Raw genomic sequence first — 72089 nt, 5'->3', positions numbered from 1 at the left:
AAGGAAGGTCTGAGTTACCTCTATTTCCTGAGGAGGTTGAGGTTGTTTAGTGTATGCAGGCCACTCTAATATGTTTGCTAACAATCTGTAGTTGCCAGCATGTTTTTCTGTGCAGTAGTGAGCTGGGGAAAGACTAAATAAGCTGATTAAAAGGCTAGTTCCATCTTGGGAGATGGACTGAACTCACTGGTAGAAGTGGTAGATTAGAGGTCGCTCAGGAAGCTGTTCACTATTCTGGACAATGACTTTCACCCCATGAGGTCTAGGCTAAGTAGAGGAACATGTTTAGTAACAGACAGAGAAAACTGTGTTGCTTCAAGGAACACTATGAAAGGTCATTTCTACCCTCAGCAATCAGTCTTTAATCACGTCTTAGCCAAGGTGATACTGTTTCCTGTGTGCTGAAGGGTACTGAGCTGATCAAGCAGACATCTTAACAAAAAATGACACCATAGTATATGCAAAATGTTACAGTATCTTAATGACTGACATCCTGTCCTGTGAAATTGTAACTGATAAGTATGTGCAATTCCTAGCACTTTATAATTTGCAAATACCTACACTTTGTTAACCTATTTATAGAAAATATCTATATTTTGTAATAAAAGAGCACAGACAAAGGTAAAGGAGAGAGGCACTGAATGATTACCAACATATATTATGGTACTTGAAAAAATAGGCTTATACAAAAAATACATCTGAGGTGGAAAGGGCAGAATCGGGTGCCTGAAAGTGGCATCAAGCATCATCAGCATGCAGAGTAAACGATAGGATTTGGATAATGAGGCAGCAGCAACACCAAATTCAGGGAGGATTTGCAAGTTGACAGACTCTGAAGTTGTCTCCCAAGCATGTGTGTGTGATACTATATACTGTATCTATCTATCTATCTATCTATCTATCTATCTATCTATCTATCTATCTATCTAGTTCATTACATCAAATAACTTTATGGAAAGTCTCGAATTAAATCACATTATTGACCATACATAGAGTTCTATTCTACTAGCATATTGAAGTACAAACATTAAAGTCTAAGTTATGAAACTAGTTATGTTGTTAGAAAAATCATTTACTAGATAATTTATTTAAATCATTTTTTTAATTATGCCAACAATTACCAATAACATTTTAGTAAAATAGATGATGAAAGTATAACAGGAATGGCTCAGCAAGGTATTTATTAAAAACGTTTTTGTTGTTTTGTTTTTTGTAATGACAAAACTCCTCAGTTCTTTTTGTCATAGCATATTACATCAAACATTGTCACAAATATTAATCTGATGGTATGAATTAACATTTATATTTGACTTCAAGCTGACTGCTATGCAATGCAACTTTCACATCACATGTGTATAGACCAGCAGATGGTTATGAGAAATGGATAACGTCATACAGAGGTGCCAAAATTAACCAGCAGCTCTATGGTTATATGTCCACCACTCAAGTCTTTAACTAAATATCCTTCAGTTATTATTATTATTGGTAGTAGTAGTAGTAGTTCAAGTAGGTGTAGGAGGAAGATTAGTGGTAGTAATAGTATCATGTGTTTTATGAGTTCACACTCTAGTATTTGTTCATTCTATATTCTGAACTGTATGGACTTACTTGTCTTACATAGTCTCCTTTTACTTACAGTGTTAATGGTAATAAACATGTTTTATTTACATTTTGTAGCATCATGTATTGGACTCAATGAGGACATTCTTCTAATTACAAGAGAATGTTTCTTTCAGATCTGAACTTCAATACACAACAGCTCTAGAGAGTTATATTTGTGCTGACCTTTCTCTTGATCATCCCACAATGACAGCCCAGGCCCCATCTGTACCTCTCAATGTCCTGTCACAGTCAGAGGTGTCATTGATTGACTGTGAATTTTGCTTTGAAATGTTTTGACACCCCTTTTCTGACTTCACTAGTACTCTAACAGGAAACCTATCATCACTACTGTAACATTATGGCTGCTGTGGAGTGGCACATATTGAGATACAGAGAATGAATCTGCCATTGAAGGATTCCTTTTTGCCATGGAATCTTATTTTGTTTTACTCATTAGGCCTAAACATTTAACTGAATCACCACACAACTTAGGTTTTGATGCCCTTCTATCTTATAGCACACACATTTCAATTTTATCTAAAACCTGCTTTTTCTATATAAAAATATGAGAACGTTTAAAAAAAATTATAGTATATAGTACAAAAAAGTAAATTCTTACATTAATCCATCTGTCCATCTTCTTAAACCACTTATCCAAATCAGGGTCACAATTATCCTAACATCATTGGATATAACACGAGAACAACAGCTGGACAGGGGCCAGTCCATCACAGAGTGAACACACACACATACACGTACATAGGCAAATTTTAACAATGCCAGTTTATCTAACCAGCATGGCTTTGGACTGTGTGAGGAATGCAGAACACTCAGAGGAAAGCTATGCAGACTAGGGGAGAACATGCAGATTCCATGAAGGGAGCATCCGGGATGCAAACCCCGGTGTCCTTACTACGAGGCATTAGCACTACCCTTGTGCCACCTTCATGCATGTATTTTTGGAAGTACTGTCTTTTGCAATGTGTTTTTCACAAGCTGTTCAAATTGTTTTTATGTGTAGTTTTTCAGCTAAAGTAACTCAGAATTTTGCAAGAGTCATTGCCAGATTTAAGAAATCTGACTATACTACACTTGTTCTTATACCTTTACATTATCTTCTACTTACATATAAAGCTAAATTCAAAATTCTTTAACTAATATATAAATCTTAAAATAACTTAAATACTTAAGTACACTTATCAATGTGTGCAATCTGGAATACACATTACCTGGTTATCTAGAGGCTTCAAGTATAAAGACACTACTGTGGGAAGTGGAGCATCCTACAGGTACTCAATGGCATGAGCATTTAAAACTAAGCTGAAAACTCAGCTGAAACTGAAAACTAAGCTGAAACCTCACATATCCTGAGTAGAGCTGCTGGTTAGTTGTTGATATTGCAAATCTGCTTGTTAGTCTTTTCAACAACCATACAAGCAACAGAAGCATTATAAGCTGTAACTTACCCACCACTATCCTGATTATCTCCTTAATGTCCAGAAGGTAAAGTGTTACGCACAGGAAAAAGAGTGGGGATCAGGGCTTAAAGGTGTCTTCAATTTCAGATACTAACATCAACACTCTTCACTGTCAAGCTCTCCACTCCTCGATATCATATACTAAAATTAACATGCTCCTATCTCCAAGGGGGATCAATAGTCATGTAAAATGTATAACACATCATGAAGGAAAACAAGAAGAAGACAACACCAAGCGCTTTCTGTATGGTTTCTTTTCAACCGGATGGGATGATATGAGGCAAGACCTGTAAAGTGGAACGAAGAAGGGTCGGCATAGCACAAGTGAGACATGTTTAGCAATGAAGCTTGAGTCGGGTTGCCACGGCGTGAAGGAGAAATACAGAAGTGGTTTCCTCACATCCAACACAAGTAGATTGTGACTGAATCGGTTTAAATACAAGCACAGCTCAGTTTTAACGCATCCTATGTGACCAAAAGGTAGGGCGTGAAAAACTGTAAATATACTGTAGTTCGTGAGATTATTCCTTTTTACCTTTTCTCATCTATACAATCCTTACTTCTCTCATGTTTTGAACCTCACTCCTTCATAAAAGCCTCTTCTCTTAATTGTTTACATTTCAGTATCATGTGTCTTCTTTCCTCTACCATAAAAGATGTCACTACAATATATTTGTGAGGAGAAACCTTGTCCTTGAAATGGGCCAGTACATCCCCCCAACAATTGTTTAAGAAGCCTCCAAAGAATGCTGCCAGCTATATTTTTGTTCCACTTCAACCACTACAGAAAACAACCCCAAAAATTAAACCATTTAATTCATTACACATGACTATGCAGCCTCTAAACTACATTGCTGTTTGTAATAAGTCAAAATACAGCATGATTCAGTGTAATAGATTTATTGTCTAGCTATGGCTAGGGCAAAAAAAGAAATGCAAACATATATCTGTCTGCACCACTTGTGAAAGTCATGAGATGTGACTGAAAATATATTTTAATAATATATTTTAATAAAGGGTCAAGCAAGCTAGGATTCACTCATGGTTCATTGTTTACAGTAGTGTGAAAGGTGAACACTAACCTCAGAGCAGTACTACTCCAAAAATGTATCTGTGTCTAATTTGTTTTTTTTTATTGGCTGGTAGAGAATCTGGTGCATCAAGACACTGAAAGCTGAAAGGTAGAGTGGTGACAAGATCATGGATCACATGTATTGACAACAACATTTTAAAATATTATAGTAGTAGGAACAAATGATCTTCTAAATCGTTCTGTTCTACAGTACAGTGAGAGAAGGCAACTGCTACATTTAATTCTCTAATCCACCAAAATGTTCTGGGGAGGGTGAAGGCTATTGTCAAGGATGGTCTGTATCTTCTTCCCTATACACCATTCCAACAAAATGGCCAGTGAGTCCACAGTCCTGTACAGCACCGATGCAGCCTTCTTCACCAGCTTGTCCAGCCTCTAAGAATTATTATTTGTCATACTGGCTCCCCAACAAATGGTAGCAAAAAGAGGACACTGGCATCAACTGTCTGATAGAACAAAGACAGCATTTCACTACATACATTGAATGATTTAAGTTTTCTTCAGAAAAAGAGCCTGTTCTGCACCTTCCTGTAGAGGACATCTGTGTTCACAGACCAGTCCAGTCTGTTATCAAACTGGACACCTACATATTTATAAGTCTGCACCACCTCAATATCCTCTCCACGAATGCTGACAGAGTGAAGAGGGAGCTTAGACCTGCGAAAATCCCCAATCATCTCCTTGGCCTTCACTCTGTTCAGCACCAGGCAGTTCTTATTGCTCCAATCACTGGAAGCTGCAATCCAATCCCTATATTCTCCTTTCTGCCCATTCCTTATACATGCTACAATAGCTGTATCATCAGAGTACTTCTGAATGTGGCAAAAGTCTGACTTATTATTTGGGGTTCTTCCAGAGGGGCTTAAAGTGGAGAAAGACAAACAAATTGTGATTGCATTCACTACACTTTTGGCACGCAGACTTATTCTGATAAACCGGAAGAACCCAAACTCTCCTCTTTTAAGTCAGTGGGAAACCGATGTGTTATATAATTTGAAATTGGAAAAAATCAAATACTCAGTTAGAGGATCCGTACAGACTTTTTTCAAAACATGGCAGGATCTCATCAGTAATATTTTAAAATAAGTTCATGAAGCACAGAGAATTTATTAATTTAGGTATGTTTACAAGCCTTAAATTTTACGCCGTTTGGCTTGCTCTCTCTCTCAGGGGTGGGGATCGATCTGTTCTTAATTCAATTTTTCTTTTTGTAAAAACTTGATTGCTTTGTATGGATTCCAATAAAATTAATAAAATAAAAATAAATAAATAAATAAAAAGTCTGACTTATATTTAAAGTCTGCTGTGTATAATGTGAACAGAAGTGGTCCCAGAATAGTCCCTTGTGGTGCTGCAACATTGCTCACTGCTGTCCAAGAGACACAGTTCCCCAGTTTAACAAACTGCAGTCATCCAGTCAGGTAGCTATGAATTCAGAAGGTGAAGGTGGAATCCACCCCTATCCCTTACAGTTTATCTTTAAGAATGGAGATTTGAATTGTGTTGAATTCAATTGATAAATCAAAAAACAGAAGAGGAAGAATCATCAGAAAGGAGTGGGCCTGGTGTAGCATGTGAAGGATTGCATTCTCAACACCAATGTGTACCTGGTATATAAACTATAGGGGATCCAATGCATGCTTAACTTGTGGTCTGAGGCGACACAGAAGCAACCGTTCTAGTGTCTTCATGATGTATGATGTGAGGGCCACCAGTCTGTAGTCATATATCTCAGTTGGCTGCCCAACTTTGGACTGGCATATTACATGATCTCTTTTATCAATCCCGATGTTTGTGTGAGAAGTTGCATACACACATTTCAAGCCTCTTTTTGTGTGTATTTAAGCTTTATAAAAGAGGCCCCAGGTCTGTATTTAAACTACCTAGTTCCAAGAGACTTAGGGCAATGTCATAAGATTGGCTCTGTCTTTCTTAAAGCACCAGCAAAAGTGCACAATTGAATATTATTATTTATTATGCAGTTAGCAGACACAGTTGCCCAAGTTAACAAGTCAGTATAGAGTATAATACGTGCAATACATTACACAAACTTATATTATTCCTGACAGCTTGTCCCTCTCTGACCTGGGGTTAGAATAAGGCCACTAAAGGAGGTTGACTTTAGGAAGGGAATCTAGCTGTATAAATGTCTACTCTCATACCCTTAAGATGTGGGCAGGAGGACCGGCCAGCCAGAGTGAACCCTGAAAATGGTCTCAAAATTTACAGAAATAAAGATTTTATATACTGTTTAAAGGGCAAGAGCAGTATTTCTGTTTTTGAGCTGTGCACAAATCTGGGCAGTGCACCCAGTATTACTAGGAGATGCTCTCCTTACCAGCTGTAACCATGAATTGGATTAAGAGGCTAAAGTGTGATTCTAATATGTAGCATTAATATATTTACTTATAATCTGTCACTGATGCACCCTCTTAAAATGAATTCACTTTTACTGTCAAAAGAATGCAACATATTAACAAATGAATTAAAAAATGGAATTTTACCTTCTGGTAAAAATGAGTAAGAAGTGGTTGTGTTGTCCAGGGAGTAGAACAAATATTATTTTGCACTTTCCTCAAGCAGCTCTGCTCTGTTTAATAAAACAGTAGTACTGTAGATGCTTATTACAGAAAAAAAGACAAACTGTAAGTGATCTTGTTCAGACATTTGTCTGACCTGCTTTCGTTTGTTTTGTTGAATGAGGTTGCTAGGAAATGGCGTTTGAAGTCAGCGAGTAGTAGTATTATTTCTGGCAGATATTCAAGTAATGTAGTCATCAGAGTATGTAAACAGTTGCACTCATATGTTTTGATCTTTTACTGGGCAAATATCCCTGAGAGGATAATGTACTCATCCACAGAAGCTGCACAAGTGAAGCAATATATAAAAAAAAATAAAATAAAATAAAGCCTGATGGAGTCACATGTGATTTAATTACATGAAATGAAAAATACCCCGATTAGAGACACATAGAATAAGAAGGTGGCTCACATACAATACCTCCTCATAATAAGAAATTGTGTTCATTTGAATGATATAACTGCATCAAAACTGAAACGGCACCTTGGCAGTGCAGCATGGAGTTTACCTGATCTCCTTGCCTCACTCTGTTGGACTGTGGAGCCTGTCTCTGTTTCAAGTTTTTCTTCTACCAACTCATCTGCTTCATGGCCCATATGCCACACCATGCAGTATTCCTTCTGCCACTTCAGAATGTGTTCTAAATTGGTAGCCAGTTTTCTGCAACCATCTGTAAAGTTTCTTTGCTTGGGCTTAAAAAATTAATGTACCACAGTGGTTCTTCAGAGCAATACCATAGGGGAACCAGTTTTGGTTCACAAAAGGCCCATGCACATTAAGGTTCCAGCAAGAATTTTTATATATGTATGTATTTATTTATTTATTTCCATTAAAGGGGACAGTAAATAATGATGAATAGATGGTAACAGATCTGTAAGATACCAATGGATTATGATTTTAAAAGGACTCTTTCTACATACAGTATGCTGAGTAGGCTAAGTCCAGGTTTTCTTAATCTTTTAGTGTCCTGCTCTAAGTTACCAAATATTAAAGATTCAGGGTTTTGTTCTGCATATTAGGAAGTTTTTTGAAACTCGAAGAACCAGGTTCATATGTAAAGAACCCTTCCCTATATTAAATGGTGCTTTGTCAAGCAAAAGTTCTATGAGGAGCAACACAACCCAGTAAAGAACCATAAAATACCATTAAAGAACCAGTATTTTTAAGAGTACAGATATCAGTTTTTTGACCACAGGAAAATATTGTCTAGTGCTGTTGCCAATAACACATTCTTCTGCCTTGGTTTGCTGTTTGTCTCAGTGTACCTGATTTTCCTCCATTGCATTTGCTTCCCTCTTCAGCAGACTACCTTCAGCTAGTTTCATGCTTTAAGCTGTTTTCTTCTGTCCAGCCTCTTCAGTGCCTCTTATGATATCCAGGGCGTAATCCTACATGGTGCCTAATAGCCTAAAATGTTATGAGCTCTCTCAAACATGAGTTTCTTGTAGTCTGCCCATTTGTCCTCCTTTTCATTTTAATTCCTGAGTAATCCTAGGGACAGAAACCTGTTTCTGACTTGTACTCCATGTCTGACTTGGTATTACTTGTAATCGAGCTTCTCGAGGCTGGTCCTACAGGTGCTTTTCTTGTGATTTGCCAATCTTATACTGAGGCAGAGTTTGAAGCCTTGACTACAATCCAACCCTGGGTATAATTATGAATTCCTGACACACCGCAGCCAAGATATAGTCAGTCTGATTCATTAGCATTTGGTGAAATCCATATGTATCTGTATAACAAGTGTTGCTGGAATAGAAATAGTTAGTCATATGGCTGCTGTCATGGAAAAAGTCTAGCAGTTTCCCCCTTCTTTTCTTTCTCTGTCCAAGACCATGGACATGGCCATAGATTCCAACTACCTTACCTTCTGCCACTTTGTGTTAAAGTCACTAGCAATTAAGACCCTGTCTTGAAAATGTGAAGAGTCCATACCTTGTATGCTATTGCAGAAATCTTTGACTTCATTGTTCGGTGTTGCTGAATTTGGCTCATATATCAAAGTTAGTGTTGCTGACTTTTTACTTAAAATAATTCCTGCTTCATATTGGTCTTCTGTTCCACCAAAAAGTACACTGAATTCTCCTGTCAAGGTTCTGAAAGAGCCTGATCCAGGCCATCAGTATTGTGCTATACCAAGCATAACAATGCTATTCTGTGGCATCTCTCTTAGAATGTTTGCCAACATACCTGATTTCAAAAGTGTTCTTACATTTCATGTTGCCCATTGCATTATTTCCTTAGGTTCCTACCCTCACTGTCCATCTAGTGAACATCTGCTGACTACCTTCTGTATGCCAGGTTTGGGACCACACTTCAGAGCTATCACCAGGTTGAGTTGCTAGTAATTGTCTTCCACAGTAACTCCGACTGGTAGTGCCCCAGCCAGAGTCAACTTAATGGGAGCATAACTGGAGGTATGTTTTGCCCAGAGGTCTATGTCATTGTTTTGTGCTGCGGTTGTATGCTTGGGTAGTAGTAGAGTTGGTGGAAACCAAAACCTACTTCTGGTGTGGAGCATCAGTTTAGCTGGACCTCCTTGAGATCCAGTGCAACATGTGTGATCCTACCAAGAAGATACAACCTCCTGATGGCATTATCTCTCACTGTTTAGAGGAACACACAAGAGACCCCCCCCCACCCTTCCAACAACAACAAGGTCATGACCCATACAGGAAGAAAGATGTATATATTATAGGAAATGTAATGAACTGGAGAACAATGCAATTGAGCTTTATACAGCTGTCAGTAGAGTACTGAAGCAATGTTTGGTATTCTGGATTCTTATACTAGTTTATTGCATGCCTTAGATGAACACTTTAGTATGCACTTCTTCTTCTTCTTTTGGCCGTTCCCATTTGTGGTCGCCATAACAGAACATTTTTTTCCATAACTTCCTGTCCTCTGCATCTAGCTGTATTACTGACACCACCTTCGTGTCCTCTCTCACAACATCCATAAACCTTCTCTTAGGCGTTCCTCTTTTCCTGTTACCTAGCAGCTCATCTTTAAAATCTTTCTCCCAATATACTCAGCATCTCTCCTCTGCACATGTCCAAACCAATGTCGCCTCTCTGATTTTGTCTCCCAACTGTCCAACCTGAACGTTTCCACACTCCCTGTTACTCTGTACTGTTGATCCCAAATACTTAAACTCCACCTTTGTCAACTCTACTCTCTGCATCCTCATCATTTCTCTGACCTCCCTCTCATTCACATACATGTATTCTGTCTTGTTCCTACTAACCTTCATTCTTCTACTCTCAAGAGCATATCTCCACCTCTTCACGGTCTCATCGACCTGCTCCCTCCTGTCATTACAGATCACAATGTCACCTGCAAACATCATAGTCCACGGGGACTCCTGTCTAATCTCGTAGGTCAAAATGTCCATCACCTTTTCTAATAGGAAAGTGCTCAGAGCTGAGCCCTTATGTAAACCTATCTTCACTCTGAACACATCCATCCATCACTCCTACTGCAGACCTCACCACTGTCACACTTCTTCATACATATCCTGTACCACTCTTACATACTTCTCTGCCACTCCTGACTTCCTCATACAGTACCACAACTCCTCTCTAGGCACCCTGTTATATGCTTTTTCCAAGTCCACAAAGACACAATGTAACTCCTTCTGGCCTTCCCTATACTTCTCTATCAACACCCTCAGAGCAAACATCGCATCTGTGGTGCTCTTTCCTTGCATGAAACCATACTGCTCCTCACCATCATCACCTCCCTTCTTAACCTAGCTTCCAGTTCTCTTGCCATTAACTTCATGCTGTTGCTCTTCAATTTTATCCCTCTTTAGTCATTATAGTTCTACACATCTCCCTTATTCTTAAAAATCGGTACCAGGGCACTTCTTCTCCACTCCTCAGGCATCCTCTACCTTCCCAAGATTGCATTAAACAATCTGATTAAAAACACTGACATCTCTCCTGAACATCTCCATGCTTCCACAGGTATGTCATCTGGACCAACAGCCTTCTATTTTTCATCCTTTTCATAGCTGTCTTTACTTCCTCTTTACTAATCCATTGCACTTCCTGATTCACTGTCTCCCTGTCATCCAACCTTCTCTCTCTATCTCTCATTTTCTTCATTTATCATCCTCTTAAAGTACTCTTTCTATCTGTTCAACACACTCTCCTCTCTTGTGAGTATGTTTCCATCCTTATCCTTTATCACCCTAACCTGCTACACATCTACACATCTTTCCCAGCTCGGACCCTCTGTCTAGCCAATTGATACAGGTCCTTTTCTTTTTCCTTAGTGTCCAACCCCTCATACAACTCATCACATGCCTTTCTTTAGACTTCACCACCTCTCTCTTCGCCTTATGCCTTATCTCCTTGTGCTTCTGTCTACTTTCTGTATCTCTGTCATCACTATCCCTCTTCTTGTTCAACAGCCTCTTATATACAGTGCATCCGGAAAGTATTCACAGCACATCCCTTTATCCACATTTTGTTATGTTACAGCCTTATTCCAAAATGGATTCAATTCATTTTTTTCCTCAGAATTCTACACACAACACCCCATAATGGCAACGTGAAAAAAGTTTACTTGAGGTTTTTGTAAATTTATTAAAAATAAAAAAATTGAGAAGCACATGTACATAAGTATTCACAGCCTTTGCCATGAAGCTCAAAATTGAGCTCAGGTGCATCCTGTTACCCCTGATCATCCTTGAGATGTTTCTGCAGCTTAATTGGAGTCCACCTGTGATAAATTCAGTTGATTGGACATGATTTGGAAAGGCACACAGCTGTCTATATAAGGTCCCACAGTTGACAGTTCATGTCAGAGCACAAACCAAGCATGAAGTCAAAGGAATTGTCTGTAGACCTCCGAGACAGGATTGTCTCAAGGCACAAATCTGGGGAAGGTTACAGAAAAGCTTTGAAGGTCCCAATGAGCACAGTGGTCTCCACCAGCCGTAAGTGGAAGAAGTTTGAAACCACCAGGACTCTTCCTAGAGCTGGCCGGCCATCTAAACTGAGCGATCGGGGGAGAAGGGCCTTAGTCAGGGAGGTGACCAAGAACCCGATAGTCACAGAGCTCCAGAGGTCTTCTGTGGAGAGTGGAGAACCTTCCAGAAGGACAACCATCTCTGCAACAATCCACCAATCAGGCCTGTATGGTAGAGTGGCCAGACGGAAGCCATTCCTTAGTAAAAGGCATATGGCAGCCCGCCTGGAATTTGCCAAAAGGCACCTGAAGGACTTTCAGGCCATTAGAAACAAAATTCTCTGGACTGATGAGACAAAGATTAAACTCTTTGGTGTGAATGCCAGGTGTCACGTTTGGAGGAAACCAGGCACCGCTCATCACCAGGCCAATACCATCTCTACAGTGAAGCATGGTGGTGGCAGCATCATGCTGTCGGGATTTTTTTTCAGCGGCAGGAACTGGGAGACTAGTCAGGACAAAGGGAAAGATGACGGCAGCAATGTACAGAGACATCCTGGATGAAAACCTGCTCCAGAGTGCTCTTGACCTCAGACTAGGGCGACGGTTCATTTTTCAGCAGGACAACGACCCTAAGCACACAGCCAATATATCAAAGGAGTGGCTTCAGGACAACTCTGTGAATGTCCTTGAGTGGCCCAGCCAGAGCTCAGACTTGAATCTGATTGAACATCTCTGGAGAGATCTTAAAATGGCTGTGCACCGACGCTTCCCATCCAACCTGATGGAGCTTGAGAGGTGCTGCAAAGAGGAATGGGCGAAACTGGCCAAGGATAGGTGTGCCAAGCTTGAGGCATCATATTCAAAAAGACTGGAGGCTGTAATTGCTGCCAAAGGTGCATCGACAAAGTATTGAGCAAAGGCTTTGAATACTTATGTACATGTGATTTCTCAGGTTTTTTTTATTTTTAATAAATTTGCAAAAACCTCAAGTAAACTTTTTTCACACTGTCATTATGGGGTGTTTTGTGTAGAATTCTAAGAAAAAAAAAGAATTTAATCCATTTTGAAATAAGGCTGTAACATAACAAAATGTGGAAAAAGTGATGCGCTGTGAATACTTTCCGGATGCACTGTAAATCATTAAATTAAGACTGAAGTGAGCCATTTAACCTAAGAGAAAAAGAACTGGGCTGAGTGGAAATGTGTGTTATCATTCTCAGGAAATGCAGATTTTTCTTTTTATTAATGCGCATTTCAGCATTTTTATTCTGTATAAAATTGCAACTTTACTGTTTACAGAAATTCTTAGAGAATCAAATAATGTTACATTTTGGGTAACACTGAACAGATGAAAATGATTATTTAACCCTTAAAACCTCATCTGGTTGATTATAAGGATTAGTATGATACCATCAACAAGATAAAAGTATTCTAATTTTTTTTTTAGCTATGCTACTTAACATCCATCCATCCATTATCCAACCCCGCTATATCCTAACTACAGGGTCACAGGGGTCTGCTGGAGCCAATCCCAGTCAGCACAGGGCAGGAAACAAACCTTGGGCAGGGCACCAGCCTACCACAGGGTGTGCACACACTAGACACAATTAAGGATTGCCAATGTATACAGTATGACCTGCATGTCTTTGGACTGTGGGAGGAAACCCACGCAAGCACAGGGAGAACATGCAAACTCCACCCAGGGAGGACTCGGGAAGTGAACCCAGGTTTCCTAACTGCGAGGCAGCAGCGCTACCCACTGCGTCACCATGCCGCCACTACTTACATGCTCTTACCAAAATGTCCATAAACAGAAAATTTCAGAAAATGCCAAGCTAATAACCCCAAAATGTGTAGTGACAGCTGTCATTTCTTTGACTGCTGTATTACACAGAATATCTACTGTAAATGTCATATTCTTGCAAAAGAAAAAAATTTAATCATGCATGCATTACTCTATAAACAAGAACACACAACATGTCTTTGTTGATGTTGCATGCCCAGACTATTTTGAATTGATCATTTAAGCCAGTTGTTTATTAAATTATGTACAGTTTATTACCCCAACAAGGATACCTTAACAGATCAGTACCATGAATTTCACTTTTCTTGAAATTGTAAAACTCCAGGACACAAGAATAGAGCCAGAATCATTTCAGCCCCATATGATTTATTTTCTAAAGCATGTGTTTCCTTCACAAACACATTCTTAATTTATGTTTTAAGGACTGGTTTTCATTGGCAGATTATTTGTGTTTTTGGAAAGCTTGTGTCATTCAAGTTAGTTTGCGCTGAAATGACATGAATTATATGATTCAGGTAGAAAAGACATGACCAAATTAGATTTTGAGGATAATGATATGTTGTATAGGGAACTGTCACAATGTCATTTTGCCATCTCTTCCTGTCATCATGTTTATTTGCCATATAATGTGTAAAGCTGCTACAAATGCGCAGGACTTATTTGATTTATTTAATTTATATTATAGACCCCATGTGATAATCGCTAACACTTTCTTAGAGGCAGATTGTCTTTGACAAGAACTAGTACTGCAGTCAACACTTTAACTTGTCAATGTCCTCATTCGGATTTCTGCAACTTCCAAACAGCTGCAGACTCAGAGGAAATGTGGTTTGAGTGGGTGTAGGGTATGAAATTGACATTAATAAAACTTGAAACATAAATGAATAGACTACCATTATTGACAAACCTCTTAAATAAATATCTAAATGATTTTCTAAAATTAATGTAATGCTAAAAGGGAAAAATATGGCACCAAAAGGTCAGGTATATAATTTATAAAGCTATCAATAGTTTGTATATTCCATTGTGATCAGATGAGCATTTCCCTAATTCAAGCGAAATGGAAAGCTTCATCATCTAATACTTAATAAAAATGGGAATAGATAGATAGATAGATAGATAGATAGATAGATAGATAGATAGATAGATAGATAGATGGAGAAGAGATGGAGAGAGAGATAGATAGATAGATGGAGAAGAGATGGAGAAGAACCAGCAAAATAAAAATATAAAAATGCCAAAGATTATTTAAAATTTCAATAATCTAAATCCTTAGAGAAATAGAGAAAATAATTAGAAAAAAATAAAGAAAAAGATATAATAACTAAAACACTGAGCACCATTATGAAACTCTGCACTGACACTGTCCAGGTCAGGATTTATCTTAAGCTTCATCAGGTTGCTCTCAGCATGTTCATCAAGTCTTATTCTGAAGACACCAAGATTCCCATTCTATAAGCAAATTGCTCACAAATATTTCTGTCATGAAAAAAAGAGTAAGTTGAAATCAGCAGCAGCTTAAGCTCCAACCTCATACATACAAGCACCAAAAAACTGTTACATGGCTTTATAGAATGAAGCACCATATAGCTGCTTTGTCTGTTGTTATGCAAGAAAGTGGAGACCCATCATCACAGAACACACTTCCTAATCCTAACTGGATACTATAAGATGTTATGTTGTGCCATTACATCTGATTAGAAGTCATTAATAAATAAAAGCAAAACATAATGCACCTCTGTGTATTTTTTTCCTAAAATGTAAAGCAACAGAACAGAGATCCTTCCCTAAAATATAACTATTCCTTAACACTAATGTTTTTTATGAAAACATTAATAACTAACTATACAAAGACCTAATACAGGTATAATGAGTCCCCGTAAGGAAGCTGCTGAGCCATGTCTACGGTCCTCCATATGTAAACCAAAATCTACCTGCTTCAATTGATGGTGGGATTTCAGTAGTCAAAATTTTTATTGTAGGAAATTACATTCAGCAAGCACTAATGAAATATTTTGAATAGATATAACACATATCCTAATTTTCAGTATTTTCTCCCTTTCTCCAGCATTTTACTTTAAAAATAAATGAAAAATGTATTGCCTGAAAAAAATGTTAGTATTGCTGTACTATAACCAGCTTATTATCACTTTACTTAGAATGTATTGTTCCTTTTCTTTACTAATAGCTTAAAAACAATAACAACTTCTTGTGTAGCTGAGATTTTACACAAGACATGCCTCAATGGGCTTTCACAAGCACTGTTTTTGACAGCCCCCTAGCCTTAACTCTCTAAGATGGTAAGAAAAAACTTCCAAAAAACACATGTAGGAAAAAGAAATGGAAGCAATAGGTATTTACAAATGGGTTAAATACAATATGCAAAACAGAACACAAGCAATTCCCTTCACAGAGCTAGATGGCCAATCTATCACTGGCAACTGAGAAAAACAATAGTACAAAGTACCTTGTTCTTGCACAATGCTTCTCACCAAGTGCAGACACAGAGCTCTGCAAAAACTCTCAAAATGCAAGAACTGATTATACCACTCACTAAATTCAGGACAATCAAATATAAGGATACTGGTTTATCAAAATATATCAAAAATAAATTGGAAACTGATTAACATAAATGAAAAAAAACAATATCTGTCCATGAGCTAATTGCAGATCAACAGCCAGATTGTAGAAAAGGAGTCAGACAAGCTAGACACAGTAAGAGTCCTGGCGACCTTGGCCACAAAACCTCTTTAACAAGGCAGCAACTTCAATGCTTTCCCTCCTGTGCTTTGTTTCCACCTTCTTGTATTTTATCTTGTATTTTATTTTCTTCCCCTCCACCTCCTCCATACCATCTGAGATTTGTCCTTCTCTACTTTCGACACTGACCCTGTGAGAAAGAGGATTCAGTTTTAATCTATACCATCAGTTTTTCCAGCACATCAACACCATAACCAGGAAGCACTACTAGATCAGGTGGCAGGGGAGCCTTCAACCAGCAGCACACCTTAGTGGCACCTATGGACCCCAAAAGTGATGCCCACCAAAAATACAACTCCCATACAGTCCTGAGTATGTCGAAACTTGAGTGCCACCACTCAGTGTACTAGCCCCAGGAGGCAGCCTCCATGTCCCTCCATTTTGCTGTAATCCCTACCATGAAAGGGAAGAGTAACCAACTCAGTCAGGATTTTCATCTGTCCATATTATTGATCTGTTATTGTTGCTTTCTGGTCAGTTAAGAGAACAATATTTATCTCTGCTAGGATACCAGCCAATCCATGTCCTCTATTACAATACTCGGTCACTGTTTCTGCCTCCTCCTCCAGAAGAATCAGATGTGCACGTACAGAATTGTGGCTCTTAAAATCAAATATAATTTCTTTAGTCTTTTGACATTCAGTGAAAAGAGGCTATTATTGCACCAATTTACTAAACAGTCTATTGAGATAAGTAATGGATATCATCCTTCTTAGATATGCATCCTATGAAAGTAGTGTCATCAACATACTTTGCAATGGAACAAATGTTAATGGTCATTGTTCTCTCTTGTGTCATTAATATAGATTCTAAAATGTAAAGGAGACAGAACACAGCCATGAAAAAGGTTGTATTTGAAAGAAAGGTCTTTCAAAAAGTGTTGTGTCCCTTGACTATCTGTTCACAATTTAACAGAAAGTCCTGAATCCATTATGTAATAAATGGGTTAACTTTCATACTATTCAATTTCTCAGTCAGTATGTGAGGCTGGATATTACTGAGTAATTGTGCTCTGTGATGGGCTGATGCTCGAGCCATTGCAGGTTTTTTTTTGTACCATATGTGACTTGTTGAGAAATGTTGGGACTGGTTCAGTTTCCCACAACCATGAAACTGGACCACACAAATTCAGTAAATGAATTAATATTAGATTAATTAATATTTTCCCAATCTGTTGCCTGCGGAAATTGAGGATATACAAGAAATTGGTGCAAAGGTTTCCTAGACATCTTATTGTTTAGATGTCATCAATTCATCCGTGAACAGAATGAGCTCAGTTCATCAAGTTCTACAGTTCTGTGGTGCCAGAGATATTCCACATAACTTAAATGCATGCATAGTGGCATCTTCTGGAATTCTGAAAACCAGTAGAACAATCAATGTATAAGTCCTTATAACACTAAGAACAAAGCACCAACTCTCACTCCACATCATACATTTCTTGTATCACATTTCAGTTCTTTTTATATGGAATTTGCGTACAGTTTGGACAGCTGTGTGTGCTATTGAACTTTATCCACTTCCTTCTGTGTTTGTTTGCTTCAAACAATGCCCATTCATCAATTTTCATGAACTGTACTTTTTCTAGTACAGAGACATGGAGAATCTTAATCCATCCATCCATTTTTTTCTTTTCTAAGACATTTTTATCACTTCAGAGTCATTGAAAGCTGAACATGTAGCATTTACAGTAAGGTAAGAACACACCCTGGGAACAATACCGTACATACACACAGACTAACTCATGCAAAACCATTATGGAATCGCCATAAACCTGTCACTTTTATGTAGGAATTTTTAGAAAAGAGAAATATCAAGAGAAAATGCATGAATTTCTTAAATCTATAAGAGAGTTCCTTCTTTATATACAAAGTCTATTTTGTGTTTTAATAAAGCACTTCACAGTTACTTCAGAAATGTTTCTGATTCATTATTAAACATGAAAATGTGTAGATGTTATTTTAAATTACATATCCTGCATCCTTTGAGCGCTTACAGTTTCCTGTGAAAGAATTTAATGTCTTTTGAACTGTCTGAATAATGTTAAAGACAGTTTCTAGAATTTCTTCTTCTATATGTTGCAGTTAAATTTATAAATCATGCCCCTGTTAATTTTTAATGAGTTGTCTGTTGTGTTATGTTAAGGAATAAAAAATTATCTGTTTTGGTTTCTTTTAGAAATTAAAAGAATATATGTTGCCTGCTGCCCTTGCTGTTTAAAATAAAAATGCAATATATAACAGATAAAATAAATTACTGTACCCGATTATCAGTCAGAGTTTCAGATGTATTGTGATTCACGCATGTTCAACAAACGCTTAGTAGAAGGCTAAGATCACATGTTCTGTTACTGTTCTTATCATTTTCGGTCTCCGCAAACTCTCTCACGGCTGATATGAATGTCAGGAGCAGCTTTAAGTAATTTAACGCACACTCCTGCCACACCAATTTTACATTTCCTCCAAGCGTTTTGACATATTTAAAATTTGTCTTCCACGCTTTTAAGCTTTTATTTTGATGTTTCTGAAAGACTTTTAAAGTGCATGGATAAAGAGTTAATTCAAACAAAATCAATTCATCCATGTCTTTTCTAATCTGACTCAGTTCGCTGTCACAGGACAGCCACTTCTATCCTCCCAGTACTCTTTAAAACGTTAGTTCTCTAATGGCACTTTACTGGGTTATGTGGTTCTTCGTTAAACCATTGCTGAATAACGAATCATATAAGGTTCAAAGTATATTGGTTATAGGACTTTGTAAAGTTCCTAATATGTGGACCACATATTTATTGTATATTAGCCTACCTAGCAAGATACTAAAACGTCAAGGAAACCCGAACTCAGCCTATGTGATTGTATGCAGCAAGGGTCCTATAAAAACAAGGAATCATCTGGGGGTTTTTCACAAATCTTTTCATGGTTATTTACATTTTTGAATAAATAAACGTTCTATGTGGAGCTTTAAGGTGGAGGGTTCTTTAGGAATCCAAAAATGGTTCCCCTGTGTTGCAGCTCTGAAGAACCACTATGGCATCTTTATTTTTATGAGTGCACCTGGATCCAGGCTGCAATTAGCGTTAGATGGGTTCGGCCTCAGTTAACACCTCAGTTTTAGAATTCTCTAAACTACTTACATCCATGACTTTGGGATGTGAAAGGATAACTGGAGTATCCGGAGGAAAACTCATACAGACACATTAGGAGAAAGTGGGAATTTTCATAGTCAGTCAGTCATTGTCCAACCCTCTATATGCATGACCTAATACATAAACCATTTTCGTTTTATTTAAGTTTTTGGCTTTAATATTTATTTTAATGAAATTTGTAGCTATATCATATTAACTTTCAATAAAGAAGAATTTGATCAATAGGAAGAAATTGCCTTACGCTTAATTTTACACGTAAGCATGCATGCTCTTAACTTTACACCCTGAAGACAAAGCTGTTCCAAAAACAACTGCGGGTATCGATGTGCGTGCGTGTGTGTGTCATAAAAACATACAAAATCGTTTTTTCTTTGCATTTGCCGGTTTATATATATATATATATATATATATATATATATATATATATATATATATATATATATATATATATATAGTTTACTACCTTTACTGAGAGTTTTCGAAAGTTTATTTCTATACAGAGACAGCAAAATAAGCATTAAATCTAACGCATAACATTGTGAACTAGAAGTGCTTTTTTCGGACTATTTTCACTTATACCATACCTTTCATTCATTATATTAAAATGACCTCATAATCTATTATTCAACACGTCACTGAATGACGGACAAGCTTCCCTCTTTAGATTCTTTGAGATTCATTGAAACAGTCCGTTAAACAGGTTTCACGGGTAACAACAGCCTTTATTCTGAATTTTGTTAAATAAAAACTGTATAAAGAATACATTAACATTATGTTGACAGTTTAGAAATGTTTTCAAAGAGTATACGTTTTAGTTTGTTGAAGGCTATTTAGTTAGGTATTAAAATTGTTACATTATTTATAAAACGTGCAAATTTCTTACAAAACGTTATATATATATGTGTGTGTTTTCATACTGTAAACATCACAAGCACATAATTTAAAAACTTAAAAGATACTGAAAAAAATATTAATGTTGTAACACGATGTTTAGTAGGAACTTTTAAAGGATTGTTTCAGGTGCACTTTTTACTTTTGTCAGTGTCTCTGTCTTTGATTTTTAATATACGTGTTATTTTATTAATAAAGCCTTGTATTATGAACACTATGCAACAATATGTTGTTAAGAAAGAACAAAACAAGTGTATATAACTCATTTTGTTTGTAATTTTTTTCCTCTTACGGAACAGAAAACGCAGAAATAGTAGGTTGATTTTGTGAATGATAAAACACCCGTTGCTTCTCTCTATTTCTTTCCCACTTGCTAAAAAGACTCTTTTAAAATATCTCGCCTAATACTCTACGTCACAGGCTCGCAGCTGTTCGCTGAAGCACGTGGTTCAAGCTTTAGCCTTTGAGGCAAGAAGAAACCAAAATTAAATCGTGCTCCCAGGAAACGTAATTAGTATATTTATATAGGTGCTAGAATGATACAATTTTCTTCTTATAAACAGGCTACACGTGCAATATGAATTAACTAGATAACATATGCTAACCAATTTCCCATTTTTGGCTTTATTTTCTTGTGTAAATTTTAAGTTTGGCTTATCCCATTCAAAATATAGCATTCTTTTTGAATCCTTATGTACTGAAAAACAGCTATCATCATGACTAACAGTTTAATATAAAATCCAGGCAACAATCGACCCGCAAATTATATTACTTATTATAATTGGTTTGAATTAAAACGTATTCTACAAATTGGATGTATTTTTGCTTCATTAAATAGAACTCCTTAAGTGACAAAACACCACCATGGCATATGGTTTCAATTTTGCAGACTTTTAAAAATGATTTTAATCTTTTTTACGAATGACAATTTATTTTTCACCCAAACACCTGTGTCACGGAATACAAATGCTTGGTCTCACTTTCGTAACTCATTCATTTCGTATGTTTTTAATTATTAAAAACACAGTCTGGTATCTGTTTAGAAACATACCAAAAACATTTAATAAACTGATCTATTTTTTCATCCAGTAACCAATCGATTCATCGATTTATTCAATCATTCGTTAATTTATCCAACTAATTTCAAGCCAGGGTCCCAAGGAGGTTGAAGCTTTTCTGTCAGTATTTTGGACGAGGCAGGAAACAAGGCTAGACGGGACGCCACTCTATGGGAGGCACAGACATTCTTAGACCCACAAATTCCTTCATTCCGGGCCTTTTTAGGGTTGTCAGTCTATATAATTCGCAGGTCTTTGGCATATTAGAGGACATTTTGAATGTAGCTTTAAAACTTTCTCTTTTTTATACTTATTTCCCATGTCTGTTTTCTGTTTCTCGGTCTAAATAAAACGTCTCCAGTTTTCTGTTTTTTTCTAGCGTAGAATCTCAGTTTTCACAACGGCTATTAACTTCATAAAAACCTTTAACTTTTCTCTTCAAATTTATACTGTATTTTTTAAAAGTTCAAATGCTTATCGAAACTCAGACACTTCATCGCGAATATAGAAGACGTTTATTTTGCCATAACATCATTTTCTTAATTACATTTAACGCTGAATAAAAAAGTTAAAGATATTGGAAGAATCGTGTAAGTATGAACTTATTTCTTAACACTGAACCAGACTAATACGTTTGATAAACATCATTTTTTAATAGTAATGGCTGCATGGTAATAGCTGCAATAGGGAGTTGTCCTTCACTTTGTAAAGGTCTTTATGTTCATATATTTGAATAATAACATTTATTAGATTGAAAAAATCATTCAGTTTATTCCAATTTAAGAATCACAGCAGCTGAAACTTAACCCGGCAGCACCTGGCGCAAAACCGGGTTCAAAGCAGGCCATGCGCTGATCCACCGGAGGGACCTCTCTCTTCTGCAAACTCCCACAAACGCGCGTGCCTCCATCAGAACCACATGGAGCTGTCAGTTGGACAGGCAAAACTGTACATTTCTCTGGAAAAAAATGCTGCCTGGAGAAAACATTATGCGTTCACCCCTTAGAACCTGACTGGCCTGGATGCTACTATCTTACTGGATTTCATGTTGCTACCTGTGATACATTTCTAAAGCGTGAAACCTTAATATTGCATTTGCTTTAAAATATTATAAAGCATTTTTCGAAAAACGCGATGCCTTTATATGATTATAAAATACTTCAGATTCCAAAAGCAAATGTTTCCTTCAGGCAAATATTAGATGAACTTCAGTTTTATTCACAGATGTCAAAGTTAGTCTTCGATTGTATATGTACTGCGCCCAACTAGTTGTTCATTTTATCGTGTACTAATAATTCGGTTTTCTATAAAGCTATATTCTTATTTCATCTCCTGTTAAATTTAATAATCGGAAAACTAATTTAAGTTCGAATTATACACGAAAAGTTTCTTGCATATGTCATTTACGGATAACTTTTAAATAAGGTATAATTTAATCTTCAAAGGACTTTCTTTCAGTGACTCTACGTTTAAAAAAAGTTAATCTATTGTACTTGAATTTAACATCCTTGTGCATTTTAGAATATAATAAATAAACGCACTGACGTTAAATAACTGTGGCTGAATGGGTTGCCTGTTACTTTATTTGATATACAGATAAGCTTACTCAACATTAAAAAGTTGTTGAGCGACTATCGATGTAAAAGAAGTTACTTGTTCAGTAAGTGGGCTTGATGAATATTTCACAAATCATAGTTTTATGACGACATATAACATCACGCATTCAACTAAGTATAAATTGAATGAAAATATTGCATTTGTACATAATCTCCATTAAAAATCTGAATTGTAAAATTGCCGCTACTTTTGAAAGCAATACAAAGTATTGTTTTGTGCATTTCTAACATTTTTAAAATACCTGTATTAAACGCTAATCGATCAATTTTAATTTAGGGACTGTAGCACATTTCATTAATACATTGCTATAAAGCCTTGTACAAAGCATATCTTTTCTTAACAAATTATTTAAAATACTAATATTTATCTACAATTCAGCAGTCACTGAGCTAACAGACTTTCTTTGTAAAAATGAACAATTCTATAGAACATGGTGCCGTTTGATACCTGAAAACTTCCAGGTCACTATTCTGTTCAACTAAGTGCGGTTTTCTAAATTTAAAATAAAGTTACTTTGCTACACGGTTGTTATAACACTCAGTGTCGGATCACACTGTAATAAGCAAGTATATAGAAAATAACCCTCAAAAGGTATTACACTGTATGTAATGCAGTCTACAATGCATTTTGAAAGTTTTCCGTATATGTTTTTGCATCTTTTTTTCTGAATGGTAACATCTTATCCAATTAATACATTAAATTATTAAATCATTTTAAAAACCTCTTTATAAACAGGTTAAACTGCCATTTGAGTTTGAACTCTCGATGAACCAGAGAAGGAGCACTGGATGAACGGGTACGCTGGCTTTACAGATCTTTTCAGCAGCTCTTTTCAGTGTAATGGCAGACAAATATTGATTAGCAGAAATCAGTAAATCAGTTTACCCTGGAGGGAAAAAAAAACCTTCCTTTTATCAACCAAAGCTACAGAGCGTGATTATTTTCTACTTTAGATATCAGATTTTCTACATACTCCAGAGATGTATTAAAGTGCTTAGGACATGTCGAGTTTATTTACTGTCGAAATGAACAAACTCAAATAAATCGGCAGAAATGCTAAATGATAAAAAAAGATAAATTACAGTGAAGCTGGAGTTTAATTGTGGATTTGACACTTATTTCATGCTGCTCTTACCCCGCCTTCTCCTTTTTCTTTCTTTCTTTCTTTCTTTCTTTCTTTCTTTCTTTCTTTCTTTCTTTCTTTTCTCATTTGGGATATACCAATACATACATTTAAATTTTGTTGACAGAAATTCAAGTTTTTCTTGAAATTGAGATGACTTGATGACAATGGATGACCCGTGAGCTGCAGTGTTTACATGAGTGTCACTGGTCAGTACTGAGGTAAAAAGGTCAGCCCCTGGAAAGGAATGCAAAGAAGGAATTTCTTTACTCTTTATTCTGTAGTGCATGTAAACAAAGGTTATTTTATGTAACACATTCAGATAAGGCTTGCTGCATCTTCAACACATTATACTGTACATTTGCTAATGAAATATGATGCACATGAATATGTATTTCTAGAAATCATGGGTAAATATGTATGTAACTGCATGCTGAATGTGCAATAATCAGTTATTTTGAAGAAATTATCACTCTTAACCATTTTATATATAGCCATTTAGCACAACATTTTTAGTAAAGGAAAAGTATTTCTAACAATGATGAGACCTAAACTCCTGAATAATGTACCTCACAGTAATTCTATCTCTTGAATGGCAGATAGTTTGTGTGTGTTAATAACCTGTTAATGAGAATTAGGTAACTAAATATAATAATACATATAATAATAATAAATATAATAATAATAAAATAAACAATATGTAAATGTTAAAATATGGAATAAAATATAACCCTCTTTTTTGTTATAGAGAAAATTTTAATTACACACTTCGAAAGACCCGTAAACATTCTTCTCGATTTAGCTACATTAAAGCATATATTTTTTAAAGTGATTGCACACACATATAACTTAAGAGGTATTAACTGATAAAACTCAGTGTCAAGTAAAAGCAAAGCATTTTGCACCATGCAAACTACTTCAGGATTAATCAGTACATTCTTTTGGCCATAATTTGGTTTCCAAAGATGAACTTTCAAGCTCAAACTTACGACCTATAACAAAGCAACAAGTTCGAAGCCTTAAGGTGAAGACGTCTTCTCTAAAACACTCACACGGTCATTACATGTCATTAACTCCACTTAAGTTTAGAGCAGATTATCACATACATTTTAAAAAAAACCTTTCTGAACATTTAATTCTTAAGTCTTCTTATGAGGTATACGATTTGATATGCATTTGTCTGAAGCAGTTTCATGAATACTATATAAAAGTATTCAATGTCTTTTGTCCCTTAAATGTCACAAGTTTCACTAAAGTGAAATTCTTTTAAAAAAATCGAGGACAAAATATCATTTTCAATGAACACTTCACTAAACATAAGTTACATTAAAAGAAATTATTTCATGCCTGATACATTGTACCGGCTCATATAGTGCATTTTTAAGTTGCCATGAAGACATGTTTCGTGTTGTCTTTGTATAGTTATGTCCAGCATAAAAGTTTTCATCACATCCAGAAAAGTGTAATATTGAGCCACACATTCCACCAAGCACGTTAAATAATAGGAAAACAATGGTGCAACGTAATTAGAAGCTAAAAGACGACTTGGGCGTATTGTCACCAAGGAGTGAGTGGCAATGCTCGTTTAGACTTGCAAGACCCTCTAAACAGATTTTACAGGTGTTTCTCCAGTGGATAGTGCAGGTGAAGGCGTTGATGGGGTCGAAATTGACTTTTCTGAAATGTCCTCTGCTTTTTCGTCATTTTCTGTGGTAGATGAAAAGGACACTTGTAGCAAACCTTCCTTTTCTCGTTTCTTCTGCTTCATTCTTCGATTCTGAAACCAAATTTTTACCTGGGTCTCGTTGAGTTGCAAAGCAGCAGCTATTTCTACTCGTCTAGCTCTTGTCAAATATTTGTTGAAGTGGAACTCCTTTTCTAATTCTGTTAGTTGCTTAGTGCTAAAATTTGTCCTTACTGTGTTGGGTTGACCAGCAAAACCATATTCACCAACTTTTCCTAAAGGAAAAAATAAAAAGAAATAGTGACAGTTTCTCCTTTTCGGATATTGTGAGTTTTAACAAAATGACTAAATGTGTCACATACATAGAGCAGACCACAGCTGATCAGAACCCCGCCCCCAAGCTTAAGAATTACGTTAAAGAAAAAAAAACACATTCGGTATGTATTTTAATAATGTTTACCAATAACACATATAAATTGGTTCGACATAAAATATTTCCTGAATTTTGGTACTAGAATTATTAGTTCAACGTTATTATGTGTGTTTATTTTTTCACGAAAAAGAAACTGTATATCTGTTAAAGTGATACAAATTCCTAAGAAGCATGAATTACTGTTTTAAATGTCAACTAAACATTATATATGCAACATATTTGAAAACTGAACAGGTTACACTAATCAGTATATTTAACCGTGGAACTTACCTGTTTTGGGTGGATTTCTCTTAACTTTCATCCAGTCAAAAGTCTGGGTAGGGGTTGGGGCCTCGGATAATGGAGAGCAGCAGGACTCCTGACGAGTAACTTGCATGGGCGATATACTGTTATTAAAGCCAGCGAATGCCAAATTTTGTTGCTCCGGTATATAGGCGGAGTGTGAATACTGAACAGCACCCAGTGCTGTTCCACTGTAATTTTGAGGATGCTGAACTATTGGTGAAAGGTTTCCAGAGTAACACTGGTTGTACACTGCATTGGATTCCACTTCCTGATTAAGTGTATAATGATTGTAACTTGAGCAGAAGCTCTGGGTGCCATAACTTGTGGCACAATTTGGATGAGTGGCATAGGTGATACCAAGACCATTTTGATGTTGGTAAGATCCAGACTGGTGATGATGATGATGATGATGGTGATGATGGTGATGATGCGGAGGATGGCCACCCTGGGTACCCCTGTTAACTATAAACCGGTCTTCACTACCGCAGTTATTAGCCGTGACAGCGCAGGACTGAAAAGTTGTAATTCCATGATCTGCGTGATAAGCCCGAGTGGAACAAGTCCCATTTTCTCCACTGATGACAGAGTAATCTAGAAAGGAGCTCATTCTCTCATTGTCTCTTTGTCACGCTGACTTGACCAGGTATAATGAGTTCTAACCTGGATTGTAGTGCCAACTTCCCTATTTCCTCCATAGCAGCTGTAGAGATATGAATGTACAGGGGACGTCACGTGATAAATTCTACCCAATCATGACCCGACTCCTTTACGGCTGCTCCTGGCGGTGATGGATCACCGTTTTACAGGCATTTAAATTCCACGCTCTGTTGTATCAAGGTGACGCACATCAGCCTATTTAATGTACGGGCACTGCAAACAATAGGCAAAACAGTTTGCTGCAGACATCTCTTAGGTTGCGTATATCCACGAGCTATTCTACTTAAGACATTAACGTGACTGCTCCTTTGCGGATAATGTAAAAGTATACGTCCAGCCTGTGAGACGAAAACGTCTGGTCGACAGCGTTTTAGGTAAGAAAAGTCGTTTATACGGGTTTATAAGTACTTTATAATAACATAAACACTGTATATAATATTACTGCTTGTTCCTGTTTAAAATTAAATTATATGCTAATTGCCAGCGTCTATCGATTTAACAATAAACTGACATTTAACTATTTTTTGACACATACAAATATCTTGCATGTTTAAGATCAAAATAACAGAGGCACTTGCAAATTTTATTAGATTTAGCCAATGCTAAGTAAACTGTACATAGAAATTCTTTCAGAGCATTGCAGTGTACGTGTGTGTAACCGTATTATATGGATGTATGCATGCATGTACTGTATGCATGTATGTAATCGCAAAAGTAATTATGAAATTCCTTAGCCTTTAGTGTGTTAAGCTACATCTGTACAGCCAACATTAATTTTAGTAGGCGGATCCTTACTAATAAGACCATTAGAACGCTTAGGAAACTCGTGACGTTTTTCTTCTGAAGCTTCGTGAAGTGATGGAAATGTCTGGGAGACATTTACTAGCATTATTTCTTTCAGGCAACTTCCAACTGCGCATATGCGTCTAATTTGATTTGTATACTAAGTAAAGGCAGCTCTGGCACTAAGATACAATTGAAATCACTTCCAACACATATTTGATGTCTATCAGCTTCATATACGTAAAGCTGCATTGCATTAGTGGTTTTAAATCAAACAACCACTTTCTTTCTTTCTTTATTTCTTTCTTTCTTTCTTTTTTTCTTTCTTTCTTAGTGCTGGTTAAATCCGCTGTTAGATGAGTTAAGATTATGTCGCCGTATATGACTCTCTGGGCGGGGGGTGCACTGTACAGTGATTCTTTGTCATTGGTTCGAGTTCCTCATGCAGCACAAGGCCTGATGGGTAAGCATTGTTGATTAAAATGGCGCACTCGCGCAGATTTCAGGGGAAAAAAATAAACGTTTCGTCATTGGTAACCCAAGGCTTTGTTTCGAACTCAGAAAACTCATAATTGTACAATCCACAATATCTCTATATATTAAAGCGACCATTGTAATACATTTTTCTTAACACCTCAATTATAATTAAAATGTATTATTAAATTAGCGATATAAATTTGGTTTTATTAAAGTGTATAAAATTGTGCCTTGTTTTGGTATTATTTCAAATATGTACTGGAAATGATAACAATCGAGGCATTATTTCCTTTCGCCCTTTTTATCATCGATGGTGTATTTCAAAGCATCATAATATTCTGAAAGTCACGCGCATACACTTCTGACGAAGAGGTGCTAATAGCGACAGGTTATTGAGAAAGTGTCATGCGTTCAGGGTTTCTAATTACCTCTAATTTAATATGTGCTGTTTAACATAAACGTACTAATAAACAAATTAATTTATGCTTACATCAATAAATACTTGTTCGCTTTGTTTATAATGATGTCTAAGGCCACATCTTTTTGGGCTGCATTAAAACAAAGGATAAGTAACAGTTCAGAAATACGTTCAGTATCTTCCGTGGAAATAAACAACATCAGTAAATAAGAAATCCTACCACTAATACTTATAATAATATATATTTAAAATGCTGTTGCTGATAATAAAAATGCACACGCATAAAAAGCATAACTCAAAGAGTAGTTGATATTTTGTGAGGCAGAAATAAGTAACTATTAAATATATAATCGTGCACTTTTAAACTTACGACCTAATTTGCTTCCAAACATTTGAGGCTTATTGTTTTAAAAATAACAGAGCAGGATTTCAAAAACGTTGAATGGGAAGGAATGTTGTGGTGGCGGCTTTCTTGTCGGTGCTCGAGTTCTTTGTACTTAGATCAACCACTCTCGGGCTACCCCGTTGTTTTAAATAGCAATAAAGATGAATTACTGCCGAACTGCAAAAAAGTTAGCACTTTTGGTTGGGAATCCCCAGTCCGCAGAAAATGCGTAACTGGGTTTTATTTGTGCATGCGCTCATGCAATTGATCTCTTTGATGACATTCTCATTCATAAAAAGAGTTTGATTTATGAGTTTGGGAAGAATTTCTTCTTAGCTTTCCAGCTACTGCTTAATCCATTCTACTACGTTTTCTTACAGATGAATACAAACAGCGCGCCGGCGGTTTGGAAAACACCAGTATACATTCGTAAACATTTTTAGCGTTTAAACTAAATTTCAAGTAAAACATATCTGTGTGTCAGTGAATTAATTATTCTGTATACTCTAATTTTCTTACTTTTCATTTATTGTTGCGGTAATTAATGTAAAATGCTAAACTGATAACATATTTAGAACGCGATTTGCATTATATTAACAAATCGCTTGGGAAATTGCCGTTCGATTTATCTTACGAACCATTAAGCATAATAATTTTATTGTTTTACATATTAATTCACAGTCAATCAAAACTGATTAAATTATTCAGAAAAATGTTGACCACTTTTTAAATCTCGAAAACTGTAACTTATACTTTAATTTGTTTTCTCTAACAAAACCCAAAAATAATAATTTGTTGTTATATTTTCGTATTTTTCTGGAAGGTTTTAAAGCAAATTCTATTTTTAATCTAAAGATTATTTTTTTTCTGTTAATGCGAAGGTGTAATGGCAAAAGTGGAAAAGTTACACATATATTTAACTTTTTGTCTTTTTGTTTATCTGCAGGCATCTGAATACTGGATGTTGATTACCACGATGGTATTGGATCGCAGACATCGCAGTCTTTACATTAATATCGCTTTAAATTTGTATATACTTATGTTAAAAATAATTGGTATACACAGCCAGAACAGACAGTCATATGCAGCTGTTGGTACTTTTAATTCATTTGTATTGGATAGCACGTTGTATTACTTTTTTAAATGTGATGTATAATTAGTGTTTAATGTCATACTTTTCACCCATAATGCTAATTTATATTGTTTTATCTGTGAATGCAATAAAGTTTTATGAAATCATCTTTCTTTGTTATGTAATATATCCAGAAACCGGTTCATTGAATACAACAGAAAGGAGAACATAATCTAGATAGAGAGTTCAGAACAGCTACCAGTAGCGATAGAATTTATTCTAAGAAAATATTCATTACAACGTACCCCAAAATTGATACTGATACAAAAATAAAAAGACAGTAAAGAATACTTTCTATTTCATATTTTACAGTTCCAATATATTGCTTTGGGCGATACCCTAGAAAGTTGTTAACTCGTTTTTAATCAAAATAAAGTTTACAATAAAATTTATTATACTGTGAATCTTAAGGAGATTTGTATGTTTAGCAAACAAATTGTACTGACCATGTCAAAGAAAAAAACGACAGACCAAGTCAAAGTAAGGAAGTAAGGATTAGATGTTTTCTTTTTTTCTCTTTTTTCTTAGTCAGTTTTTCTTGGTATATATATATATATATATATATATATATATATATATATATATATATATATATATATATATATATACATACACACACACACACACACACACACACATACACACACACACATACACTCTTTCAATAGTTCAGATGTTGCAAATCGATCGTTGTGAGTGAATCTGTGAAAAAGTCAAAACTGTCTGTAGAAATATCTACAGCGCTATCAAGAGAGTCTGGCAAACTTGGAGAAACTGCTTCAGAAAGATTTAGACAAGAGTCTGTAGAGAATACGCTAAAATCCTGGAGAGAAGAAACATCCAAGGCCTCGGGACTGGCATTGTTCAGGCCAGCTGCGCAGTTCTGGGCCATTGTTGACAGGCAGTTCTGAACAGTGGGTGATGGGTGCTGAAAATGTTTTACATTTTTCTCATTGCTAGTTAAAGGCGACACAGTAAAACTTTGGGGCTCTCCATTGTGCGTATTCTGCGCCTGTTGAGGAGTTAGAGAGTTTTGTTGAAATGTGTAACCTTCTTTTTCTAAAAGAGCCCCCGACACATTGTTAATTGTTTGCTCGAAAAGCGTCTTTTCCTCTTCGCTGTTTACGCCGTCCTCTAAGTTCTTAAATTTGCCCTCCGTGTTGTGATTTTCTTTGCACTGTGTTTGTCTTTTGTGCTTCATCCTCCGATTTTGAAACCATACTTTAACTTGTCTCTCGGTTAAATCTAACAAAGCAGCAATTTCCACACGCCTGGGTCTGCACAGATACTTGTTGAAATGAAATTCCTTCTCCAGCTCTAAAAGCTGAGTGTTAGTATATGCTGTTCGAAGTCTTCTGGATCCCCCACTTGTGTTGTCCTGGATTTCCGGAGAATCTAAAAGTAACAAATAAACAAATTAGCATGCTAAAAATTCAAGAGTTGTTAAAAAAAGGAATTAATAAAAGCAAAAGACAACAATAATTACTGCAACAAAATGGCCGCCTACATGCGGCAATACTACCTTTTTCCTAATAAAAAGGTTATTGCGAGTTTAATTGGTAACACATACTCAAAAGGTGCAAGCGCACATTTACTTAGACATAATTGTAAACTATGTTTAAAAAGCTTTAATGAATGCGCCAGATGTTTAGTTGTAGAAGAGCAATCTATCACTCTTCATTACTGTCAAAAATCACATCTCTGGCACTGGAATCAAAGTAAGGTCATTTCTTAAACCAAGCAAATTATTTACATTAGCTAAGTTACTGAAACTTTTCATTACTTTTAGATAAAAGAGATCATCGGATCTTAACTTGCCCAAAGAATATTACATTTGTATCCATTAGGCTTACCTTTCGGTGGAAAGCAAAGTTGTCCAGTCGCGGTTGCTGTTGCAGTAGATGTAGCGGTCGGCAGGTGATTTTTCTTGGACGCTTTTTTCTCTTTCATCCATGGATACTCCGGAGGAAGAGAGGCAGCCGGTAACGGACTGTTGCCATTGGGGCTCTGTTTTGGCCGGTTGTGGCGAGGATGGCTGCCTGGATTTAGGCTAGGAATAGTCTGCTCAAAGGGAGGAGGAATGAGTGTCGAGTGTGAAAGCGTCGAGTTCTTGATTGATGAACTTTGAAATGTATCACCGACAGGGGGAAAGGATGTCAGGCACTCAGCGAGCGAAGGCTGACTATTGATAAAACCAGACTCGCGCTCAAATTCGTAATTCATTTCCTTCTCCTCAGAGCTTTTTTGGAAACTTCGCTCTTATTTATGTTTTGTGGCCCGAACCAGGAAAAAAAAAATCATAAAAATCGCTGCTAGGGTTTTTTTTTCTATTTCACTGATTACAGCCGTATGGGGACCGCGCTACTATTAAACTATTGAATTCATGGAGACAAGGTTGAAATTGGACCGAATTGGTTGTCACATGATTACTTCTGCCCAATGACAATTTGGGCTTTAATCAAAAGAAGGCACTGTCTGCGTGATTGATCCAAAAACTCGCTGTGGAACGCCTCGTTTTGGGATAGCTCTGTTTTTGTTTACGCGTGTTGATATATTTTTTATCACCATGTATACAGTTAAATATAAATATGTATATTTATTTTATATCAACCCTATTTTATTCTTTTCCCTTTATTTCCTTATTTTCTTCGTTCAAAACTGCCTGCGTATGTCAAATACTCTACTTCCAAATCACAAATCATTCCAGTACCTAAATCTGACGCCTGGAGTCATTAACAAAGTAATCCATTAATCTTCAAAGTTTTGACACAAGGAACTCTAGATATCAACTACTTAAGGATTTACACACAAGGAGAACCTTTAAGCTAGTGGTGTGTTTTCATGGAACTTTTCATTGCCATTATTTAATAATGGTGTAATCACTTTGTTGGCTTAGTGAAAAACTGTATATTAGTATTATTTTGTAATATATTATATTCTTTCATTTAGCACTGTATTGCACTGTAAGTTACTATACCACTCAAAAAATCGCCACTATGTACGTACCGGCACTACGCAGTTCAGTACAGTATAAGTTGTAAGCTGCAGACAAACATTGCCGTTTATTTCTGAAGATTTTTTTAATTCTTCACGTTTACTAATTTATGTATATTATATAACATTTCTAATAAATAACTCAATGCTCATAATAATATTATTTTGATTAATCAAAAATACGTATTTGAACGGCAGCAAACACTGTTATTTAATATCGGCAAAATAAATGTATGGAAATATTTATAACTGAGGGCAAACGCAATCACACACGCACACACACACGTGTGTGTTTGTGTGGCTTAAATTATATAGGACTGTTTTCATGCTTTTTACCACAATGTTTTAAAAAGGGACATAAAATGAATGCATTTATACATTGCTAATAGGCACAATTTTGCGCTGAATGTTATTTTGGATAAAGTGTACGTGATTAGATTGTGGGAAATGTAACCAATTGAATATACATAATCCTTTTTAAAACATTTCTGTGAAATATTTTGATTATATTTATAAAAATGTAATTAAAATGGTTTTGCCCTTATTCAATATATTGTCTATAGTGATTTTAAAAACATTTTTATCTGCAGATAACTATTGTTTTTAAATTTCATAATAAAATAATTCACTTTAAATTTTGTAAAGGTAATTGTCTTTTTTCTTATGTTACAAACAAAGCAGCAAGGAAGCATGTGTGCTATCAATCTTGTTTGCCAAACGGTCTGACAGCTTCTAGCCTTAAGAACACATTTACAGCTTCTTGCTCTCCCTTAGATCTAATGCTCCCACGAAGACAGGAAGCAAACTGAGGCGTTTGTGAAATTAACAATATTTGCGTCTTTTACTTTATAGCTCTTAAAATAGGACTGTTTCACGCGTCCCGGTGTGTACAGTAAGTGCGCTATCTATCTATCTATCTATCTATCTATCTATCTATCTATCTATCTATCTATCTATCTATCTATCTATCTATCTATTCAGTGGGTAAGAATGTGGGCAGTATGCGTAGGCTGTCATTTAAATGAGTGAAAAATAGACAAACGCTTTTTAAAATTAAACCGAGCTCTGAGAAGAAAATGTGGGCGGTTGTAGGTATTCTCTGAGATACCTTTCAGTCCTACACATTTTTAAGCGAATAAAAGGCTACGCTTGCACTTTAGTTTAAATGTATAACCAAACCAGTTGTTATCAGAAAATAAGCTTATACTGTCTGTTGAGTTTTTATTAAAACGAATATAGCTGAGGCACAAAATATATCTTGCTGCATCAATTGCATTGATTGTTCTCTGCCAACCATATGTCACTTAGAGAGACTGCTCGAGATATCTCCTGAAAGCGTATCATTGTTATCATCTTTAAACTGTTTTATTTTAAACATAAAAAATGTAAGCTTTTACCAGATCAAGTTTTCTGTTGGGCTGAATTAAAATAATAAGGATTCGTGTTTTGCTCTCGAGAAATTCAAGGTAGGCCGAATTTTTTAAATTATTAGCAAAATGTCTTTATCAAACGCAGTATGAAAATACATGCATATTAACAACACTTTCCTGGTTAAAATTTGCTTTTTTTTGCATAAAATATGTATTAAAAATATTATATTATATGTTCTACATTATTTTTTAACCCTGAACCTATTCCAGAGCTTTTGCGTCGTAATAATTTTTATTACAGTGTGTTTTCATTTAAACTAGTTCTTGAAACTGATATCATTAAAATATAATAGGTATTGTGCGTTTGTTTAAACTGTTATTGTAATATGATGTTACACAAAACAACATAATGAATAAAGTATTATTTGAAGTGTACTTAGCTAGGCACACTTTCAAAGAACGTGTGATTTATGCGATTGATTTGTGAGTAAAAAAACATTAAGAAGAAAATTATAACTCGCATAGTCCATTTTATTTGCGAATTTTTAACTCATTGTATAATTCTGATTAACAAAAAAAAAAAAAAAAAAAATTGGCTTTTAAAAAAATTATTTTTCCCCATCCGGCCCGCTCATGGATCAAATTTGTTTGAAAAATATTTTAATCGATTGCAAATTTTACTAATGCCGTTTCGTCATGTGCGTTAAAGCATCTAAATGGCAAAACTTCATTTTAAAGTCAATGTCTTTACAAATATATGTATGTGACCTTGATTTTTAATTGACTTTACTTTATTTTTAAGGGCAGCCTTTGAAGGTGGAAGATACAGCCGAATGCGGTGGAATCATTTTTCCTGTGGGTGTGTGCGTGTGTGTGTATGTGTATATGTGTGTTATGTTTTGCTTCAATTGTGGTTTTGTATTTATTATTTAGTTATTTGCGTCCTTTTGTCTAGTTCAAAATGATGTTTTAATATTGCAACGAATCATTACTTGCCTGTTTTCGAATATTTTACTGAAAGCAAATATCGATGTTTCATTGTAATATTTGACTTTAACTTTGCCTTTTTTGATTATATGTCTTATTTTAGCCAAAATGTTCCATTTCAATACAAGGGCAACATTATTTATAAAATACTTGCAGTTACTGCCTTCTTTCTGAATACAGGTTAACGTTTTGTATTTCCATTTAGATACAGACCGCGATAGTGATTGCTGGTAGGTGTGTACTGTATATACTGAACCATAGTGTAGCTACAGAATGGAGCTCGTGAAAAGTAAAAAATATGCATGTTATTCATATATAGATATATATTTATTTCTGAAAACCGGAGCAGCATGGAATGCATAACAATAAACAATTATAAAAATGTTTAAAATGTTCCAACATTGTCCAAGTATAAATTATTTATCAATGTAACTTCTTTGATCTTATTGCATTATTTTTGTTCAACACTAATAAAACATTTTCAGCATTTCTGTGTGAAGTTGTGTTGTCCAAGTCTGACCCATTTTGACTTTCCAAAAATCATTCGTACCATTTGACTTAATAAATATGAGCAGGAAGGGATAAATAATACGTTAGACATTTAGCATAGTCTGTTTTGCAAGAAAAAAATAAATAAAATTAGATGTCCATCATTTTAACATTGAAGTGATTTTTATGACCCTTCGTAAAAGCCTCTGACTTACGTAGTCAAAACAACCCCTTTTTTCTGAAGCTTCATAACAACCACCACCATTCTCTCAATACAAAAAAAAAAAAATCTAATGAGAATTGGGTTCACATTGAGTTATTTAGAAAATATCCTCTGATACCCTGTTTCAATAAAAAACAATAGAAGATAAAATACAAAGCCGAGGTTCTCTTCGAGACAGAGACAATTCTCAGGCTGAAGTTTATGAAAATTAGAGCACTAAAACGCTATCAAGAAATTCAAGCAGATATGGCTACAGTATCTCACAAACTATAAATGCGAATTGACTACGAAGAGAAAAAGGCAAAATGCAACCATAGCAGCTGGAGGTAATAAAATGAAGAAGAGTGCATCTCCAGCCCGTTACAAATGCGTCAACTTAGGTGCTTCCTGAATTCTTCCCTGAGACGGATGATGAGCACTAAGGTCTGTATATGTAGGGTGTGGTTCGCAAGGTCCATGCTGATGGTTACTGGCCATGCTGCCTGCGCCATTGTAGTCCATGTTGGCAGAAGATGGGTGAGGGAGGTGCGTTAAACCAAAAATGGAAGGGCCCGAATTGGCAATTGAATCTACGTAACTGCCATAAACTGGACTAGTCTGTAAATGAGCAGTCCCGTAATTACCATTGCCTTGCAGTGAATGGGTCTCATACTCCGGCGTCACGGATCCTGTTCCACTGTATCTCTTTTGGGAAGGTGGACAGTTAAGAGAGCCGCTTAAAGGAGCAGGATATGACGTACTCATTCCGTATGAATTTTGATGAGGTTTGTTGTAAGACGTTGGAGACTGGGGCTCGTAAGAAACACTGTTTACTAATGAGTGCATAGAGTTAAGGTATCCTCCTGCAGTGCCAGGAGCCACAGGACTTCTTGGAGACTGACCTCCAGGCGAAGACATCATTCCTTTTCCTTTTTGATCCTTTTTATATTTCATTCTGCGGTTCTGAAACCAGATTTTGATCTGTCTTTCTGTGAGGTTTAGAAGGTTTGCCATTTCTACTCTCCTTGGACGGCAAAGGTAACGGTTAAAGTGAAACTCCTTTTCAAGTTCCACCAGCTGTGCGCTTGTGTAAGCAGTCCGGGCTCTTTTAGAGGCAGCAGATCCAGTGGGACTCTTTTCGTCGGCACAACTTTCAGCTGCATAACAGAAAGATACAAACACTAAATAAATCAGAAAATTAAAACATGTTACAACAGTGTGCTTGTTTATCTCCTTCTTTCAGCTACAACTAATAATTTATAATAGCTGATTCTCAAACTTAGTCCTAGGAACCCTATGCTACTGCAGGTTTTGTTCCAACCAGCTTCACAACCAGTATGTCATTTTTTCCTAAAATTAATCTCAAATAATTAGCTTGTCTATCCTTTTCTCTTACTCTGAATTTCTTTGCATTTAGAAGACATTTAGGAATTTTGGGTTTTTATTGCTTTAAATGTTCAACTCTCTATTGATGTTTTCATATTATTTGTCTTTGTTATGTGATCTTCTTTAATTGTATCCAAATTACTACAATTAATGGACAGTGAAGATATAAAGGCAAACGACACTGTATGCTGAAAGGTTACAACTCTGCCATTGTCAGGCCTTCCAACATCATTATTAATAAATAAATAAATAAATAAATAACCTGAATGATTTGAACAGTAAAATTTAAATTCATAGCAGTGGTGAAATTCTTAAACACGAGGTTACAAAATTCTACATTACACTAAATTATCCACATGTTACATATATAAATGTTTAGTACAGTCTACATTTTATAAATGTTAATTCTTTTATTACTACATTGACCCAAAACAAATGGGAAAATAACAGCTAGCTTAACTAGTCTAAGAGCCCAATTAAAAGCAGAAATTGTTCGCAGGCTGAGTTTGAGAACCACTGATACATAATATAACTTTTACTTTGGTTTCCTTGTTTCAAATAACATTTTTCCAAATAACAATTGGCTCAACTATATACAGTTCTCTTTTATGCTTACATTTTTTAATGAAATATATTCTAATGTTTTTCATCAGTAAAAAATGGAAAAAAGCAGTTATCTAGTCCACTACACATTGCTGGATACATATTTTAAAATACTTTCATATATCATTTTTCTACATATCATTATAATAAAAAAGGGTAACAAAACACGCTTTTACTGTAAACATATCATAAGTACTGAATGTCAGTGCTGCTTCATGACAGATGAAGGAGCCAGGGTTCTAATACTGGTGTCCTCCATGTTTCTGTGGTGTGTGCATGTTCTTGGTATGTTTTAATCCATCTACTCATGGTTCTTGTCACCTACCAAAACCATGTATGAAAGGCTGACTGAAGACTTTAAATTGTACTTATTTGTGAATATTTCAAAAAGTGTCATCTGAAATCAGCTGCTGTCTTAATCAACATTGGTTTCTACCATCCCCTAAAACAGCCACAAAGGGTTCTAGCTCTCTGGCATCATTTATGGAATAAATGGGTCCTGAAAACGGATCCATGAATGACATTACTGAGAAGTATGAAATATTATCACTAGAATGGCATATTCATATGTGAAATGATAAAACGTAGTTTAATGTACTGTACATTGTTTTAAAGTGTTGAGACAGGCCAGACATAAATATTATTTAATGTCAGACCATTACTATATATATTGTATGTGGGTTTTAGCCAAAAACTATCCCTGTACAGGGGGTAGTCCTTATCACATTCTTATAAACACCCATATTCAAAGATTTTATGTTAATTTTCAGTAATCAGTCAAATTGACCAATAATGCTTTGGGATGTATAGAAGAAAAAGTGCAGTATTACAGTAAGAGAAATATTCATAGTGACCTGGAACAATCTAATACACCTCAACAGTAACTTAACTAGAATTTAAACCCTTTCTCCTTCTCTTAGAGCTGTGAGTCTGTACACAGACATACCCACATATATATGTAAACTTTATGACAAGTCCACAGGAGCCTGGCACAAACCATGCCTGAATAAGTTACCAGCACTTTGCAGGGCAGACTCCAACACACCTTCATGCTCACTCACACTTGGCAGCATCAACTCATCAGTTATCCTAGAGTAACATGTACTTCATTGTAATATGGGAAAAAACACTAAAGGCACAGAAAAAATGCATGTTCAAACAGGGAGAATATTTAAGCCTTACATTTAATATTAATAAAATAAAATTGCTCATAAATGTAATATTTAATATGGCTGGGTTTAATATCAATCATACTATTTATTTATTTATTTATTTATTTATTTATTTATGATTGATTGATTGATTGATTGATTTCCCACTTTCAAAACATGGTTGTGGAACTTAAGAACCTATCAATAACCACATCAAACTAAAGCTAGGAACCAAGTGCCATTATATTAAAGGGCTGGCTAACAACATGTCATGCATTTTCAAATTGTCATTAGTTCACAGAAACATTGCACTTTTTCTTTTGTCATTCACCATAAAAATTAATGTAATCAACTGAAAAATAGATAGATAGATAGATAGATAGATAGATAGATAGATAGATAGATAGATAGATAGATAGATAGATAGATAGATAGATAGATAGATAGATTAATCAGAGTACCTGAGCTGGGGCCACCATTTTTCGGTTTGGAATTTTGCCTTGACTCTTTCATCCACGGATAGATCTGTTTGGTTGTTGCAGGGCTGGGTGATGAATGTGGTGGGTTACTGTTTGTACAGGAATGATTTGAGCTGCTGCTGGTGTTTTCAGGAGGTGATATAGAGGGTGATGGTGGGGCAACTGTACCTCGTGACAAAGGTTGTGCCTGTGTCTGATTATCAGGTACAATTGTAGGCTGCTTTTGTTGAGTGGTATTGGTTTGCAAGCAACTTTCTGTAATTTCATTGGATTTGTGAAGAGGTGCATTGACAGCAGATGACTGGAGAGAGCAGGCAGGTCGATGGTAGTCACTTTCCACGTGGGATGATGGGGGATATTGCTGCTGATTAACATTGTAACTGAAACCTTTTGCACTGTGATATGGGTAGCCACCATAAATTGCAGAACTGTCGTAGTAGGTCGCCTTTTGCATTTCGTTGTTTCCCAATATTTATTTCATAAACTGACAGGGTCTTGACACCCTTATGGAATAACATTGGCACCCCTCTGTCACGTGACTCCTCTCCACCAATGGCTACCTGGAACAGACCTAGGGTTAAAACAACCAGACTGTTATAAGGCAACAGACAGATCCATCTTACTTTTGAATAGGCAACTGACATGAGAAGCAGTAAAGAGCGATGTGCACCTTAATACAGAATTACTTAGATGTAATCTATGTCTACTTTATAATGAAATAAAATTATTAAAAAAAAATCTAATCTTTTTAATTTAAGCACATCAGTATATTTTTGAATAAAAAAAACAAAATCTTACAGAAATGTCAATATTTTGGATACTCGTTAAAACAAGTGTGTATGTGTGAGATATTTTAAACCCATAATCATCAACAAATAATGAGCAATAAAAGAACCTACCAGAAAGTATGTGAACTATCTAAGATGTCTGAATACTTCATAGAGAAAAACTCTTTCAAGACAATGGTTGGATGGGTGCATAGATGGCTGGATGGATAGATAGATGAATTGATGGATGGAAGAACATATTTTAACACATCCTTTTATATGTTATAGATTTAGTGGCATACTAATTACACAACCTTTAATGTCCAAAATTTCAAAGTAAGCTAATTGTCTGAAATACTGGTATTGAAAGAAATGAAAGTAAATGTTATTTTAATGTGGAGTAAAATTAAATTATACATAATGCAAACATATCAGACTAACAAATTAAACTTAGAATATATATGTTTAAAATAGATACATCGTAAACCTCCTGTCATGCAGAAAGAAAGAAAGAAAGAAAGAAAGAAAGAAAGAAAAACAGTCTTCATCTCCATGACCACAGTTTGAACTTTTCTTCCAACCTTTAGCAATAATGGTATCTGTCTTTAAAATTGCTCAGATTTGATGTATAGGGGTCATCGGCCCCAGGAAAGCAAAGGGGAAACTCTTCCATTTGGCGAATGGGCCTAGTTGTCCTTAATGTTTACTGAGCAAGCAAATCAGACAAATTTCATTTAAATACAAAATAATGAAACATTAATTTGGCAATATCAACCAAAAAATAGCTATTGATTAGACAAAGAATTATATTTCTGAAATATCCACTATAACTTCCTTTTTTTTCACATTTCAGTTGTATATTAATATAGGTGAGGAGAAACATTCCAAAATTGCACTGAAGGTTATCAATAGAATGCATTTATTTATGAATAATATATTTATTTAAACATTATAAATACAGTTTGCAATATTCTAAAGTTAAAATTCTAAAAAGCAAATAAAACTAAACTGGTTTAATTTAATTTAAATTGAATGAATTAGTAAATCTGTAAAATTTATAAAACGCTTACGTTTATGTACTTTAAAGTACCGAGCGTTTTTCAGATGCATAGATAGATAGATAGATAGATAGATAGATAGATAGATAGATAGATAGATAGATAGATAGATAGATAGATAGATAGATTTCTTGCAGTATAATTTAAGTTAGATTTCGAAGAATAATATTAATGGAAAATATTAGCTAAAACTGAAGGTGAAATATTTTACAAAAAACAAGTGCAAGACGACGATGGTTAATTTTTTTCTAGAGATAATGCAGAAAAATAAGGATCATTACACTTTAATACAATACGAACACAGGTTTGTTACTAAACGAAATTAAAATAGAAATAATATATCATAAATCCACGATATTAATTGCCAAGGAAGTCCCTTGAGTCGTTAGTAGTAACGTAAATCAAATGCTTACATTTTATATTTTTCTAACTCAAGTTACGGTGCGCTCTATTTATATTAATACATTTTTCGGCTTTATTAAAAATGCTAAAATGAAGATATTTAAAATCTCTTCATGTCATTTTAATGAAACTAAACTTTCACACGTCTCTCTTTTTTTTTGTTTTTGTTTTGTTTTTTTGAAAAACCGAATAAAACTTCAACCGAGCGACGAGAAAAGCCTTCGGGTATCATTCTGTGTTTGAAAGAAGCCTCTAGCTTGTGAACTCTTCTTGAACCGAGATTTAAGTCATATGGTCATAAATCACTGGGACATAAACTCCGCCATTTACAACTGATAGCCTATTTCTGGCCTGCTTACCTTAGCCTCTGACGACAAATGCAGAACACGACATAATATTTTCTCATTCAGCAGCAAAATCGATAAATCAGGAGTTCCGAAAAACTTTACCGAAGGGCAGCAACAGATAGTGCGTTCGCTAGCTGAAGTCATCGACAACAGAGGAAGACAAGATGGTAGTAGATCTGGAAAAGGAGTCGAAATAATATCTCCTTCGCTTTGGACCGGCAGCCACGAGTTTATGGTGGTGCGCCCTGGTCAGAGAGATAAGAGCTATCAGCCCTCAGGTCCGCACTTATCTAATGGCAAACAAATGGGTATGTATCGTATGAATATTAAACATACAGCTTCTGTTTAAAAGACAGTCTCACTCAAGAAGTCTTGTACAGGCACTGTGTGAACTCCCCCGAAACAGCGTCACTGTAGACAAGAAAAATTATGCTAATGAACCTCTACTTTGGACACGAGGTTCATTCGGTGAGGTCGCACTTTTTCAAAGAGGCAAGAAAGAAATACAGATATATTTAGTTAATAGTAAACTCCAACCATATTAATACGATATTGAACACTTCCTTTTGATTAAAAACATTGATATTATTTCTAACTGTACATTCATACGTTTAAGCGAAAGTATTGTTTGCATAATCAAAAAATGCAGTCAGCAAGGTAGTACACATTTAACCAGAAAAGCCTTTGTTTACTCAATGTGATATCATTATTATTTTTATCATTATTTTTAAAGTACTTGCAGATAATTATTTCGGTAATGGTAAGACACGTGAAATCCAGTACTATATGAAATGAGCGTTCAAAATACACATAAGCAAAACTGATATCGGGCTACATATTCTCATGTGGCATTTGTGTCTGCGGGAACTTAATTGAGTTCTTTGATGTTTATTGTAACCAGGAAAACAAAACCAAGTTCTCCCCTTTTGGTAACTTGCAAGAAAGAGGGAACACCGGACAGCGTAGGTGGGAAGATGGGAGTAAAAAATGTATTAGTACGCGTTTTACTTTGAGGATGAATGTGACTGAAAAAGAAAACATCCAGACTCCTTCGCTCTTTAAAAACTGCTGATTCGGTTGTACCCATTGTTTAATATTATAAAGCTTTGAACCGCAGCACTATTTTAACAGCATCCCTATCTTGCAACTTTGGGTAGATCGACAGTGGATTATAACAAAGAGGATCAGAAAATCCATATTAAAATGAAAAAACAAATCCCCGAAATCATCCTTTCTGACTTTCATCGTGCAATATTAACTATATGTCCCGATTTTAAAGAAATAATTAATTGACAAATCACATTATTAGAATGTAAAAACTAAAGTTAAAGATACTAAAGAAATTAGTACAACGGTAATACTTATCAGTGAGATATTTTGTAGTAAAGGAGCCAATTTCTTCATAATAGTGGGCTTATTTGAGAAACACGGCGATATATATATGTAAGTACCAGGAAACTTTGACGTTCGTCGCTTTATAACTGAAATGAATGTTTAAAAATATATGTTGCAACGATCTGTAGTGTACTTGCAAGTCACTAATACAAATATTATTTTATAGCATAATTCGTTTCATTTTGAGAAAAACAAGTAGTAATAATAATAACAGTTTTTCTAAAATTGGCTAGTAACTGAATAATGCAGATATCTGTTAAATTTTAAATGGGTGTAATAGAATATATTTTATTACTTTATTTGATTACCTTATGCAAAATAAAAGGGAGACTCCATTGTTTGAATATAACTAGTATGTAAAAAGATCATTAAAAAATCATTTGTTAAAAATATGAGTAATCCTAGCACATTGTGTACAGTTCATTAAAACTAATTACACTTTAATATCCAAAAATATGTCTGTTTCGATCAATATATGCAAGTTGATGATTAAATAAGCAAATCTGATTTGATCTTACACTTAAACTAGTGCCCTTTATCAAGTAGTCATAAGCTATTTAAAACATAACTGTTAGCACTAATAATAATAATAAAAATAATAATGAGTATTATAGTAACAAGTCTTACTAGAGCGCATGACATATTTAGAAATGAAAGCCGATCCAAAGCATTCGTTGCAAGCCGCGACGGCTGTCCCCTGCACTTACAAGAACATAAATCAAATCTCAGCATTATGACCCTTTCAAAGCTGGACTCACTCTGGGATGCAATTTTATATCATTTTCGTTCCAGACACAGTAAGGATTTTTTTCCGATAAAACTTCTCTCATTATTCTGGATGGAGAGAATTGCTGTGTTTACGAGAAACCTGGTCAAAGCCATTGTCCAGAACGAATGACTAAACAATATACTATGAACTTCTAAAATATTTCTAGGAATTTTCAACAAAACATTTCAATGTATGTATTTCTAGATAGACAGATAGATATTGATGCTAATGTTATTCTGACAATTTCCGACTTTGGTTCTTATACTTCATACCTAAAATGTCAAAATAATAAGGAACTGAAAACATGCCATCCGTCCTGTAATAAACGAAAACGAAGGCAATGAATATGTCTTAAAACAGCTGTCGAATGTATAATTATCTTGAAAAAAAGTGCATATTATTAACAAAATTTGAACTCGCATTTGTGTTGTTTTGTTTTTATATAAGAATGCAATGTTATTTTGAGTTCAATGGATTATATATGTAATTAAGTTCGTTTAATATTTTACCTGATTTATGCTTTTTCAAAATCACTTATAAAACATGCATGAAATTGTAGTTAACTTAATTTTGCAAACTGAAAACACCACACAACCATTATGCACTACAATTTGTTTGTATGACCAATAACTAACATCAAAAGCGAAAAATCAAAGGAAGTACCTCAAAATATTAAATCCATTTTCTTTTAAATCATACTCTAATTCAGTCTCCGGTTTGACTAAAATATCCATCCGTTAGTCCAGGAGAAAAAAAATAAAATTAGATTAAAATAAATAAGTAAATTCATCCAGAAACGATCCCGCTTTGATTAAAGTATATGAAATCCTGACTCATAAAGAACAGCCTTTGTCGCTCTGGTGTCCGCTCCAAATGCCACAATAATGCGTTGTATTATGCGCTCACGTGGTCATACGTCAACTTAAATCCTTTTATTTGAATTTGTGAATCATTAAAGGAACTATTCATATCAGCTTAATGTTTTACGTCTTTCAAAGTGTTGGAACAAAAGCCTTTAGCCTTTTTAATGCAAAACCTATATAAGAAATCCCACCAGTCTTTCTTTTAATACAGCCACATCCGAGAAATTTGAAGGTTTGGAGGTAAGCTGGATGTTCTATACCTTCATACGCAATATACGCATGCATCTCATAGTTAATAGTTTGTTTATTTGGCATTAAATCTGGGTTTTATTCTGTGCATATTTGTAACACAGTCTTAAACGTAACATATTTTCCGACGAGAGATCATTCTTGCAAGGAAACCCCTAACGGTAGGTTCATTACTATACTGCACTATACTTGCCTCTTCAAACCGCTATTGAATTAAGGCGTGCTCTAGACTCAAACAGTACCAAACCACTCAAATAAAATAAAACGTCTTTAATTACCTGCCAAAACGCAAAACAGAGTCCTCAATGGCTATCCTTTATGTCGGTGTAAGTCTGTGAAGAATGTGCTTGTCTGAAATGTAGTAAATCAGGGATTTTTTTTATGTCTTTGGGGACCCTCCAGCTCAACCTGCTCTTACGCATTTCCTATAGGCTCGCGGCTTGCAATTATGGGTTTCTAATGATAGAGGGTCTTTTTCATTATATTCCAGGCACCCACACCTGAATCTAGTAATTGAAAATTACAGTAGTTTATATGGAAACACATTGTTAATCTGGCCATTACTGTACTGCATTGTATTGTACAAAGCTTGGAAACTTTTTATTGATTAAATGTATAACATTAAATAATGTGAATCTGGCGCTTGGGCATGTGTATATAGGTGTGAGAGAAACTGAAAAGGAGAGTGTGTGTGTGAGAGAGAGAGAGAGAGAGAGAGAGAGAGAGAGAGAAAGAGAGAGAGACAGAGAGACAGAGAGAGAGACGTGGAAGAACAAAAAATGCTTGAAGTGTGGTGTAGGGAATATGACTATATTCCTATTGCAGGCCCAAGTGTGGGAAATACAGCCATATTTCTGTAACAGGCCCATTTGTTATAAAATTATGGTGAAAAGCAAATTCTTCTTTACAAAAAGTTTTTTTGTCTTATTATATATTGTTTCACCTTTGTTACTTTTACATGACAATGGAATTGCTTAGTATGAGAAAGTATATATATATATATATTATTTGTTAAACTTTGTAAAACTTTTGTTCATGAGGCGAATTCTGTTCTCTTTTCCTTTTCTGGAAGGGCGCATAGTAATTTGCATTATGATGCAGGGCAAACTTCATCATAGATAGATAGATAGATAGATAGATAGATAGATAGATAGATAGATAGATAGATAGATAGATAGATAGATAGATAGATAGATAGATAGATAATTTCAGATTAATCGACTAAAAGAAGACTTACAGAAAAAGCAACTAGAAGATGGATGTTTGCTGAAAGCAAGGAAAGCATATAGACTTAATTCAGATTTGGAAATTTTTTTAGAAGAGTAGAAATTAAGTTAAATATTTACTAAAATAATGCCATGAATTGTGTTACTATTACATATTGGGAAATAGCAGTCTTTTTAACAGATCTTCACTACCTTACATAGTTCATATATTCTATAATAATGTTACATTTTTAACAGAAGTAATGATGGTATTGAACTTCTTTTTCCAAATTGATTACCAAAATTTAAAATTGCAACACTGCTATCTAGTGTAATTTCTACAAAAGCTTCTTTTGTTTTTCAAGTAAGATCTGAGCTATAAGCCATTCCTTAACTTGGAAGAGTAGGTAGGTTAAATGCATATTATTATTATTATTATTATTATTATTATTATTACTCTTAAAAATTATGCTTAATGGCACTTTACTGGGTTGTGTGGTTCCTCTTAGAACCACTACTTAAACAAAGAGTTGTTTAATTTTGGGAAGGATTCTTTGGACATAATATTAGGTCTTTAGGCTTTAGAAATGTTCATAACGTGGATAAAAGAGAAATATTTAATGTATACTATAGGCTAGTAACAGATTAAGTAAAGGTAAACTTGGCCAGCATTGCTTTATACAACAATCCCTTTCAAATCATAAACTCATTGGGATTTTGCAGCTCTCTTATCATCTGGAGCCTGATATAAATAAATAAAAGTTCCCTTTGGAACCTTCACATTGATAGTTCTTTTTTGGGAACCCTGTACAATCACTGTGAAGGACCACTATGGCACCTTTATTTTTTTTCCATCTATCTATCTATCTATCTATCTATCTATCTATCTATCTATCTATCTATCTATCTATCTATCTATCTGAGTATGTAATCAAAGGTGGTTTTATTTTATATTTTGTTTAACATCCAGTAAATAGAATAAGGTAATGTTAGGTTAGATTTAGTAATTCTGATGATGATATAAGAAATATTTATGTTATGGAAACCCCAGTACTTTTATTATTACTTAATGCTTTTTAGGAAACTGTAATTCAAAGCATGGCAGCAATAGCGCTTATTAAAGTTTTTTTTTTCTTTTCTTTTCAGAACTTGAGACCAAAACCCACTGGATTCAAAGTAGTGTAATTCCAGGAAACGGAATACAAAGGAATATATTCTTTATATTGTGAAAAGTATTACTGGACTATACATGAAAACTGTAAACTGTACTTACTGACTTATTTAAACTTTCTCAAGAGCCAATTTCTGAAAAGGTTGTTGCTTCACACTAATTAAAAGAAGCAAAAACAGCTGTACATGTTAGTAAGTTGTCATATGACAACAAAATGTGAAAAAGATATATTAGGCACAATACACATTTTGAAAATAATCAGTTAGACATTTAAAGCTAACTTCTACCTTACTGCCAAAGTTTACTATAACATAGTCACTTCTAATGCAATCAAAAATGTCACAGACGTCTGACATGACTCAAATTAGGCCAGTAACACTTTATATCCTGTGATCTATCTACACTATATAGCTAGCCAGACTCTATGTGTTCTTGCTGGAAAATTTTACTGAGCTACAGTACTGTTTCTGAAGGCATACCCAAGACATTCAAATATATTTTCTGAAACATAATAAAGTCAAGATTTTTTATTACTGTTGGCTGATTTGTCATTTTTATAATTGACATTGAAATCTATGGGTAACACTTATATGTATTTTTATTTCTTTAGGTATGGAAGAAAGTAAATGAAAACATCAATAAAATTTTGATAATATAGTCAGTGGTGCATTAAACTGTGTTATATACCTGATAATCAACTTTTTATATCATATATACTAAATAGTAATTGCCTTTGAATCTTTAATAAGCACACAAACTCAATATCTATCTATCTATCTATCTATCTATCTATCTATCTATCTATCTATCTATCTATCTATCTATCTATCATGGTTTGTGTAAAAAAGGATTTGTATCAAAACATTGCTAAACGTAAGTTACTTTTTCTTAAATTATCTGCTGCTGTTTTCCAAACTTTTATTCTTCCACTGTCTCTGCTGCCTCAATTCTTTGAATGGCAAGATTTATTGATGGGAAGAACTGGAAAGAGAAAATGAAATCTTAATGCATATATAAATAAACGCTCGCAACAGGAATTTTAGGCAAGAGTCAACGATACACTGGATGTCAGTTCATATTAGGATATTCTCAAAAAAAAATTTAAAAACCAGTCCGTCACAAGGCATTCTCAGCACATATTTGCACAGGGACAATAAACACACGCCGTTTAAACTAGAATATACATCTTTAGTATTTGAATGTGAACCAGGACGTTATTGGAAAAACCGGACCAGGGGAGAGTATAATTTCCATACAGACTACAATCATGGCTGGATTCTATTCCACGTTCGTGAGGCTGGGAGACAGCAGTGCTGTCACTATTCCTGTCAGTAACTTCTCATCACCACCTTCATCATAATATTTGTGTTCAGCATAATTATAATAATCATTATCACAGAAACTAATTTTCGAACGCTGTCTCAGGAGCGTAAAGTTTATCTCAGCATAAATAAGAGGGCAAGAACTTGCACTGGACGGAGCACTAGTCTATCGCAAGAGACACTTAAGAACACATCCACCACGACTTACATAGGATCATTATAAAGTCACATATGCAACACAACGTCTTCTTGATGTGAAGGGAAAACTTGAATAACTGTAGAAAAGACAAACAAGGAAAAAATGTACAAATTCCATATGGACAGTGACTGTGCAAAGAAATTTTACAGATGAGATTACAATGTTAGTAATTTCTCTATGTATTTAACTGTTAATTACTCATTTACCCGTGTACATAGATATTTAAATTTAGTATTTTTTAATTATGGTACTTATTAAAATGCTTAAAAGATTCCATGGTGGACCTCTCCCATACAGTATAATGGAGTTCCTCTTGCCCCATCAATTGCACTAAATAATTGGTGGTCACGTGACCAAAAAAAGTTACAATTTCAATGTATGGCTCAATTAAACACACACACAAGTGTACGCAACTATTAAAGTAACGTCATGTAAAGATATTGGTACCTAATAAGATGGCATAGAAATTATATTATTCTTAGAATGTACAAGCCATAATTCCCTTATTGGTGTTTGCCTCAATATAGGAATCTATCTATCTATCTATCTATCTATCTATCTATCTATCTATCTATCTATCTATCTATATATTACAACGTTAAAAAAGCGAAAGCGAACGTCAGTCAAAAATATTTTCCAAATCCCAAAGTAATTGACGTTTGAGAAAAAATACCCGTGAGAAAAAAACAAAAGAAAAGAAAAGAATAGTGTAAATACAAAACAGAAGTTTGCTTAGGCTATAACTTCGCAATTTATTAAGGCAATGAACAAATATTTTCCTTTGAAAATATCTTAAGATTTAATATTCATCTGATTTTTTTGTCATTTTATAGAGTTCATTGCTTAAAACTATTACCCTTTCCTATACCATGTTGTCACAAACTGGGTGTTTCGAATCACTCTGTTGGGAATACCCAGTTTTACATCAGTTTGCATTTCATTAAAAGTCTTATTTGTGCCATTAACACTTTCTGTGTAAATAACAAGTAAAACGATTTACAATAACAAGACAGAAACATTTTAAAGATAACATTACACTTTATTTAGTCACATGTGCATGTGTGTTAACTACAGATCATTCTCTCGTCACTTTGTTTATATTTTTCTCTTATTCTTTTTTTCGTACACAGAAACGGCAGCATTGCACAAATGTGAGTAGAATGTACTCACTATTAAGAGTAAGAGGTCAAGGATCTGAATTGTTGGTCGCCGATGATAAAATACGAGCTAATTGAAGTGAAAAACTGTCCTCTGTTTGACCCCAAGTGGTTGAGTTCAGCTTCTGCTGACAAAGGCAGCCTTTCAGGCAGATGAACATTTTTTTCTTTTTTTTTTCTTTTTCTTACTTTTTGATATTTTAAGCAATCCATAATTCGTACAAACCAAGAGATATCCTAAGATCCACTTGACGAATAAAACAAAAATAAAAAATAAACTTAAAATTGTTTAAATTGCATTCACTTAAATGAGATATTTTTCAATACCTTGTAACATTTTATAAACATTTCATTTTACAACCTTCTGTTTCTTAATATTCGCTTGAGGCCATCATTTTCACTTTTTAAGTCAGTATCTTACGCATATCCATGAGATATGTTTTGCTCGATACTGAGTTTTTAAAAATAATTTCAACATTAAAATGTATAAAGATAGTAGTTTAACTAATATAGTGTAATACATTATTTAACCATAGAAATGTCCATACTACTCTTAGGCACAGCATGTTTGATGATGATGCATTTACGAAGTATCTATCTATCTATCTATCTATCTATCTATCTATCTATCTATCTATCTATCTAAAGTTTAATTGGATTTAACAAATTATATAGGACCTTAATAAATTATATATTAGTACATATGAGATTTGTAACAGTAATGAAACTTCACAGCATACTTCGGACCATAAATAATAGGCATTATTTTTTTTACTGTTGCTTAGGCTAAAATAATGGCATAATTAGTTAACGAACAATCATATATACACAGAGAGAGATCGGTAGATAGATTTGTTTTTAACATTACTCAGAAAATGTGAAACACTTCAAGCGTCTGCAAAACTAAAATCACATATGACCTAAAAACATTCACAATCACTGATTTAAAATAATAATTGAGAGACTGTTCAACGTGTTATTTAAATAATAATAATAATAATAACAAAAGTCATGCTATAGTCTTTAAAGAAAAAGGTAGCACATTTTAACATTCCTTTTTTTTTGGTCCACACAAATACTGCTCCTTTCCGTTTTTCTTCACGCTTCAGGAATTTAGTCCTGATCCAATGGACAGCTGGTTCTCTGAGGAAACCTTTGTTAGCTGGTGTGCTGTTGATACACTGGCAGAGCGTATCTTAGTATTGGGAAGTTTATGGTCTTTCTTCCACTTCATCCTTCTGTTTTGAAACCAGATCTTGACCTGTCGTTCAGACAGGCAGAGTGTGTGAGCTATCTCAACCCGTCGACGTCGAGTTAGGTAACGATTAAAGTGAAATTCCTTCTCTAGCTCGAGGACCTGTTGTCTTGTGTAGGCGGTCCGAGACCTCTTGGAATCCTCTCCATTACAAACAGGGTTTGCTAAACACAAGAAAAGTAACCGGAAATTATTTTACATAAAACCTGTCGCCTGCTGATGCAGCAGATCATGCATGAGTACATTAGTAGGGGAAAGTGGTATTAACACTAAATATCCATGTCTCGGACACATGCCAGTACAAATTATGAGGGGCATTAAAACTGACATACCCTGTATATGCTGTGTAAATGACTAAAGATTAATTGCATTTGTCAACACTATATTTGGATTGACAGTACTGTCAGTTTGAGAACGAAACAACTTACCCGTTTTCATATGAATTTTCTTCATCCACGGGTATACTACAGGTTCTTTACACTTCTGCTCAACTGGAAATTTCTCATTCAAGCTGCACTGCGTAGTGACAGCCAAAGATTCACAATGTTGATTTTGTCCTATATGGTTGTGGAGGACGCTCTGTGGATGTTCATGATCTCCATGCGGGTAGTCTTCGTGATGGTCGGAATGGACGTTACTGTAGTTATAATTCGGTTCTGTGTAGTTTGATCGCTGGTACAGGTCTTCCTGCTGATGTAATCCAGAATTTCGTTGTCGTTCATAGAATTCTGGAGATGGATTGGACAAATGATTATTCTGAGAATAATCCACACATGCGACGAAGTTAGGTTCTGTATAGTTGGAGTTTATCAAATACGAACTCATGATCATTAATTTGTGGAGGCAAAATACTAATTTTTCTCTCTTTGTCTTTTTTTCTGCTCCAAGTAAAGCCCTCCCATTCACTGTCAAATGTAGAAAGTTGTATAATCACGTGCCCTTCTCTACCAATCACAGAAAACAAGCTGCCAACAGTGTAAGCATACGCGCCAATGGTTATCGGTCTACAGGAGAAGGTAAAGCATACGACGGTAATTATTTGTGCTCCATATAGTCATTAAAATGGTAAATGTTACAAACAACTCTCGAACAAACCGGATAACAATTATACAAATATACCTCATGCTAAATGTTTCTAAACTTACTTTTAAACTTCAATTAACTACGATTTGGATAAAAGAAAGAGTGGCAGAGCCGCGCTGCACCGGTGACAAAGCTCAAATAAACTACTTTTTAAAGACATTTTGAACATGTAAAAACGCCCTATATGTTTTTAAATCACTCTATATGTAATAAAATAATCTTAAAAATGTGTGCCTGTTAATTTGTAATATAGTCTATTGAGACATTGCCCACAATTACAAAAATGTTCAATAATAGCATTAATTTTGTGTATACAAAATATATATATATATATATATATATATATATATATATATATATATATATATATATATATATATATATATATATATATATATATATATATATATATATATATATCAATGTCTAACCTATTTATTTACCAACATTAATCAGAGCGCATCTCAATAAACCAATACCAATACCACTTAGCTATATCAATATTACTTTTCATCCACTGAGACTTTAGTATAAATGAACCCGAAATTTAGCTAGATGTATAGGGACTGAGGAGTTTACCCATATTTGCACTGATTACGTTTTAACAAAAAGAACGACATAACCAATGTAATTTACATATGTATAAATATCCGATTTCACATATACAAACCACTCACAATTGATTCATTTTTCTATAGAACGCAAAAACTGATTCACTGTGTTTAACCTAATAATTTGCTTTGTATTCTGTTAAATTTATATGTGTATTTACCTTTTTATTAATTTTTTCGATTCTTAGTGTAATTCGTAACTAGCCAACAGTTGAGATAAAGTATGTCACAACCGAAAAATTCACTGTTATCAAGTAAATTATTATTGTTGAAAAGTAGCACCTTATCCATCGTTATTCTTGCAGATCAAGTCACAATCTTGGAAATAAATTGATTAAACTATTAAACATTGTTGTTTGAAATTGAAATTGGAACATAAAATACTTTTTAATTATATAATTTTGTGGATACCCGTTAATCTGTAAGATTCAAACAAAAAAATGAATTTGCAATTTACAACTCGCACAACAGAGTGGCTGGGTGTGTGTTTGAGTTGCAAACCATTTTGGTTTCTGAATTCTCCTTCAAGTTTCGAAAAGGATACTTTTTTTTAATGTATATAACATATTAACATAATTCTGAGAGATATTATTCAAAAAATGTTAATTTTTGATATCAAAGATTTGGCTTATATTTAAAATTTAATAAATAGAAATGTAAAATAACTGGTACATTTAAAACAATTTTCTGGGTTGTGCCCATTACATATTTTTCTTTATTTTAGTCATATGTGTCAAAACATAGCTATAAACATTTTTATATGTTGTGTTTTTTTACTTCATGAATGCTACCATTTTACTAAGTTTATTGCTAATAAATATGACAACCCAATTTGCAAATCACGGTTATAAAGACTTAATATAGCTTATTGCTTTAATCTTCAGATATGTAAATTATAATTTATCAGTCCTACCTATCGATGTAGCGATTTTTGAACTGCTCTTGTGGTTTTTCAGGATAAATCTTTCATTTATACGTTTAACACATTGCGCAGTGTCTTGCACTAAAATGTGAAGAATATATGACACGAAGGAAACCTCTTTTATTGTTGTTTTCCTGAATAGAAAGCTGTACTAAGTTTAAGGTGACCTAAAAATGACACCTTGTGCATTTTGTTTCTTATTAATCTTAAGCATTGACAGTCTTTGTTCAATAACAAGGCGTGTCATTCAGGAGGCGACATTTTCATATTTGTGAGACGCAGTGACCTGAAGTTCACCTCGGCCTTGGACTTATCCTTTCTAAGAAGCTCCGCGGATTTCTGTGGAGATAACCGAGTGCTATGCCCTGGTCAACACCCTATTCGTAACAAAAGAACAAAAAATAGCAAGATACTTCTAAATCGTATACTGCTCTTTTCAGTCAAAATCAGTTTATGCAGTTATAACTAAAATACAGTTTATAAAGTGTATAGTCTGAAATTTAATAACTCGTCATATTAATATTACAATTAATGGATTTCCTTACATCTAAAATGAAAAAAAGTCAACATTCTCATCGAATCTATTATAAATCCTAAATTGCGTTTAATATCTTTATTATATGTAAAATATCTCTGCAAAACGTGTTTTCCCCTTAAATCTACACCTGTTTCCAAATTACTCCTAATTCTAATAAAAAATATGTAACTTCAATTCCTCAAAGTTTGGGAAACGTCCACCTTATTTTCATTACTAGAGAGAGAGAAAGAGAATTTAAATTTTAAAACGAATAACTTATCTTGCAATTTCCTATCTGCAGGTCCCGGTTAGAAAGCATCTGGCAATTTTTAGGGGATTCATACAGTGAATACCGTTAACTGTAGTTCTGTTTATGTAATATTCTAATACTGTCTTTTTCTGTTAGTGTATTAAACAACATAGATGCGTTTTGTTTAACGGAACTTTTTTATTTGTCGTTGCAAAAGTGCAAAAAAGCTGTTGAAAGGTCACGAATATATATATACATATATATACAAATATATATATATATATGTGTGTGTGTGTGTGTATGCACTCACACAGAGGCTAAACAATGATTAAATGATAAAAATGTTGCTTTCTATATTCTGAGCCTAAACGGAAAAAATACCCTAAAAGATGAAAGCATACTAGCTCGATAATTGTAAAAAAAAAAAAAATTGATTCCCGAATACAATGCAACAAATCAGTTTGTTTTCTTACCCAGGATATAGCTAAAGATATAATTTAAAGTACTGACATATAAAGCATGTTCACTATGCAATGGATCGTGCAGAAGTGTGATAGTGAACTTGTCTTTCAATTTAACTATTCCACAAATGATAATACCCAAAACGTGGGTCTACAGGGATACCACAGTTAACAACATACCGAAAAGAACAAAAAATGGATAGAAATATAGAATGTGACATGATCGAACATCTACACATCTACATTTACCGAAAATTAAACTATTTATCAAATGCCAAACATAATCCTCTTTTTTATTTGCATAAAATCTTCTTAAAGCTTCGAATTACTACAAACTCTTACGTGAAACATACGTTTTAGTTTTAACAAAGCATATGCTTTATCATTTCTCACTCAGTCAATAATATATATTTAATAGATACCTTTTCTAAATAGTTCCTCTAATATTTCTTAGATTTTCTCGCTTTCTATATATTTTATTTGATAAGTGCCTCATTGTTGGTTATTCTACCTGGAGAGTATCTGGAATGCACTTCTTTACTAGTAACAATCCTTTTTCAGTAGATGTAATTGATGATGCTATCATCTTAAAAAGAAGGCTCCGGAGTCTTGGGAGTGTAATTGAGGTCGCCCTGCATTCAGAGTTCACCTCGAGTCCAGAGAGATATCTGAATGATGCAAAGTTGTTTAATCTTTTGTTCTGAAAGTCAATGTCGTTTTATAAAAATCAAGTCAGACTATGAACAAGAGTCAAAAAAAAAAGTATTGAGTCCAGGCTTAATTTTAACATTTTGTAGGTCACATTTAACACTATTAAAGATTTTAATATGTAATAATAATTGTCTTTAAAGATAGCCTTTAAAATTAAGAAAGATTTTTAAAACATCTTGTCTACTTTCTTAAATTAAATTAATATGTCCTAGACAGGAAAATAAAACCAAGCATACTGTTGTTTAGTTTGTTACTGTCTGTCAAAGCGTGTTTATATTCAGTAGTAAATTTGGTTTTAATTATTTCCTAGCGTTTAGCAAATTCTCCGAGTTCTGTCCTTTCTAGAAACAATGTACGTTTCATCCTGATATTGTTTAGACTACCGCATTGACTATGAACTTGGCCTAAAGCGAGCTCTGCTGGTGACTCCGAGTGTGTGCAGATTTATCTTCCTTACATTTGTTTGACCTAGCAGTGAACTGCATGGGAAGCTATTTTTCATACTGTGGAATGATGTTTGCCACGGTATACCATGTTTCAGCTGTACTGAGCAACCTCTCACGCATTTGTATTCTTTGCAGGTACATATATTTAATTAGCCGTGATAAAAAAAAGCCTACATATATAATTTTGAAAGATATTCAAGAGTAAAGAAACTTTAAAATTTATGTTCTGAAAAATTTTGATTTAATTTTCAATTCTTTTAAATTATTTTGTATGTTAAGGAAAATACTGTAATTCTTTGATTAACTGTAATGCAAGATGTACCCTGTAATTTTTGTTTGCAAGAAAAATATGTGTAATAATCGGTTGTAAGCAGGTATGTCACTAAGATTAAATTACACATTCAGTTACACATATGCACACACATATATATGTATGTGTATGTATATATTTTTTTTCTTCTCAAAATCAATGGACTTATTCAGGAATCAAAAATATGGTTTAAAATGCAATAAAACTTCTTAAACCTGTTTAGACGCTTATTTACACGTAATTTCAAAAACTTCTTAAAAACTGATTTGTTTTTACATTACATGTAATCTTATCCAACAGACACACATAGATAGATAGATAGATAGATAGATAGATAGATAGATAGATAGATAGATAGATAGATAGATAGATAGATAGTCTTTAAAGAGCTTTATGAAGGTCGACCTAAATAATTAATAAACGTCACACTATATCCATTAATTAAAATAATAATAAAAAACACACCTTATGCAGAAAACAAGTAGAAAGTTAAACACTTTAGCATCTATGAGAAGAATTTTCACGCTCTGTAATGTTATCATTTTTACTATGAGTGCTTAAAAGTTAACTTTTTGAATGTACGTAAGTCAGCATTTTTTGCTTTCACATTTTCTTTAAAGTTATATAAATAAGTCAATGTGATATTTAAGAAAGTTTAAAGAGTGTCAAACGTTTTAATAACATGCTCATAGTGTATATTTTACTGGCTTTGCACTTACAAATGTGAATAAAATGATAGTTAAGGAATTGCACACTATAAAAAAGGGTGTAACACTTCTGCTTGTTTTATGCAATTTACTTTTAAAAGACGAGGCTTACCTTGAACACGTGGGAGACATTTTTTCATGTAGTTTAGGTATGTTGACTTCATACCACGTCTGATGAGAAAGGAAGTTTTTGTGATGTAGGAACACTAGTTGCCTGCAAAAAAGTCAAATGAAGTTCTCCGTCAGTGCTATTATGTTATGTGGAATATAGTGTTGGATGTCAACTCCCCAAAACCATAAAACTTACTTTAATGGCATCACGTGACTTTTTATAGCCAGTAAGCCTATCTGCTTCTTCTATGGATGATTTTACGATCTAATTCATAGACAAAACCCTATTCATTTGGCACCCAAATGTCATATAGCCGGAACTGAGGCTAATAAAGTTTACAGCTTTAAACTTTAAAAGAGGCTCACAGTGTAGCAAGTTAGTACATACATGCAGTGGCCATCTTGCTCTTTAATGAAGTGGAATCTTTCTATTCCCGGTTTTTGGTAAGTACAGACTAACCTAATGCAATTCTACCTGTTGAAAATGTAGCTGAAGTTTCTAAAATTACTGAAAAGAAAACGCACAAAGGGGACTTACTCAAAAAGAAGAAATAGCGCAGTGAACTTCGTTTTCAGGTCCAACACATGGCCGTAGAATACATAATAAAAAGTAAATATTGTTAGACAAAGGCTGAAAATACACCCGCGGTGTTAAGTAACATTTATTATAAATAATTTTCAGAAACTTAACCCTGTTTTAAGAAAAAGTAAAATACATATAAAATACATGTTTGGCTCTTTCACACACGAAACATTTGCTTAAAATAAACAAAAAATTATTGCTTAGCAGTGCTTAAACAACTATTTGTCTTTTATCATTTCCTTAAAAAACTAAACTTTCCCTAAATTCGCTTCCAGATGATGACGATGTTGTTCAAAATTAACTTTGTACATAAACGTTTATATATATATATAAAGTTTATTTAGTTTTATTTCCAGTCCATTTTAAAAACAAAATACAAAAGCGGTTCACGAACTTTTTTCGACAGCCAAGCATTGACTAGACTGAATATCACACAAGAAAACATACATCAATGAAGTTGCGCTTTTAAGAGCAACTTATTGGAGTTCGTGCAAAAAGTCATACAAAGGCACAGCAAGAACATACTTGGTTGGACTGATAGTTCTTTCACATATTCACAACGCGATACGTTTACAGTATTACAAGATAGGTAGTATTGCATTAATTAAAATCAACGATAACATTGATTACAAAGAAAATAGGTAGTTTTAAAACAATGTTTGTTTCTTTCTGGTGGCTTGGAGCTATTCAGACATTAAGCATACATATACATAAACATACAACAATTTCTGAAGATAGAGTGCAACACGGAACATTAGTACTAAACGGATTTTACGGTCACTTCAAGTAAATTAAGCTTTGCTTTTCTTCCTCAAAACAGTAAATAAGTTAAACATCTACTCTTTCGCTTATTCTAAGTCGCTCAAGACAAGATTTTACAGAAAGCAAATCTATTCATACAAGCATGTCACGGCCAAAAACAGGCTTTTGGATTTTTACAAGACTGGAATTTGAAAAATACTCTCTCTCCGTCTCTCCCTTGTTCGGTCTCTTTCTCAATCTTCAATTAAGTTCTTACGTGTTTGAAAAAGTCTCTGTGGTACTGAAATGTAGAATAATAGTTCATCTTGTATTGCCAGAACTTTTTATGAAGTGCTATGAAATTAAGGACGAAATGCACCTCCTGCAGTTGCCATGCTCATACTTTTCAGCTTATTATCTTTTTTCCATTTCATTCTTCTGTTTTGGAACCATATCTTAATTTGCCTCTCTGAGAGGCACAGAGCATGTGCAATTTCAATCCTTCGTCTCCGGGTCAGGTACCTATTGAAGTGAAATTCTTTCTCCAACTCCAGCGTCTGATACCGCGTGTAGGCAGTTCTTGCTCTCTTTCCTTCCGGTCCTGCCATGCTATCTGTTACAGAGAATCGGATTGTTTATTTATTTATTAATTCATTTTATTGATATTGTGATAAAAATTTTGAGAAAGGTACGGTTTATCGAAAATTAAAAGTAGTTTGAAATAATATAACAATAAAAACTTACTAAACTACATACTGGTTAAATTAGTAATGTGCGAAGTAAAATATCATGAAAACAACTCTATCAGTGGCTGTATAAGACACAAAAGTAACATACAAAAATATATATTTATGAGTTCTATAAAAAAAATAGAATGCTATATATATATGTATATATACATATCATTTATATGACTATAATATTGCTCGAAACAAAGTGACAAAATCGGTATATTAAGTACACATAAGACTGCACATTGTTTAAGAACAAAATTAATTTCAAAGTCTCAAAAAATCTAAAAATTAACTAAATAAAATGCACTAAAAATCACAAGAATTTAAAATTCTTAGTTCCGTTTTTACTTTAATTTTTGAACAGTACTTTTTATCCTCTGTCTAACTTATTTTTCAAAATTCATTGCACTCTGGCGTGCAGTTATACTTTAAACATGCAGTGAAATTAGTCTTATATTTGAAGTGCACAGAAGTACTTTACAAAGGTACAAATAAATAAAACAGTAATTGTATTACCGTGACTAATATGCAACTTTCGCATCCACGGATATATCTGTGGCTGTGATGATTCGACTGCATTTTGGCTGTTCTGTGAATTTGTCTGTCCGCTTCTTGCCGTAGAGTCGTCCTCAGTACCAGAAGACTTGCCAGCACCTTCTCTGCCTAAGAGGGTGCTACAGCTGTTGTTTGAAGTAGAGGAAGTGCTTGTGGGGTCAGATATTGAGTTTTTTACAGCTCGGTGTGCCTCGCCAGCAGGCGAGCGCGCAACGGTTGAACAAGGTAGTGAGTCAGGTGGAGGCGAGTGAGATGATGCTGCTGCGGCTTGGCTGTACCTGTTTTCTGAAGATGCTGTTGTTGCACTAGATGCATAGCTTGGAGCTCTATCATTAGCACCAAAGTGACTCGATGTTGAGCGACCAACACTAAGATCCATCCCATTGTACCCGTAGCCGTACCTGGTGGAATGCATACTCGCCGATTCCCTGTACTGCTCGTTCATCGAGCTATGATCGCCATAATTATGTAACGGATAGTCCGGGCCATTAGGATAGCGACCGCAGAACGAGTTTACAAAATAAGAGCTCATTTGTTGTTGATTATTTTAAAAAATGTATGTGAATGCTTGATTTGTGGCTCTTAGTCGTTTTGTGCGTCTATAGCACCCCTGCACAATTTATGATGAATTATGGAAATGACTGGGACATGTACTTGGTTCCCTCCTACGTAGGCACCCAAATATGGGGTACGGCTAAGGATCACGTGCTTTTGTTGTCCAGTCGTAAATCCTGCTTGATGACCTCCAGAGGTAAACTCGTGCACAAACAGAAAAAAACTGGGTGGATGCCTGAACAAGTGAACGCGCGCTGGAGAGGCGCCCCTGCTTCAAATTCTATTTGCCTTGTCATCGTGCGCCACTTTCTGGTAACAGGTACGCACTGCACTTTGAACTACGCAAATTAGTCGGGGTCGAGTAAAGGTTAGCACATATCGCACTCATCCAGCATTTTATGGTTACTGGGATAACATTAAGTGAAGCTGTGATTTTTCTGGTAAATGTTTCTTCTTTTTTATTTATCCTCCGACTAAACAATGAAATTACGAAAAGTGCATTTCTATTGTTTAAAATGCTACTGCGATTTTTTAATATAAATACACATTCACTTTATTTATTTGTATAATATAATAAAATTATCATTCATATAGTAATGTTGCTATGTATAGTTAAATAACTGGTACCAAGCATCTAAAATTATCCAGACAAGCCGGAAAAAGTACTAACGCATCTGCAGAAGACTATATGCAAAGTATTGCCAGGCTCATTGTTGAGGATTTCCGTTATATTAAAATTGTTACATTTGTTGAAAAAGCAGTCATCTTTTTACTTTATTGTGGGACTTAAATGAAACAGGCAACAGAAATAACTGGGCTGAAAAAAAGCCTAACCGGTAAAGGTATATAAATACTCGTACGTTTTCAAGTAGACTTTTCGAAATTAAACCACTGCTATTACTTCTAAAACATAACTAAACGGTGTGTAATTTAATAACTTACATTTTTGTACAATTGCATAACTTACATTTTGCAATAAACATTAACCTAGTAAACAAAAATTGTGTTAATTGTTTAGGAGCTCTACTTAATTAATTATCAAGTGGGCATATTGGTTTATAGTGGATGCTGTTTTTCTTTGCTATGGAATTATTATGGCTGAAATTCTAAATAAATATAAGTACAGTACATTCAAATATCTATCTATCTATCTATCTATCTATCTATCTATCTATCTATCTATCTATCTATCTATCTGTTTGTCTGTCTGTCTGTCTATCTGTCTGTCTATCTACTGCCATATGATAAATCAAAATTTATAGAAAAAGAAAAAGAAAAAAGATCCGGTAGAAACTACAGTTCCTCTTTTGGGTTTTCAGGAGTATCCTCACCATTAATCTGACTAGCGGTCAATAATTTATTCTCTTTTTTCCATTTCATTCGTCTGTTTTGAAACCATATTTTAATCTGCCGCTCACTAAGAAATAATGCGTTTGCTATTTCAATTCGACGACGTCTAGTTAAATAACGATTAAACTGAAATTCTTTCTCAAGTTCTAAAGTTTGATATCGCGTGTATGTTTGTCTTCCGCGTCTTCCATTTGAGCCATACACGGGGCCTAAATCTAATGAAAAAAGAAAGAAAGAAATACATAAGATCTGAGTTAAGCGAAACAGTATTTTATCTTCTTTTAAAATGTTTACTGCAGATATTTTAAATATGCACATTTTTTATTCGTTGATAATACAGACCAAATATTATAGAGATTCTAGTATATTTTATACAATACAGCAAACATATCCACTTAAAAATTAAAAATCAGCAACAATATCAATAATTAAATATTTTGTTTTCTGGTGTTTATTTATTCAGCGTATTGAAATATATCAATATTGGAAGGAATGTATGCCCGTAGGTGAAAGAAAGAAAGAAAGAAAGAAAGAAAGAAAGAAAGAAAGTTGTACGTTTTGAAAAAGTAACATTTTTATCATTTGAAACAATTACGTATAAATGAAATTTAAAAAAGACCCAGCGTTTCTTGTCATTAATCAGCATTCTTATTATTTAATTTAAAGCCAATCGAATCAAAAAGTATTTTATGTGATATTTACCATCGCTTGAGTTAATTCGTTGCATCCATGAGTAAACTGAAGTACCGTGCCTCCGTTCCAGTAGTTCATTATTTAAGATTTTCTTTTCAGCACAGTAAGATTTGTACTGCAGGTCAGCATTACACTGCACGTGTTCGCTGCAAGCCCTTTCCTTGATACTGCCTGTAGGCAAAGCGCTTGATGTTTCCTTTTCAGGGTAAAAGCAAGTTGGTCCATAATCACACTGAACTCTTGAATTAAATACTGTGGTTGACTGTTGATAATAACATGGTGACGGAGTTGTCTTGTCTTGTATCACAGTGGGTCCATAGGACGATGGAAAGTGTTTTAATGGGTCATAGCCATTTGTATACAAAGGGATCTGTCCCAGAAAAGAATCCTGGCCACTGGACAAAGTGATAGGGAATACGTTGTTCACAAAATAAGAATTCATTTGCACTGTAAAGCCTAAAGTTGTGAATTGTTTTGCATTTGAACATCTAGCTGTAACCACAGTACTTGTAGTAGTCCAAGTGGTTTGTTTCTAGATGGCTAAACGCCAAGAAGGACAGCAGCAAATATAACCAGCTGATCGCGCCCTGGCCAATAGGAATTTCGCACGGAAATTATATCTCTCTTGGGAGCAAGAACAACGGAGGCAGTAAACTTAAAACCGCTAGATCAGTTCAGAAGCAGTGATTTACTAATCACTGCTATGCTTTTTCTAATAATTAAATGCTGAAAGAAAGAAAGAAAGAAAGAAAGAAAGAAAGAAAGAAAGAAAGAAAGAAAGAAAGAAAGAAAGAAAATATTTAAGATAAAATAATAGAGGTTCCACTCCACTCTAGTATACACATAGAAAATATATTGACACTGTTATTAATATCAAAGAGAACAAAACGCCATTCCTTGAAATAACATAAAACCTGAATTCATATTATTTTTATTGTTTTGTTTATAAAGTTGATAAACTATTTTTTATCAGTATCTATTCAGTGACTTCAGGACGGTTTTAACATACATTTGCTACTTTAAAAAATCTACTGTTGTAAAATGTTAATGTTAAAGTGTTCTTTTCACTATTGGGTTAAATTTAAAAAATTATGTATTTTTTCTGAAAGATAAGAAATACAGCGGAGTTAAACACTTGCAAAATGTTTTGTGTATTTTTTCTTGTGCAATTATGATTTTTTAATTTAAAACAATAATCGATACCATTTATATTGTACAGATAGATAGATAGATAGATAGATAGATAGATAGATAGATAGATAGATAGATAGATAGATTTTAAACAACAGGCATTTGTTGATTTATTTGTGTCTTTTTTTCTACAGGAAATGAAACGCAGATGTTCAACTGTAAAAATGCTCAGAAAATCCAGTAAAAATGAAACAGAAAATGAAGAGCTGAAGTGGTGCTTTTAGTATTTTAGTATTTAGTATGTTAAATCTTTTTTGTTAACGTTTGCAGTGGCCTACATTATAAAAAATACTATATTTTTCCAAAGTCAAAAAGTTTATTATTATTAGTTTCTGGGGACGGAGGTGTGTATGTTCCTTTAATGGTGTCTTTTATGATAATTTTAATAATAAAACTTTAGACTTACACTGGCTTTAAACTGGGTTGTCATATCGTTTAAAGTTACCCTGAATATTACGTTAATAACACTATTAATGTTAACACTAAAATTGTTCTTTTAGTAAATTTTAAAAATTAACATAAAAATTTTCCTTTATTGTACTTGCTTCTAAAATGTAATGTTTTCAAAATAAATATGACCATTATATGTGCCTATGAAGTGAATGAAGAGCAAACCAGTAAAGCATCCCTACATCATGCAGAGATATAAAAGTAGACAAGCAACATTCAAAAGCTTTTTACAACTAGTCTCTAGTCATTAGATAACAATATTAAATTATTATCTATTCAAAAAGAATCCTAGAACACCACTTTCATGGTTGATGGAATTTCATTGTACTTATTTAAGACGTTAACAATGCAATATGACATTATTGTTGTAGCAATGGTTCTATTGTTAGTTCATAGCAGACAACGGCAAATATGATGTGCATGTTCTAAGGTCTTAATTTTTGAGCTCTGTACAGGAATTTATTATTTTAAAACTTTCACCTCAAAAATCATTACCAAAATATGTTTTCTTATATTGGTATACCGACTTCAATAAATAAAAGTATTTAAACAAACAAAATGTGTGTCGTATTAAATTGTGCCTTAATGTCTTTGTATATAGTATATATACACACACGCACACACACACACACACACACACACACACACAATCACTTCATTCAATAATAGAAAGTTATGACTCTAAAGAATATAAATTCATTATTTTAATTACTATTACCTTTAAATGCATTTGAGGTAGTGTTTCTGTATCTGAGAGCCTTTCTTTATATAGGTTTTCTAAAACACGGTCATTTTTTTTTTCAAAACACAGTAAATTGTTTCAAAACCACAAGATGGCAGTAAAGAACAACAATGGAGTTGAAGAAATATTGCAGATGTTTTCAATAATAATTTGTAGACCTTCCGAGCAATGACAAATGACAACATTTTAGATGTATAATCGTGATCTGCACAAAAGTCTAAAATATTTCACATTTGATTTGTCAGTACATAACAAGTGTCTTAACGTCATACCAGATTAAAGTAGATGGAACAAAGAAACCACTTACTTTACTACTTGAAATAATATCTATCTATCTATCTATCTATCTATCTATCTATCTATCTATCTATCTATCTATCTATCTATCTATCAAAAACTAATTAAAAAGTACACATTTTCTATACGTTCTAATATCAGTGAAAAGGTTGCTGTACTTAAATTTACTTTTTTACGATTTTAATATTATTACACTGGTTCTTTTTATACCTGATAACATTCATGTGTGCTTTGATCCACTGAAAAAAAACAGCAAACCTTTACAACCTGTTATTATTATTATTTTTCTTTAACCCATGCCATATTTTGATTATAATTAAGTAACTCAACGATTTTCTCAATAGACGGCAAATTTTCTTACCCTGAATTGGGCCTGTTGTTTTCCGTAAAGAACCAAGCTTTTCACACTGGCACTATGATGACTGAATCTTGCCAAAAGGCCGAGCCGAGACTCTCCTTGCTGTACCAAATGACATTGTAGACTCCGTAACTGCTTTGAATCCAGCCCAGCTCGTCTCTTACACCGATAAAATTCCTGTTTGTTATCCATGAAATTTCTTCCTAAATGTTGCTCAGATCGAAAATCTGCCCACATTTTTGCTGTTATAAAACAAATGACAAAATAGGCGCGAGAGTAAGATACATCCGAAGCAGAACCAGCGAATGAAAAGAATGCAGCTCTATTCTCGATAGGGATATTATAAAAAAGTTCATGTTCATGGTTACAATCCACATGACCAAGAGTGGCCAATGGAAATACCGAACAACTCGTAAAGTTGTATTGCAAAGTTGTAAATTTTCATAAACAACAACGGATTTATGGCCTTTTCCTTCTCTCCGAGGGGCAGGTCACAGATAGGCGCCATCTTACCGTAGATCAGTGGAATGAATTTTAAATAAGAACAATGATATTTTAAATTTAGTTATTAGCTTTAGTAGTACATATTATCATACTCTGCAACAACCGATTTCAACAGTAATGGCACTGAAATTTTCAGATTTTACGTAAAACGTAAATGGATGTTAAAAAGTACCAGAAAATAAACAATGTAGATCACGTCTTGTCCCTATGATTTCTAAGTTTAAATTGTATACCCTGATTAGATGTAGTTTAGAAATTGTTAAAAGTCGTTATGACGACAGAATAAGGGAATCATATATATTTTACAAAATTTGATATGATGCACACCCACAATAAACAAGAGTAAAATAAGTACAATTTTTCTGTGCTGCTAATTGGTTTCTATTTTAAAAACTGGTACAATCCTTAGTAGTTTATGTATGTCTTTAAATGAATAGGTCATGCATTTTTCTGTATTTTTACGATTTGAAAAGAGTTCAATGATTAAATAAATGGTGCTTCATTTTAATAAAGCTCTCCAACAGAAAGGGCACATTTAATTGAACAAACATTTTTCCAAAAGTGATCAGTTTCGGTGAGCGTTTACTTACTTAAAGGCAAAAATGCAACTGATAAAACAGTAGTGAGATTGATTAAAATATCCGTAAGCCATGCATGCAAATGAAATTGATAAAAGAAAACCTTTAAGGACATACAAAGATAAACTTCTCCTTATCACTCAAATAATAATAATAATAATAATAATAATAATAATAATAAAAAGAAGAAGAAGAAGAAGAATGCTATAAAGACGGGCAACAATTACGCATTTTACACTTTTATACGTTGACAATTTAACAGTATGAAATGAATCAAGATGTACGATTATATCAAAATAAAGTAAAATTACACATTTACAGTGGCATGTTTATTTCTAAAAACAACTTAAAACATTAAAAACTGCTTAAGGCTAAGTGACGTTATTATCTTATTATTAATAAATCCTAAAAGTATTGCAATGATATTTATTGAACACTACTGTTTGGGTACAATAACAGCATTAATAGTAATTGCATTAAGTAGTATAATTAGTTAGGCATTGTACATTACAATATGAATTAGATTTTGGGTCATATCTATCTATCTATCTATCTATCTATCTATCTATCTATCATCTATCTATCATCTATCTATCTTTTTTATAGCTAGCTTTTAATATTGTAATAGAACGGGTATTTTAGCCGAGATGATTTAACATAAGTATTGATATTCATTTGTATGTTTACTTCGTCAATCATATTTGAAATTTTATTGTAAAAAACACGATTTACGATATCTTTTTATTATTAATTTAATTCAATTTACAAAATACAAATCAGATGTTTTAAATCAGGTGTTTTCTTTCTACTCTGGATGTTTCGTATATCTGGTCTTTCACAAATAGCAAGCTTTAGGTTTCCCTGCTCGTTTAAGCATTTCGAAAATATTTTAGCTTTTACCTTTCTTCTTCGTCTTAATCTATATCCATATAGACATTTCGTGTTCTTTTTTACGTGTCTACAATGGAGCCATTTTATGTTAACTGAAAATTTTCCTTTTCCACTTCATTTTCCTGCTCTGAAAACACGTTTTAACATTGCACATTCAGAACGAGGAAACTGGCGATTTTCCGTCGACGAGTTAGGTATCCGTTAAAATGAAATTATTTTTTCCAACTCGTGTTTGGTATTGGGTATAAATCTGCCTTTCTCTTTCCCTTTCCAAACCTTCAAACTACAAGGGTTGGTTTATTAAAATAAGATAACAGATCCCATTAACAACCGAACAAAAATATAAACTGCAAATAATGGTGATTGTAAAATTCAGATATGTATGACAGATTTTCTGCATTCGTGTCCTATTAATTTACCATTAAATTAATAATATTTCAAGAACATATCTTTTCTGAGAAACATAATTAAAAATAGGAGACTGTATTGTTTCAGAGCGAATGTACTATGAATTGAGATAAAGGTATAGCTGTCATTTTTAAAGAGCTGATACATATTCAAAAACGCATTTTAAAATTAAAGACAGAATTGTAAAATCAATTTGAAAACAGTATGGAACAATAATTATTATTTGCATTTATGTAGCGCTTTTCTCACTACTCAAAGCGCTCAGCAATTGCAGGTTAAGGGCCTTGCTCAAGGGCCCAACAGAGCAGAGTCCCCTTTTGGCATTCACGGGATTTGAACCAGCAGCCTTCCAATTAACAATGCAGATCCTTAGCCTCAGAGCCACACAATACAAAGTAAATGTTTCTAAAAACTTAATATCGCAGTATTTAAATTTTGATAGTAACTCTTCATACTAAATAGTACATTGTGAAATTATTTTGTTAGTTACAGATAGTGATATGAGTAAAAAAAAAAAAACTTTGAAGAGAGAAAATATAAACACTGCCGTTCAACTTAATATTCTACTTATGTTTTCTTGGTTGTTTATTTATGTATGTGTTTATTTTATTTGTTTGATTGTTTTATTTTAATAATTGGAAGAAACGTGACAAAGGTAAAGCTTGTCTTCGTCCCTTGTACTATACATAAGCGAATATATATATATATATATATATATATATATATATATATATATATATATATATATATATATATATATATATATATATATAAACTTCTGTAGAGAGACAGATACAGAGATTCTATATGATTACATTAATTTGTTCAATTTGACGTTCATAATAACGTTGAATTTTGCGCACAAATCTCAAATAACAATTTAAATTTTGGAGAAAAATGTGCACATCTCTCATACACTATTGTGGTGAACGTTAAAGTCGTGGAGGATGAATGAATTTACGAGGGCAGAACTAATTATTGGAGCAGTAAAAGTTTTATGATGCTCATTTAAATACAATGCCACAGACTTCCTGCGCTAATGCATCCCGGCAACAATTTGAACCATAAAGTCTATTGTGACAGCAGTTTAAGTGGAAAGGTTCTATTTCAAAGCTATTTACGAGAGAACGCTTCCCCTTACCTGAAGATGTATCCCAGGGGTACATCTGAAAACGGACATTTGATTTAAACTTGGGGTAGGCTCTTTGCAATTTTTTCTGTTATTTTTGTACAAATCATTGAAAAGAACAGGGATGTTTTGACCGAAAAAGTTGCAACTGAAATTATAAGCGTGTGTTACAATATTACAACCAGAGAGTCACGATGCTTGAGATGAATTCGAATGTTCACCTTGCTGGCAAATAAGAAGGATAAATATTCACAGGTTTTTGTTGCATACACAAACATTTGAATATTTGTTGCAAAAGAGTACGGCCTACGATCCACATTTTCTAAAATGGAACTATTTCAAGGGTGTTTGTCAAAATGTGTATTCGCGATATAGTAAGAATTTGTTTTTGGTGCACTGATTTGTCAGCTAAATCTCTATTCCGTATCTTTTTTACGAAGTAACTTGATCAATAACAGTATTACACCTCAGGTTTATACTACACCCCATTTTCTCCAGAACCAGGCTATTTTATTCACGTGACTCCTTCTTGTGACTAATACATCCAATAGTCCAATTTAAAATTGTGGGCGTACAACCTAAGGAGAAATAACAACAGAAAAGTGAAGGAATTTAATTGATTCGCATTTTTCTGCTAAAATTTCACTCATTTCTTCAGAACTGAGTCAAGGCCTGTTTTAAATCCATTAAAGTTGCAACGAAGCATAGAAAGAAAGAAAGAAAGAAAGAAAGAAAGGCCTTTATAATAATAGTTCAAAAGACAATATTTTGTTGTTAGCTCTTCCCTTGGTTATATACCTTAATTAAAGGAACATTGCCTTCTTACTTTTGATTAGATGAATTGCCATTTCAAACGTGTTCATTTAATGCGAAGTACTGCATGATTTAACAACTACTGTTTTTAAACCAAATAAAGCAAAGATTTTTGTTTCCAGCCTAAATATTATATAAGAACATTTATTGTTCAAATGCAGACATACAGAAATACATACAGACAGATAGACATATTTTTGCGCCCTATCATTTTAGTCTTATTGGTTCAGACAGATGTAGCGAGATAGCATACTTGTAAGTGACATTCTATCAATCTTTAAATAAACACTAAAACGTGAACATTACGAATGAAAGGGACAATAAAGATAAAACAAAATTGTAAATTAATACATTTATATTGTTTTTGTATTGCGCTGGTTTCATTTTAGAAAATTTGCTATACAGTAATATTTATAGTTATTAGTAGAAAAAAGTACTTAGTACTTTAAAGAATAACCCCGATATTTTTCATGATTATTGGTGGTAATTTGTTAGCCAGTTAGGCAGCAAATATACTAACTTTATACTAGTAGTTTCTTCTTATCTTATATTAAAAATGCATAAAACTTATTTTCCGGAGATTTTATACCTCTTCTCTTACTCGTTTTTTTATATAGGTGGTTTCTGCGATACTTCAAAACAATTTGCAATTTTACTCATAACTATTTAGTACTAAAATAAAGGTCTGCTACATACGTAAGAAACAGATTTTTGAAAATGTACGCCTCTGCCTTTGGAGTATTAACATTGTGTTTGGTTGATGCAGTACACTAGCTCAGAAGATTTTCATGGGATTATACTGCCACCTCCTGTTCACATTTTGCGCTGCCTAGCAAATTACACGCTTATTCGCAAGCGCTCTGGAGTATTCCTAGAGAGCAACACACACACACACGCACACACACACACACACACACACACGCAAACGTACATACGCGCCAGCGAGCGAGCTCTCTCACACACACTCACAAACACACACACCCATATATATATATATATAGAGAGAGAGAGAGAGAGTGAGAGATAGATAGATAGATAGATAGATAGATAGATAGATAGATAGATAGATAGATAGATAGATAGATAGATAGATACGCGCGCATGCGCGCTAATGCACGATTTAATACAATTTTCGTGCAGCAAATTAGGGCTGTTTCTTACTGTATTCTTAAACAAAGAAATATCATTTATTATTATACTTTAGTGATATATCATACATTGTATAACAGAGGAAGTTGCACTTTTG

General features: G+C 34.1%; 6 protein-coding genes and 1 long non-coding RNA gene across 10 annotated transcripts; 1 reads left to right on the top strand and 6 right to left on the bottom strand.

The window, feature by feature from the left end:
• Positions 1-24837: 24837 nt before the first annotated feature.
• On the bottom strand, positions 24838-27193 carry hoxa1a (homeobox A1a). The gene is made up of 2 exons (XM_039737270.1): positions 26456-27193; positions 24838-26027 (listed from the first exon to the last, which is right to left on the bottom strand). The coding sequence occupies exons 1-2, from the start codon at positions 27075-27077 to the stop codon at positions 25672-25674; spliced, it is 978 nt and encodes a 325-aa protein (XP_039593204.1). The 5' UTR covers positions 27078-27193; the 3' UTR covers positions 24838-25671.
• Positions 27194-27278: 85 nt separating this feature from the next.
• LOC120515903 lies at positions 27279-30430 on the top strand. The gene is made up of 2 exons (XR_005630728.1): positions 27279-27501; positions 30137-30430. It is a non-coding gene; the product is annotated as an uncharacterized LOC120515903 (long non-coding RNA).
• A 509-nt stretch (positions 30431-30939) lies between these two features.
• Positions 30940-35880, bottom strand: hoxa2b (homeobox A2b). Its single transcript, XM_039737665.1, has 2 exons — positions 32176-35880; positions 30940-31717 (listed from the first exon to the last, which is right to left on the bottom strand). Exons 1-2 carry the CDS (start codon positions 32543-32545, stop codon positions 30984-30986), a joined length of 1104 nt encoding a protein of 367 aa, XP_039593599.1. The 5' UTR covers positions 32546-35880; the 3' UTR covers positions 30940-30983.
• Positions 35881-36139: 259 nt separating this feature from the next.
• hoxa3a (homeobox A3a) lies at positions 36140-42679 on the bottom strand. The gene is made up of 3 exons (XM_039737663.1): positions 42570-42679; positions 39966-40554; positions 36140-37521 (listed from the first exon to the last, which is right to left on the bottom strand). The coding sequence occupies exons 2-3, from the start codon at positions 40435-40437 to the stop codon at positions 36746-36748; spliced, it is 1248 nt and encodes a 415-aa protein (XP_039593597.1). The 5' UTR covers positions 40438-40554; positions 42570-42679; the 3' UTR covers positions 36140-36745.
• Positions 42680-50748: 8069 nt separating this feature from the next.
• hoxa4a (homeobox A4a) lies at positions 50749-66607 on the bottom strand. Of its 4 annotated transcripts, XM_039737672.1 has the most exons (5): positions 66524-66542; positions 58810-58835; positions 58273-58374; positions 52571-52870; positions 50749-52306 (listed from the first exon to the last, which is right to left on the bottom strand). In XM_039737672.1, the coding sequence occupies exons 3-5, from the start codon at positions 58322-58324 to the stop codon at positions 51993-51995; spliced, it is 666 nt and encodes a 221-aa protein (XP_039593606.1). In that variant the 5' UTR covers positions 58325-58374; positions 58810-58835; positions 66524-66542; the 3' UTR covers positions 50749-51992. The 4 variants fall into 4 exon arrangements, with proteins under 4 accessions (XP_039593606.1, XP_039593607.1, XP_039593605.1 ...); XM_039737673.1 differs by lacking the exon at positions 58810-58835 and having other exon boundaries at positions 66524-66607; XM_039737671.1 differs by lacking the exons at positions 58810-58835; positions 66524-66542 and having other exon boundaries at positions 58273-58803.
• On the bottom strand, positions 59185-62615 carry hoxa5a (homeobox A5a). The gene is made up of 2 exons (XM_039737668.1): positions 60846-62615; positions 59185-60208 (listed from the first exon to the last, which is right to left on the bottom strand). The coding sequence occupies exons 1-2, from the start codon at positions 61414-61416 to the stop codon at positions 59958-59960; spliced, it is 822 nt and encodes a 273-aa protein (XP_039593602.1). The 5' UTR covers positions 61417-62615; the 3' UTR covers positions 59185-59957.
• LOC120516184 (homeobox protein Hox-A6-like) lies at positions 62648-64149 on the bottom strand. The gene is made up of 2 exons (XM_039737674.1): positions 63492-64149; positions 62648-63004 (listed from the first exon to the last, which is right to left on the bottom strand). Exons 1-2 carry the CDS (start codon positions 63922-63924, stop codon positions 62733-62735), a joined length of 705 nt encoding a protein of 234 aa, XP_039593608.1. The 5' UTR covers positions 63925-64149; the 3' UTR covers positions 62648-62732.
• Positions 66608-72089: the final 5482 nt, after the last annotated feature.

Source organism: Polypterus senegalus, chromosome 15 (assembly GCF_016835505.1).
Source record: "Polypterus senegalus isolate Bchr_013 chromosome 15, ASM1683550v1, whole genome shotgun sequence".
Taxonomy (NCBI): domain Eukaryota; kingdom Metazoa; phylum Chordata; class Cladistia; order Polypteriformes; family Polypteridae; genus Polypterus; species Polypterus senegalus.
This window is presented reverse-complemented; position numbering and strand designations above follow the sequence as displayed.

What these genes read in the sequence shown, in the direction of transcription:
- hoxa3a (XM_039737663.1), bottom strand. Translation starts at nt 40,437, where the DNA reads ATGCAAAAGGCGACCTACTACGACAGTTCTGCAATTTATGGTGGCTAC. An exon ending in AAATGGTGGCCCCAGCTCAG is followed by an intron (nt 37,522 to 39,965) that starts GTACTCTGATTA and finishes TCTGTTATGCAG; the next exon opens with CTGAAAGTTGTGCCGACGAA.
- hoxa1a (XM_039737270.1), bottom strand. Translation starts at nt 27,077, where the DNA reads ATGAGCTCCTTTCTAGATTACTCTGTCATCAGTGGAGAAAATGGGACT. An exon ending in GAGAAATCCACCCAAAACAG is followed by an intron (nt 26,028 to 26,455) that starts GTAAGTTCCACG and finishes TTTTTCCTTTAG; the next exon opens with GAAAAGTTGGTGAATATGGT.
- hoxa2b (XM_039737665.1), bottom strand. Translation starts at nt 32,545, where the DNA reads ATGAATTACGAATTTGAGCGCGAGTCTGGTTTTATCAATAGTCAGCCT. An exon ending in ACTTTGCTTTCCACCGAAAG is followed by an intron (nt 31,718 to 32,175) that starts GTAAGCCTAATG and finishes TGTTACTTTTAG; the next exon opens with ATTCTCCGGAAATCCAGGAC.
- LOC120516184 (XM_039737674.1), bottom strand. Translation starts at nt 63,924, where the DNA reads ATGAATTCTTATTTTGTGAACAACGTATTCCCTATCACTTTGTCCAGT. An exon ending in ACGAATTAACTCAAGCGATG is followed by an intron (nt 63,005 to 63,491) that starts GTAAATATCACA and finishes TTTTTTCATTAG; the next exon opens with ATTTAGGCCCCGTGTATGGC.
- hoxa5a (XM_039737668.1), bottom strand. Translation starts at nt 61,416, where the DNA reads ATGAGCTCTTATTTTGTAAACTCGTTCTGCGGTCGCTATCCTAATGGC. An exon ending in AAAGTTGCATATTAGTCACG is followed by an intron (nt 60,209 to 60,845) that starts GTAATACAATTA and finishes TCTCTGTAACAG; the next exon opens with ATAGCATGGCAGGACCGGAA.
- hoxa4a (XM_039737670.1), bottom strand. Translation starts at nt 52,973, where the DNA reads ATGATCATGAGTTCGTATTTGATAAACTCCAACTATACAGAACCTAAC. An exon ending in GAAAATTCATATGAAAACGG is followed by an intron (nt 52,307 to 52,570) that starts GTAAGTTGTTTC and finishes TCTTGTGTTTAG; the next exon opens with CAAACCCTGTTTGTAATGGA.